The following is a 71,518-nucleotide window of genomic DNA, read 5'->3' as shown; positions in this document are numbered from 1 at the left end:
TCTTATACCAGTCAGAATGGCAAAGATCAAAAACACCAATGATAGTTTATGCTGGAGAGGATGCAGAACAAGGTGGACAGTCCTCCATTGCTGGTGGAAGTACAAACTTGTACAACCACTTTGAAAATCAGTATGATGGTTTTTCAGAAAATTGGGAATCAATCTGCCTCAAGACCGGGCAATTCCACTCTTGGGCATATACCCAAAGGATGCACACTCATATCACAAGGGCATTTGCTCAATTGTTTTCATAGCATCATTATTTGTAAAAGCCAGAATCTGGAAACAACCTACGTGCCACTCAACTGAAGGATAGATAAAGAAAATGTGGTAAATTTACACAATGAGTACTATTCAGTGGTTTTAAAAAAAAAATGGCATCTTGAAATTTTCAAGGAAATGGATGGAATTAGGAAAAAAAAACCTCCTGAGTGAGGTAACCCAGACCCAGAAAGACAAACACAGTATGTATTCACTGACAAGTAGACATTAGACTTATAACCAACCTATAGTCCATGACCCCAGAGAAGCTAGTCAACAAGAAAAACCCTAAGAGAGATATACAATGATTCCCCTGAACAGAAGAGGAGGGGGAGGGGGAAAGAGAGGGGAAGGGGGACATGATAGAACAGGATGGTCAAGATGGGAGAAGGACAGAGAGGGAGAGCAAGGAAAGAGATATCTTGATTGAGGGAGCCATTATGGAATAGCAAGAAACCTGGCACTAGGGAAACTCCCCAGAATCTACAAGGATCCACAACCCTAGTTAAGACCCTAAGCAATAGTGGAAAGTGTGCCTGAACTGGCCTCCCTCTGTCATCAGATTGATGGCTACCTTAATTGTCACCATAGAACCTTCATCCAGCAACTGATGGAAGCATATGCAGAAATCCACAGCTAAGTACTGGGGTGAGTTTCCAGAGTCCAGTTATAGAGAGGGAGTAGTGATAATATGAGCAAAGGGATCAAGACCATGATGGGGAAACCCACAGAAACAGCTGATCTAAGCTAGTGAGAGCTCACTGACTCCAGATTGACAGTGGGGGAACATACATAGGACCAAACTAGGCCCTCTGAATGTGGATGACAGCTGTGTGAATTGGGCAGTCTGTAGGGTCACTGGCAGTGGGACCAGGATTTAATCCTATTATTTGAACTAGCTTTTTTGGAGTCTATTCATTTTGGAAAGATACCTTTCTCAACCTAGATATAGCAAGGGAGGGTCTTGGTCCTGCCTCAAAGTAATGTGCTAGACTTTGTTGAGTCCCCATGGGAAGCCTTATCCTCTCTGAGGAGTGGATGGGGGCTGGGTTAGAGGATGGTGGGGCGAACAGGAGGAGGGGAGGGAACGGGACCTGGGGTTGATAAGTAAAATGAGAAAAGATTGTTTTAAAAAAAAAACAAATTATTTTTTAAAAGAAACCATTGCCCCAATGGGGAGAACAAAAGAATATGACAAAATCTCTAGATGATTCCAAGACATAGTGGATGAGCCAACACTTGAAGGACCAAGTCCAATGATCTCCCCCGTCATCCTTCACTTCCCAGGCATCCAACCAACATGGCTCCTTTTCAGTTCAGCAAACGCTGTCTTCTAAGTTCTCCATCCTGGATTCTAGCCTGCTACTTGGACAGACAGATATGGCTTGAGGAACATAAATACAAGCCAATTCTAAATGAATACTATGCCACCAATACAAACAGAAATTTAAGAGTGGTAGCTATAAAAATTGAATCTCACCATCAGATCCCTGGGAGAGTGACTGGGTGACCTCCATAAAGAGGACAGACGGAAGGAGGGCTTCTGAAAGCAGGAAGGTAGAAAGACTTTGGGATAATCAGTGTATGATCCAGACCAGTGTTGATTAGCTATCAGCAGCTGGGCTCTTGTTCTATTTCAGCTGTCTCTTCTGTGAAATGAATATACTGACATCTACTCCTCCTGTGCTAAATTCAAAAGTGAAGTTGGGCTGTAGACATGAAAAGCCTGTCCTTTCTGCTCGCCTCTAACTTGGTAGCTAGAATGGAAGGAAGAGTTGGAGAGAAGCCTGAGCTTTTGTTCTGTGTCTCCCATGGTTCCAAGGATTTTGAAGACCACACTCAAGCAGGACTTATAAAGAATATGATGGAGGAGGATGACAATAAGGGCGCCTGAATTTGTGTGTGTGTGACACTCACTGCTAAAAAATGTCTCATAGCACTGGCAAAATGACTCATCAGGTAAATGTGTCTGCTGCTATGTCTGGCCGTCTCAGTTTGATACCTAGGACACACGTGCATATGACTCTGATAGAGTTCCCTCTAACCTCCACATATGTGCACACACACATGTACAAACACGCACACACATACACACACAAAACCAATTAATCAGTCAATCAAAACATATCTTGTGCTTTCCCCCTTGAGCCTCCCAATAGGTCAAAGATGGCAGCACCATGAATATCACCCCCATTTTGCAAATAAGAAAACTGAATTAAGTGTTCAAGTCATGTTGTTAATAGGTTTCACACCAAAATCTGAATTCAGAAGTCTGACTCCAGATTCAGCCATCATCCTGAATTAATGTATTGTGTAATTATATTACAACAAAGAATGATGTTATTGTCATGGTCACAGTGTAATTATATAATCCCCACAATAATGGACTATAATCTGAAATTGAAAGCAGTAGAAGGAGAAAAACAGAAACTTTCTTCCGCAAGTTGATTTTTGTTTTTGTTTTGTGGTATTTGACCACAGCATGAGAAATGAAACTAGAACAGGTCATTAATATTATTACCCACTGCATTTGGTTCTTCCCTCAGCCCTTTGAGCAAGGTGGCTTTTCTCCATCTCACAGATGGGACAGCTGAGGCTCAGGGAATCACTGTCTAAGAGGCAAAACCGAAATATAGCCTTCTCAGCAATGTACTTCAGAAGGTGTGTGTAACAAGCTCACAAAAGATTTTAGAATAGGTACGTATCAACCTTGCAGTTCCAAACAGCTCAGGGTGGCATTTTTAGTAGGGACATGTCATGAAGACTTGAAATCCAACTACAGACATGCAGGTGATGACTGTTACTTTAGCTTATTTCCTGTCTAATCCTTTCAAGTGCTGAGATTTGGGTTTGGGCTACCATAGACAGCTTTCAGCATGATATTTTGTTATGAAAAGAAGCACTGAGCTTCAGAATCTCCAAATCCTTCCATCTCCTAATAGAGATGAAATGATAGAGATGAAGTTTGCAATGTACAAGTGATGAGTGAAAAGAAAGAAAGGGTTTAGGCTGGGGATGGAGCTCGTGGTAGAGTTCTCATCTATCATACACTGGTTTTCATCTCCAGTGATGGGGGACATTCCTGCATCCTGAATCTTCTACATGTGAGGGGATAGTGGGCTCTGAACAAGCATCACTGCCCAGAGAAACTTCCCACAAACACTATTGCTGCCTCTTCCATCTCCTCTAATCACCAGCCTCTGCTTCAAAGGTATATCTGCTCACGACTGGAGGATTATGGGCCATAGGATCACCCTTAGCTAAAAGGGAGGCTGAGAAGTGAGTGGCTGATATTAATATAGAATGACAACTCATTCTGATTGTTTCAGATCCTAGAAGCCACACACACACACACACACACACACACACACACTTAGTTCTAAGCTCACCATGGTAACTAGCTGATCAGTATGAGATGGGCTTAAGCCCTTGAGGTAGGGAATGGTGCATTAAACCACGGAAGGCAGTTCAGATTCCAGGTGGTCATGACAGAATGTTATGTCCTCCATAGTCTCCAAAAAGAGTCAAAGATCCTAATGACTCCAAAGGGGAGAGAGAGAGAGAGAGAGAGAGAGAGAGAGAGAGAGAGAGAGAGAGAGAGAGAGAGACCTTTTCCAAGCCAGGGAAACAGGTTAAGTGAACTCTCACAAACTTTCTTGCAGTACCAGATTACAGAGTTCTGCAGCACCAGAGTTTTGTTTTTTTTTTTTTTTAATGCCACAAGGCCACGATTCTTTCCAGTGGTCTACCACTCTTTACAAGGGCTGGAGGCATAAGACAGAACATATATGGATGATCTCCACCACTGCAGTGGTCAAAATAAAATGTTAGGAAGAGCCCAACACTCACTGCTTTATCCCATCCCATTGGGATAGATGAGGTGGTTCAAAAACAAAGAAAATTACTTCCCAAGAAATAAATTGCCCCTTGCAATTCTTCCTGGAATCTCTAATCCCGGCTTCCTCGGCTTCCTGAAGATACTGCCATGAGCAACAAGGGATAAACTACAAGGTATGAACTGTGGGTGTTTCCGGGACTCAAAAAAAAAAAAAAAAAAAAAAAAAAAAAAACTTCCTAATCTTTTTCCAGCCCCCTCATGGCCCATCTGCTAAAGAAGAAGCATGTGACCCCAATTTGGCCAATCACAGGCCTCCATTGCCCTGACTCACACTCTGATCCAAACCAGGCCAGTCAGATCCTCCCTTGGGATTACCCATTTAAAACCCTACCTTGGGGAGCAGAGAAAAATGTAGAGCTCAATAAAAATAAATAAATAAATCCTGCCTTGGTGCCATAAGAAAATGAAAGAAGCTAGGAGAGAAACCACTTTCCCGCCAATGAGAAGGTCTGTTGATAGCAAGAAGGAAGACTCCCTTGGAAACTGTTAGAGATCTAAGAGATGGAGAAAGAAGACACAGAGAGGGAGGAAGGGAAAGCACCTGTACTGCTGGCTTCAGTTGCCTTTCTGGTCCTCCTGTGAGCTACTCTCATTCCTCCATGACCAGGTAAACCCACAAGGGCACCTTGCTTTCTTCTCATGAAGCCGTTAGCATACAGACTGAAGTTATGAGAGCTGAAGAGTGACCAGCAACCAATGACCACCATGGATCTACTCTGCAAGTTGCTCTGGGAATTCTGATGCAAATGTAACCATGTCACTTTCAGGGGTGGCCAACACCCAACCAGTGTGCAGAACTCTACCACTCTGATGGACCTCTATAGAGTCACTCACCAGCATCACCCACTATGAGACACAGATGGAAAGAGTACACAGGCTTCTCTGTAGCTCCTTGGGGATAACACATGTCCCTCCAGCTACACACACCATGACTGCTAAATAGAATCCCAACTCGTTGCGTGTGTGTGTGTGTGTGTGTGTGTGTGTGTGTGCGTGTGTGTGTGTGTGTGTTTGGGGGGTATAGATGGTGAGGGGCATATGCATGTGTGGGTAGGTACATGTGGAGGCCAGAAGTCAACCTCAGGTGTTTGCTTTGTTTCTTTGAAATAGGACCTCTCACTGGAACCCGGGGCTTACCAATTATGCCAGACTGTCTGCCAGCAAGCCTTGGGGTCCCATCACTCTCTACCTCCCTAATACTAGAATTCCAAGCATCCAGCATGATGCCCCGCTTCTTACATGGTTCGTGGGCTTGAACTCAGGTCTTCATGCTAATGCAGCAAGAGCAGCAAGAGCCCTTTCCCCCTAAGTCATCTCTTCAGCCCTCCCCAGTCCAGAGAAGCCGGGGCCCTCTGAGCTCACACTGCTGGAGACAGCGGCAGAGTGGGGGTCAGTGTCCATACACCCAAAATTTGGGGCTCTTTCTGCTCTAGTACAACTATGTAGAAGGAAAGAGGCGCCCAGGCAGAGTTTCCATGTGATAAGAGAGGGAAGCTAACAAAAAGACAAGAGGTAGAAATCAGTGAGCAATGGCCCCCCTGGCTGGTACATCCCCTCCTTCCTTTCTTCCACAAGACTCTCAGAGCTCAGCGCAGTGTTTGTCTGTGGATCTCTGCCTCTGCTTCCATCAGTTGCTGGATAGGGTATCTCTGATGGCAATTAGGGAGGTCACCAATCTGCATACAGTAGATTGCCAGATCAGGCGCTCTCTCCATTATTGCTCAGAACCTTAGTTGAAGTCATCCTTGTAGATTTCTGGGGAGTCTCACCAGCACTAGGTTTCTTCCTAACCCCAAAATGAACCCCACATATCAAGATGTCTCTTTTGTTACTCTCCCCAACCATCCTGCCTCTAGCTTGCCTCCAGCACCCAGCCAGCCCAACCCACTCCCTCTATTCCCCCACCCTCCATCCCCCAAATCCCTGTCCTCAGTTTACCCTGGAGATATGTTCTACTTCCCCTTCTCAGGAAAATCCATACATCCCTCTTTGGGCTCTTGTTATCTACCATCTCTGGGGATGTGGACTGTAGGTTAATTATCCTATACTTTACTCCTAATAGCCACCTATGAGGGAGTACATGTCATGTTTGTCTTTCTAGGTCTGGATTATTTCACTCAGAATGATTTTTTCTAGTTCCATCCATTTGCCTGCAAATTTCATGAGGTCATCGTTTTTTACCACTGAGTTAGCTAGCTTTTGGTAACCTGTCGGTTACCAAATTTTCCATGCTGAATTACCTGGCCCCTCCTCAAGGTAAGAGGAGGAGCTTGGCCCTGCCTCAACTTTCTGAATGGAGATGGAGGAAGAGTGGATGGGGAGGTGGGTAGATGGGAAAGGGGAGGGGATAAGAGGAGAAGAGGAAGGGGAAACTGGTTGCTATGTTAAAAAAAAAATGGGGAAAATGTCATTTAAATAAAAAAGAAATCAGTAAACAATTGTTTTGCAAGCTATTTGAGGAACTCAGTCAGTTCCTTGGCCCAAATAGAAGCTGTAAACAGCTGGCCTTAGCTGATCCTCACGGGAACCAAGAGTATACCTTGGCAAGAATGGGGTGCCTCAACAGATGAAGGGAATCCGGTCCCACTTCTGCTGCAGTGACTGATGGCATTGCCAGCTTCCTCATTGCCCTTAGGGTTCTTCTTCAGCTAATTCAGTCAGAGGGATGGAAAGGAAAAGGGGAAGTCAGGGAAAAGGAGGAGAAAGAATGCCAGACTGCACACTTGGCAGTGGGCTCGAGACAGGAAGTGCACAAAATCTCATTCCTGCCGAGACAGCCGATTGAAACTTAAGCCAATTCATTTCATTGCAAATTAAACCTTCAATATCCCAAGTGCTCAGCCGCTAGTAACACCGTGAACTTATCAAGTTTCATAAGTTAGCGGTACACGGGGTGATGCGAGTGCAGCTCCCTGTTTTAAAACTATGCTGGCTCAAGGGGGAGGAGGGGAGAAAGGCAACCGTACATCAGCAACACGAACACCTGTCAGAGTTCATCTCTACATAAAGAGCTTAGGCGATGTAAACCTTCAGGCAGTGTACAAAAGACTGGAGGAGAGAAGTTCCTCGGTGGGGGGGTGAAAATAGTAAAATATCATAGAAAACGAATGTGCGTCATTACCAGCTGTCGAGCAACGAAAGCAAGGGAGGGGTACGTGAATGCAATCAAATCAAAAACGTGGCATAGCCCCAGGCCTGCAGAGATACTAGGAGTACAGGCCTGTACCCCGTGAGCAGCTCTAGAAAATATTTTAATGTGACTAATGCAAAAGGAAAGGTTTAGAGCGGGGGAAATTTCACAGTGCAGGAACAAGGATAAACTGTGTTTGTGAGGATGCGGAGCTGTAGGGCAGTGGTTTTCAGCCTCAGTTCCTCATTGAGTAATCATTCTGTCTATATGCCTCTCTCCCTTTATCTATCTATCATCTATCTATCTATCTATCTATCTATCTATATCTCTCTCCCTCCCCAATTCAAGGCTATCTATAAAATAATGTGCAGGGGGAAACTCCTACAAATAAACTATCACTCCAGAGAGGCCCGAGCCATGTCTCCGTGTTACCCCTCCCTCCTCTCCTTTCACTGCTGGTCTCCAACAGACTGTGATCAGGTGGGACTTGGCAGCTGCCCAGGTAACATGGGAGGGTACTGTTCCTGAAGTTTCTGTCTTCAGGCTGTCTCCCAGCAGATCCAGCACCAAATTCCTGCTTGGGTTAACAGGTTCCTGGGATTCGTACTGGAGAAAGGCCACAGGTGTCCTGCTGGGGGAAGACTGCAGATCACCTTGTAAGCCTCCACTGCCCAGTCTTCCACATCTGGATGACTAACAATTGCTGGGAGAAAATGTAACTAACCTGACAGAAATGATTATTAATTTTTTTCTGGAGATAAGTCTCACTATGTAGTTTAGGATGGTTTGAAACCTACTATGTAGATCAGGCTGGCCTCAAACTCAGAGAGCCACCTGCTTCTGTTTTCCAGCTGCTGGGACTGAAACTGTGCGCCACCACCCCACTTTGGGAATGAAGATATTCATGGGTCTCTCACCTGACTATCAGACTATTGAAACAATGGAGCCCAAGATACTGCCTTTTCCCTAGGAGTCTCCTGCTGGGAGAAGGAAAGGGCAGAGTTCTGTGTCAGCAGAAGGGGAACTTGTCTCCCAGAAGGAGATTTCACAAGGTTCTAATACCTTACAGGAGAACAGTGAAGTTCAGACAAGGATGGGTCAGGGTAGGGTGGGACCACACCTTGACCAGGACTGCTTAGATGTATATAGCCCCAGCCTGCTACCTAAACTTCAGACTCACTCCAAGACCCCCATAGATGATCTTGCAGGAGTCCCTGGATCTGTTTGTCCCCCTTCCCAGTGTGGCCACATCAAATAAATCTCTTTTAACTACTTTTTATTCCTAATTTGTCAATTTTAAATACTGTAGTAATGAGGAGCCATGGGCTGTGTCCCCGTCACCCGGATCCTGGCTAGCTTTACCCAAAATAACAACACACAAATTGTATTCATTTAAACACTGTCTGGTCTGTTAGTTCTAGCCTCTAATTGGCTAACTCTCTCATATTGATTCAACCCATTTCTAATAATCTGTATGCCACCATGAGCTCGTGGCTTACTGGGAAAGATTCAGCATGTCTGACCTGGCAGCTTCATGGTGGGTGGCTCTCTGTCTCTGTCTCTTTCTCCAAGCATTCTGTTCTGTCTACTCCACCTATCTAAGTTGCTGTCCGATCAAAAGGCTAAGGCAGTCTCTTTAATTAACCAATGAAAGCAACACATACTAAGAAGACCCTCCTACACCAAACTGCATTGTAGAGAATAGCTGAAGCTGGCTTCTTGGGGTACAGACTGTGACCCCAAGTTCAGTAACAAGGGGGGGTAATAGGAATATTATGTGCCTCTTCTTAGGAGGACACTGATCCTAGTGGATCAGGCCCCATTCTCATGCTTCATTGAACCTTAATTACCACTTCAGTCCCAATACACTAAGAAAGCTTTAGCATATGAATGAATACACAGAACACAGGCCAGCCACAGACTGGCCCTGGTATGGCAAAGCCTTGGATTGTCCTTGACATGTCAAGGACTTTGACCTATTTCATCATTAGGTGGCTTTAGAGAGGCTATGGCTCAACAGAAACCCAGTCAGAGAGGGACAACTAGGTCCTTACTCTGAAGGCTCTCCTCAGCTGCCCAAATGTTCATCCTGGGTCCATCTAAGACCACCACTGATGTGGGATTCACCCCCTGTATGCTGTGAATACCATTAGTGAATAAAGAAAGTGCTTTGGCCTGTTGATAGGGCAGAACTTAGATAGGTGGGGAAAACTAAACTGGATGCTGGGAGAAAGAAGGGCAGAGTCAGAGAGAAGCCATGGAGCCGCCACTGGAGACAGATGTGCTGAGACTTTGCTGATAGGCCACAGCCTCATGGTGATGTGCAGATTAATGGAGATGACTTAAATTAAGATGTAAGAGTTAGCCAATAATAAGCTAGCGGTAATGCACTAAGTAGTGCATTATTTAAATAATACAGTTTCTGTGTGATTATTTCGGGGCTAAACAACTGGGAGCTAACTAGCAGCCTCCCTCCCACAGATTATCTCTTCTCTCCCATAGCATCCCCACCTATAACATGTTCCTTCTGAAGATCTCAGCCTTTTTTCAAATAAATGACAATACACAATGGGTTTGACAGTTAAATACCCAGTTTGGTCTTCTTTTGAATAAAGAAATGCTTGCATAACTGTTAGATTTTGAATATGAAATGTCTCTCGTGGGCTTGTGTATCAAGTGCTTCCTTAGTCTCCAGCTGGTGATGCTATGCTAGGAGGAGCAAGAAACCTTAGGGGTGGTCCTAGCTGGAAGAAGTACATCCCCTGGATACTACACTGAAGGTTGTATTTGGTCCCCGGTCCCTTCCTTCCTCTCTGCTTCCTGCCCACTGTGATGAGAGCCCCCCTGCTCCACTACACCCTCCCAGGCATGATGAACTGACATCTCTGAAACCGTGAGCCAGAATAAACTTTACCTCCCTTCAGTGGTTCTCCTTGGGTGCTCATCACAGTGACAGAAAGTCTAACACAACAGCCCTTGTTCAATGACTAAAGCTGATTTCAAGTCCTGTGTCAAGTCTAGAGTCAGGGCCTCAAACCACTGCCCTAGTGGCTTGGATGCAGTGTCAGCACCTCCCAAACAAGCAATGAAAGTTTCTGCATTTCACACAGTCCAGAAGCAACAGGATTCCAATTCTAACCTGGGGCTTGAGACCCCAGTTCTAAAGCTATTACCCAAGGGTTGTGGTGTGGACTGCTTCTGACAGTGAAGAATGTCTTCATGCACTCTTCCTGTCATTTGGCCTTTTAGTAGAATACAGGGTATGAAACCATCTCAAACAAGACTCTGAATAATGTTGCATGTGATAGAGGCCTCAAGGGGCCTAGAAATAAATTCCTGGGGACCAAGAAACTTCGCCAGTTCTCCACTCCTTTGGAATCTGTTAACAAAGCATGCTTCCATTAAGCAGCCTTGAACACAGATTACTTGGGTCCCCATCTTCCCTGTGTCCCATCTGTCTCCCATGCTCACTGTCATTACATACACATTCACCTTAGACTGGACCCTTATGATGAAGAGTCTGGCTTTCAGAATCTCTGAGCCCAAGGGAGACTGGGACAACACTGCCCTTAGTGACCTGAGTCCCCACTACCAAGACCAACACCAGTTTGCTATCAAACAGCATTAAGATCCCAGTTCTGGCAACTCAGCTCCTGGTCTCAACTCTCTTGACCAGAGTACAGACATAGTGCTAGAGACCTTCTATCTAGGGCTGCATTCATGGCCACATAACTCTAGTTCCGTTAAACACACACACACACATAAATGGTGGTGGTGCTTGGTGTGTGGAGCTGGAACTAGACCAGTCCAGCTTGTGCTGCTCCGTCTCTGCTTTACCCCCTTCATCGCTGGCGATGAAACTGTTTCCTTCCTATACCTCACAAGTCCATGAGTTTCCTTCTCCAGTCTGAACAGTCAGGCACTGGAAGCCTCAGGTTCTGATGGTGTCTCTCTCAGGGTCCTTTATACTGCAGGACACGTTGAAGATGCTGGAATGTCCTCAACAAGAAATGGTTGCTATGTAAGCTGTCCTGTAGTGTGTCATTGGCTGAGTCTCCAGAGATGTTTCTCCTCTGGGCACTGTGTCTTTGGAGACCTGCAAGGGTGACTGACTTTCTTCATTGGGCCAGAAGTCTCACATGGCTGTGTCTTCCTTTGTGCATCCAGAATGTTCAGCAGTAAGACATCTTGACCAATCCAGATGCCAAGAGCACCCCAAGGACCTAGATACAACCAGTGTCCCCTGGCGTTTCTGGGTGACAGTCACCTTTAAGATGCACAGCTGATGCCTCCTCTGCTATACTGCCAGAGGGAACTGGTAAGCCGTGGGAGCAAAACTACTCAGGAATAAATGACCCAAGTCTCCAAGCCAGACCAGGAAGTTGTGCTGTGCCTGCTATCACAAAGAACATATAGAGGTGAATTAGTGGTCAGGTCCTAAGATATAGAGGGGGTTTGAGTTCTGAGAAGATCCTGAGACTCAACTGAATATGTTGCTCATATGGAAGGTACAAGGAAAATTAGCATCAGGAAGGGGATGAATGCAGGAAAAAGGCATTGCCAACCATGGGTTAGCCCGTCAGTCATTGGCTGCTGATGTCTAGAGTATAAAGTTCATGGAGACCTCAAGGTGACAGAATGGAACACCACATGCTTCAGGGTTATCTCTAGCCTGGGAGTCAGGGGTATTTACATACCAATTCCCATCATCCAGTGATTACAGGTTTCTCACATGGGGTGATGTTTCCCCAAAGCAGACTCCAGGGACAAGGGAATGCCTTCAGCAGGAAAGGAGAGAGGCAGGAACAGGGAGTCAACAACCCATGCACCAAAGTATATGTCGGCTGACTGGGCCTGTTGGGCCTTGCATCTACACCTGTGAGTATTCGGGTCTCACCTCCCATGGATGGTTTGCGGGGTTGGTTGGTTAGTTGGTTGGTTGGTTGGTTATCTGGTTGGTTGGTTGGTTGGTTGGTTGGTTGGTTGGTTGGTTGGTTTTTCAAGATAGGGTTTCTCTGTGTAATAGCCCTAGCTATTCTGGAACTTGCTCTGTAGATCAGGTTGGCCTCGAACTCACAGACAGAGATCCACCTGCCTCTGCCTCCCTAGTGCTGGGTTTAAAGGCGTGTGCCACCATCGCCCAACCCCACAAATGTTCTTAACTGCTTTGGTTCAAGTTAAAGTTGAAACTTTTCTTTAAATGTTCTTAAAAGTAAGTGTAGTACATGATAAGACTCTGAAGAGAGTTGTTCTGGTTGGCTGAAGGGACAGAGAGGCAGAGAAGAAACAGGAATGAAGTGCCAGATCCCCCAAGCTGCTCTGCCCCCCCCCAAGCTCACCCTGTACCAGTAGCTAACCTTATTAAACCTCAGAAGTAAGTTTGCAAATGCCGAACTGCCTGTCAACCTTATGACCTTTGACCCTTGACCTCTCTGAGCCTCACTTCCTGATAACGTGAGATGAGGGAAATTGGGACCCACGTCTCTCACCTAGCTTTGTGACTAAACAGGATCCCACCTGTGGCGAAGGTTCCTGGCTCCGCGCCCAGGTTCAGCTACCGGTGCTGCCTAGAAAATTATAGTGTGCTTCTCCAGAAGCTGAGCTTCGGGGATGAGCGTTCATTCATCTTTGTTTCTCAACCCGAGGAAGAATGATTGCAGCAAAAATCCTTTCTGCTGTGCGCTTGGCAAATGCCTTCCAAGTTAATTCATCAAGTCTCTCTGGGTCCACACCAGGCCTTTCTGGATTGCCTTAGAAGCCTTCCCTTGAACTGAAGCCTGCCTCTCCCCTACCCCATCCCTGGCTGGAATCCTTCTTCCAACAGGGTGGCTCACCTGCCAATGAGAACTACATGGACTTGAACATGTCTATCACTCCGAGAACCCAATCACTAACTCATCTTGCCAGAACCCCGAGTCTGGGTGAACTGGGTTTTCAGTTGCCCCCCTCCCATCTCTTGTAGTGACCAATGGGACACTGGTTTAAGGCTTACAGGAGACTGACTTCTGCTTCTTCCCCTTCTCCCAGTCACTGTGAAGGGTCCAGGTGTGAACCAAGCTGGTCACGGTTGCCTTTATACCTTGCTGGAAGACTCTGGACTGGGGGATGAGTATTCTCTTCCCTCTAGGATTGGTAAGCATATGATGATTCCTCATGTCATGGAGAGAAATGGGGAGTCTGTCTAAGAGGGAATGCCCTGATGTCACTCCTTGATCCAAGGGGACTGCACCCCAGCCCACCTAGTGCCCTTCAGGTTCCTGAGCCTCACCAAGTCCTCGAATTCACCGATTTGTTTCTCTGGCCAGTGTAATTGAGTCCAGTTTCTGTCATCTGCAAGTGAAAGAATGCTTCCTGGCCTAGACTTTCCAAGGTTTGTAAGCTTTTCCCAAAGTTCACAGGGCAGAAGCTTCAGCCCATGCAACTGTGCTAGGAGGTGGAGCCTGGACAGACATGACAGGGTCATGAGGCTCTGCCCTCATCAGCAAACTGATATCATCATCAGAATAGGCTTTCCCAAAAATTATTAAGATTAGTATATAAGGGTTTAACCACAGTTAAACAAGGGTTAAACGTAAAGCCGCTGTCATGCACATACATAATGTATTTTTAGCATATTCTCCTGTCTCCTACACCCTTCTCCTTATTCCTCCCCTTCCATCAGTCGCCCCTGTTCCTCAGTCATCAGTACATACATGCTTTCATGTATCTGTGAAGTCTAGGATTCATGAATGAGAGAAAATGCACAGTATTTGCTTTCTGAGGCTGACTTAATCCATTTAGTATGATTATCTCTCGCTGCATTTGTTTCTCCTACAAACAATATAACTTCAGTCCTTGTTATGGCGGAGAAGAGTCCCATTGTGCATATGAAGTGCCTTTCTGTCATCCCTTCCTCTGTTGGACACCTCCATCAGCCCTGTAGCTAGCTGTTATGGATAGTGCTGTAACAAACACGGTGTCATGTGGCTCTGTGCAGCTCCTTTCTGTCTCCTTCCCACAATCCCTTACTCTGTCAATTTCCCTCCATGTCACCACGCTGCCTGAGACCCACCCTCACCAGACACGGGCCTCACCTACCGCTCCCACTCTTGCCAGCCTCCACAGTCGTGAGCCAAATCACAGTCTGCTGTCTGTAAGTTACCCAGGCCATGAGCTTCTCTCATCTCAACAGAAAGGGGCTGAGAATGAGTCAAATGTCTGGCAAGGGAGTCACATGCTCTCCAAACCTCACTACCCCTTGGGGAGAGAGAAAGAAAATTTAAACATTCAACCCCCTGAGTCCTAGCTATCAGTCCCCCGTCCTGCTGAAGCTCTCTCAGGTGCCTTCCTGAAGATCACAGCAATGTGTGACACTGTCGCCCTCCATTTTATAGGGACCCACTTCCACCCTGCTTGAATCCATAGAATAATCTGAGCTGCAGGACCACCTGCCAACTCAAGAGAGGTGGAAAGAACACAGGCCTTGACTGAAGTCAAGCCGGCTCCTCCACATCACTTCCTTCCAGAGTGACTGCAGGCAAGGTGTGTTGGTTACAGTTCTGTGGTTGTGAGAAAACACTAAAACCAAGGCAGCTTCTAGAGCAGTGGTTCTCAACCTTCCTAATGCCATGCCCCTTTTATACAGTTCCTCATGTGGTGGGGTATTTCATGTGATGTATGATGTGTGTGTGTGATGTTACTACACTTCCTTGAACCTCAGGAGCACCCATCTTGTGAGGTCCAAAGGAAGTGGCTACAGGGTGCCCACTATACCACTTGCTCATTCACTGGGCAAACATCAATAATACATCTTACTACTCTCTCTGTTCTTCTTATTATTATTATTAATAATAATGATGATAATACGTCTAACGGTTGCCATGGGTCAGGCATTGTGTGCTTTACACACATTAAGTTGTGGTTTTACTCACTCCACCCTATGAGCTAGGAACTGACTACCCCGTGTACAGAAAAGGAGGCTAACATGCAGGGAAGGAAGGTGGCTTGCCTAAAGTCACACTAGGTGTGCAGTGGAGCCAGGGTGAATACGAGTTTAAACAACTCTATTTATACTTTATCTTTTCAAAAAAAAAAAAAGTCTCCAGAATGTTTTGGGTTTAGCCTAAGCTTGGTAGCCGTCAAAGGCCTTTAAGAGCATTCAAAGTCCAGCTGGGAGCCATTCCTACTCTCAATTTGCTCTGACATGTCTGTCTAGGCATAGCAGTAGCTATCTAAAGGTTCCCTGCTGAAGCATCATGGGAAACAAGCCCAGAGACTATCACCCCCAACTCGATAGCTCACATGGAGGCTGCGCTATTCACATGATTTGTTTTTCCCTGAGCCACCTTAATTCACAGACTTTTTGGCTACCTCTGTGCACTGAGACCCATTCTCTCCATAGGTCTCTGTAGTGTTGCAGGATATCTGTACACTGTGCAAAGATACACGGCTGTGGTTGTGTTAATAAAGAGCTAAACAGGCAACAACTCGGCAGGAGGTGTAGGTGAAATTTCCTAAAATCCACCTAAACCAAAGGAGGTGGAATAGAGGGGCAGGAGATGCCAGGAGACACAGAAAAGAAAATGGGGTTACAAGCTAGAAGAAGGGTAAAACCATGGGGTAGAACATAGATTAATATAAATGGGTCAATATAAATTATAAAAGCTAGTTGAGATAAAGTCCGAGCTTTCATAATTAGTATAAGTCTCCATGTCATTAATTTAGGAGTTGGCTGACAGGACAGAGAAAGACTCGTTACATTATGGTACCTGAGGGCCAGGCCCTGTTCTACAGAAAGCTCCATTCGAACTGCTCAGAACTCACTGGTTCCCACCAGTTGGCTTCTGGCAGTTCCTTTTGGTCTGGAAGGCCAGTACAGCTAATTCCTCAGTACATGTAGTGAGAAACCTTGATGATCTTGTAAACTCACTTATTCCCCAGTTAGCATGGCTTTCTGAAGGAAGAGACCCTCTTGTTCCTATGCTGAGCTATTCAAAGCCACCCACTCCGCTTGTCCGCCCAGCCTCCTCCTCTCCCCATCTCGCCCAGCTTGCAAAACTTGCTTCTCTTCACATCCAGGTCTCCCTGCCTCGCTCTCACGCCAGTCTGCTTTCTATTGCTGTGGTAAGCACCGTGACCAAGAACAACTTAGAAGGAAAGGGTTGATTTGGTTTACATCCTCCAACCTCAGACCATCACTGAGGGAATCGGGGCAGAACCTCAAGAAGGAAAAAAAAGCAGGAACCAGTGTCAAGCTGAAAACAGAAAAACCTTCACATCTCTAAATCTACTGTCCTCCTATGATGATTTACATAAGAATGACCCCCATAGGCCCACAGATTTTACTGTTTGGTCCCTAGCTAGTGAAACTGTTTGGGAAGGAATAGGGGTTGTGGCCTTGTTATAGATCACTGGGAGTGGGCTTTGAGATTTCAAAAGCCCAAGCCAGGCCCAGTGTCTGTCTGTCTGTTTGTCTCTCCTTTCTGATTGAGCATCAGGATGCAAAGCTCTCAGCTACTGTTCCAGCACCATGCCTGCTTCCCAGTATAATGATTATGGACTAGTACTGTAAAACTGTAAGCCCCAATTAAATGCTTTCTTCTATAAATGTTGCCTTGGTGTCTCTTCACAGCAATGGAGCAGTAGTTAAGAAACCTCCAGTATCTGCACCTGCCTAATACTTGGTCCTTTTCCCACATCACTGCCCTTCTGGGCTGCAGTGAAGCAGCCAATGGGACACTCTGCCTTGGACACAAAACGGATAAGACAGAGAGGCCTTCCAAAACAATAGTCCATTTCCCTTAATACAAAATGAATGTTTGGGGCCTGGAGAGACGGCTCAGTCAGTGAAGAGCTTCTTCTGCAAGAACAAGGACCTATTTGATTTCCAGCATCTACATAAAAATTGAATGTGGCCATGTGTGTCATTAATCCCAAGATAAAGAGAATCCCTGGAACTTGCTGGTCAGCTAGCCTAGCAGAATCAGTGAGTTCCAGGTTCAGTGTGGTGGTTTGAATAGGAGTGACCCCAATAAGCTCTTATATTTGAATACTTGCTCAGGGAGTAGTGCCACATGACAAGAATTAGGTGATGTGCCACCGGGGGTGACCTTTGGGGTTTCAAATGCTCAAGTTAAGTCTAGTCTCTCTCTCTTTCTGTTGCCTGTTAATCCAGATGTAGAAGTCTCAGCCACTTCTCCAGCACCATGTCTGCCTGCACGTGGCAATGCTCACTGCCATGATGACAATAGGTTAAACCTCTGAAATGTAAGCAAGCCTCAGTTAAATTCTTTTCTTTGTAAGAACTGCTGTGGTTCTGGTGTCTTCACAGTAATAGGACACTGACTAAGATGGTGAGAGACCCTGCTCCCTCAAGGTGGGGAGTGAATAGAGAAGACACCCACTATCACCCTCTGTCCTCTACACACACATCCACACAAATGTGAAGATGCAGAATTGTAAATGAGAGCCTAGGAAGAGGGATCAATGGGTAAAGTAGCTGCTGTAGAAGCCAAAGGACCTGCCATCCCTAACACCCACATAAAAGCTGGCACATGCCTGTAACCTTACTGCTATGGAAGGCAGAGACAAGAGAATCTCAGAGATCACTGGCTAGCCAGTCCAGCCAAAACAGCAAGCCATGGCTTCAGTAAGAGATCTTATCTCCAAAAGAGTAGAGAATTATAGAGGAAGACATTCAGTGTCAACCTCTGGGCTCTGCCTATGCACACATGGGCACCTGCAGACACATACACATGCACGTGCATGGACACACAGACACACACACACACACACACACACACACACACACACAAATAAATGCTTGCTCACTAAAGCCCATAAACATATAACAGCAAAAAAAAATCTGTACATGGACAAAGTTAAGTTTTTCCTCACAAGCTTGTGCCAGCCCTTTGTGCTGAAATGAAATATTACAGAGATACTCTTGTATGTCTGGGTAAAACAAAGAACTCATACATCAGAGCAAAATATCGACCCATCATGAGCTACAAAAGCCCCTCTGCAATAAGAATTTGTAATTACCTGGCAGAAGCACCACATTCACAAGGTAAACACAGCCTGATGAATCGCTCCTCCCCACAGACATTTTAATGATCCCATTCGAGATCTCTGGGATTTTTCTGAAGATGATCAAAGTCCCATTTTTTAACACATTATTAAACTTCTGACAGCCCTTTCCTAGACATCCTGCACACTGTTCTCCTTTGAGGCAAGGCTCAATTTTAGCTAGTGTTTACCAAGCTCTCCGTGGTAGTTGAAATATTTTATTCCGTTTGGATCCTGGTCTGTGGCTGACCCCACATCTAATCTTAATGCTGGCCACTTGCTCCCCAGAGTTCCATCTCTCCTCTTGCCAGCTGCCAGGGTGGCTTTATGAAGATAATGAGGGGATCTTGAGAGGGGTTCCATTATATGGCTGCTGAACTATCACTCCCATATCCGTACCCTACTCCTCCCCATCCACCCAATTCCACCACCGGACCTGTAGCCTCAGCCTTCACCCCTGTACTACCAGTCAGGTTTCTAAAGCTACAATCATGATGGTGGAAGGAGTTTTCAAAGTTAATAATGCTTCAGTTCTCACCCAGGCATTCTGTTGGAATGGACTATATAAGGCTATTCTTGGTTGTCAACATTACCACATCTGGAGTTAACTAAAACCCAAACAGCTGGATACATATACCTGTAAGGGATTTTTTTCCAAATTAAATAATTTGAAGTAGAAAGACCCACTTTTACTGCAAGTAATTTGAGGTGGGAAGACCCACCTCTAATTTGGTCCACACCTTCTGCTGGTGGCCTATAAAAAGAACACGGAAGAAGGAGGTTTGCACTCTTTGCCTGCTTGCTGTCACTCTCCCTGGCAAGTCCATCCCTTCGCTGGCACTAGAACCTACTTCTTTGAGATTCTGGTATATACTCAAGGCCAGCTGTGATATCCAGCCTCATGGACTGAACCACTATTCAATTCATGGAACTTCTGTTTGTTGACAGTCATTATTGGAATAGCTGGGCCACAGCCTTTAAGTCATTCTAATAATTTCTCTTTAGATAGATAGATAGATAGATAGATAGATAGATAGATAGATAGATAGATAGATGATAGATAGATAGATAGATAGATAGATAGATAGATAGATAGATAGATAGATAGATAGATAGATGGATGGATATTCATTCTATAAGTTCTGTTCCTCTAGAAAACAAAAACTAATGCCTTGGCCTAATGGGTATCCTGGATTCTGGGGTTCTCCACAGCCTACATGGTACAGCACATCACTTTCTCAGGTTGAGCCTGTCATCACCTCCAAGCCTGCATAACCAATGGAACCCACATTTCCCAGCACTACTTGTTGCTCCACTGAGGTTGAACACCCCCCACCAGCTTTCCTCATCTCAAAAGACAGAAGAGGGTTTCTTGGCTCCAGGTCTATTCAAAGTTGCTCTCAAGGCCAGGTTTTTCTTCCATTTGGCCTGCTTCCTTCACTGGCCTTTATGGCTGCTTGCAGGCCTGCATAGACCTCACTCCATTCCTATCACCATGCATCCTGTTTCGCAGGTGACAAGACTGAAGTTCAAGGTCAGGATTCTCTCAGAAACCCAAGCCTTCAAGGTCTAGATGTCACTAGACATCTACCTTCTACCTTCTACCTGGGACTTTACCTTCTCTGGGTGAGCGCCCAGGCACCCACCCTATTCGACTCACACATCTCTGGCAGCTGGAAAGGCTCTCCTTGCAGGAATCTTCCTGGCTCTTCATCCACCCATAACATCACGTAGGAAGAGAGGGAGGAAAGATTCTACAATCATATTCCTTAACCTGATCACCAGGCTCTGTTCGGGCAGGATCAGCAGTGTCATGACTGTCTGGGAAAGCTGCCCCTAGATACACTTAGGAATCCCTCCAGAGTCAGAAGCCATGAGTGAGTAGAAGCTAGGTACTTACAAGGAAACTGGCAAGAAGCCTGAGAACTCTTGGACACTATAACAACGGACCTGGGCAAAAACAGGAAGGACATAGGGGAGGCAGACATCTGGCTCATAGCCCTTGATTTGGAGCTGAGGTGCACTTTGATGCTGGACAGTAAACATTCTGAAAATGACTTCTAGAGATGTTTTCAGTTGCATGAAATTTGCTCTGAAGACATCTACAGTGCCATGAGGCAAGGAATGCAGGAGACCTCCAGAGGTTGCAAGAAGCAAGGAAATTGATTCTTCTCTAGATCCCCGAAACAGTGCTAACTTTACTGACACTTTGACTTTTGGGCTTATGAGACTCAGAACAGGCCTTCAACACCTCATAGTTAAGGAGGTGCAAAGACTGAAGATAGAGTGTAGACAGGGTCATGATGCTCTTGATGGTGCCAGGGAGGGGCTCCCTCACTACTGGAGACTACATGGCTTGTGGTAACACAACTCTAAAACTCACAGAAAGATATCTGTGCCTGTCTGCTTGTGTCAAAATCCACTACACCCATGAACTCACAGCAGCTGCAGCTGCCAGCATAAGATCTGTACAAGAACAAGATAAGATAGTCAACATCCCAGGATAGAAGAGAGAGAGGTTCATGAAGCCCTACTGATGTGGGAGGTCCTTCTGTATATGTGTTGCTTTTATTGGTTAATGAATAAAGCTTTTTGGGCCAATAGATTAGCAGAGTAAAACCAGGCAGGAAATCTGAACAGAAATAGAGAGAGAGTAGGTGGAGTCAGGGAGATGCCATGTAGCTGCCAAAGGAGAAGACATGCCAGAACCTTACCGGTAGGCCACAACCTCATAAAATCTTAATAGAAATGGGTTAATTTAAGATGTAAGAACTAGCTAGGAATACGTCTAAGCTATAGGCCAAACAGTGTTGTAATTAATATTGTTTCTATGTGATTATTCAAGTCTGGGTGGCTGGGAAATGAATGAACAGTCTCTGGTTACACCCTACCTCTAGCTCTGGAGCTATGGACAGTTAATGACCTCTGGGGAAGGAAGAATCAGCTTTCACAAAGAGTATGGCCCCTCCAGTGGATGGCCCACACCCACAAGTTTATGGTCAGTACAAACTGGACTCAGTAGATTTAAAATTTAGAAAAGATCACGAGTGTTGGCAAGATGCAAAAAATTAGAGGAGGGATCTGGAAAGAATGATAAGAAGTGTGTGTCATGAATATGATCACACATAGTATGCATGTATGATATTCTCAAATAATTAATAAAAATATTATAACTTTAAATGCTGGTTATTTTGGACTCAAACCCACCCTGTTGACTGTCCTAATATAAAATCCCCCTTTCCCATAAGATCTCATTCAGAGGTACTGGGGTTTCCGGCTCCAGCCCTAGCACGCCATTGCTCCTAGCACATCTTCCTCACAAAGCCCAGGGGACAAAGTAACTCTGGGAAACACATGACCTGCTCCTTCCCTATCTTCTGTTCTCCCCAATTCACTGGTGCTGAAGAAATCAATGTCTAAAACTGAGGGAAGGCAGCTTCTCACAGTTTACTGGAACTTCAGGGCTTTCTTTAGAGATCTAAGGATTCCCCAAGGCCCTCTTATTCCCTACAGGACTGTGAGGTAACCAGTCCTCGGGGTGCAGACCTGTGATCTACCTACTCAGGAGGTTGAAACAAGGACATTGCAAGTTCAAGGTCTGCCTCGCCTACAGAGAGAGTTCAGAGCTAGCCTGGATGGCTTAGTGAGACACTGTCATGAAATGTGTGAAAAGAGGGCTGGGGATGTAGCTCAGTGGGGGAGAGCTTAGGCATGAGGACCTTGGTCCAATCCTTTCCATAACTAAGGGGTAAAAAAGACAATGCGCTTCCTTGGACAGGAGCTATGTCTGCCTAAATCCTGAGGCAGACTTCTGAGGACTGCATCTCTCTGTGCATGCAGTGTACCAGGTGCTCTGTTTATCTCCCTCCCTCCCTCCCTCCATCCATCCTTCCTTCCCTCCCTGTCCTCCTCTCTGTCTCTCCCTTAAGCTGCCTACCAAATTGGAGGTCTACATCTTCACCATGTTATACTCAGTGCCTGCCCTATGCCACACCCATAAAATTTTTGTTGATTCTTTTTTCTTTTTCTTTCTTTCTTTCTTTCTTTTTTCTTTTCTTTTCTTTTTTTTTTTTTTAGACAGGATTTCAAAGAGGATGACCTTGAACTCCTGGTCCTCCTGCCCTTACCTCCTGGGTGCTGGAATTGCAGTCAAGCACCACCATACCAGGTTTATGTAGCGCTGGTAATGAAAGCAAGGGTTATGATAGACAAGCACACTACAGAGTTATCTTCTCAGCCCCATTACTTGTTGAAATAATGTGTTATTCATTTTGTTTTCACTCACAGAGCTGAGAACAAATACCAGCATGAAGTCAAAGTAAGCGGAAGGATAATGTGGCCCTGGGATTGCTTCCCTCTGCGCAGAGGGGTTCCTGGCTGACTCAGACAAGGACTGAATGAATGGAGATGTGAATGGAGATACTCAGAGCCATGGGAGTCCCTGCATAGATCCTGCCCATAGGTCTGGCTGAGTGAAATGGCTGCTACTTCTTTTTTTTTTTTCAGAACCTAAGATCCTTTGGGGATATAGACAGAAGAGAAAGGCAGCCCCAGGCCTGCCCCATCCTCACCCCTCATGACAACAACAAGAGACTTCCAACAGATTAGAGCAGGGGATAACCAAATACAATCTTAGGACATTAATGGGTCCTGGGTCAGTCACTATGTTCTCCAAGAAATCTGCAGAAGCCCTTCTCAGTTTCATCTCCCCATGCATTGCTGACAAGGTGAATGACACTGTCCCCATCACTTCCCTATCCCTGGCCCCAGATACCACTATCTAGTCAGTCCATGCTAAAGTGTGCCACTTCACACCCACCTGAAACCACAGTTGGTCTGTATAAAGGGCTTTCTATTATTCATCCTCCAATGCCTAAATACAGCCACCTGCCAGGTGGCTTCCCGGGGGACATCAGGGAAAATGCCACCTCCTGAGGACTTGTCTATAAGCCATATTTAATTGAGATCAGTTGCCACACTGTAGAGGAGTCCATCAGCTTCCAATCATTCTGCCCTAGCCCGGGTCCTTGGGGCAGGGGCAAAGCTTGATCGACCACTTAATCCCCAGAACTTGAATCCTGAATGAATGTGTAGATAACTGGATAAATAGACACATAGTCCTTGGCCTCCAGGGTTCAGAATCGTCATCCTTCTTATGCTAATTGTAATATGACCGGAGAAAGTGTCCAGAAGGGTCACCCCACTGGGGGATGGCTTCCTGAAGGCTGGAGCCAGGGCCATGTGAAGGTGGCAACCCTGGCACATAGAGAATGGAACAACATCTCTCCCAGCATTCTCCTCTTCCTCATACCCAAGCCCACCCCACCCTGGAGTCCAATGACTCCCCTTTCAGAGGAAAACCACAGACCTGCTCCAAGGCACAGAAGAACAGCGCCAAGGTGTTAGTCTCTTCTGGGTCACTGTGAACAAAGCCAGCTTCAAATAGGAGAGATGAACATTAGCTCACTGCCCAGAGGCTTAGTCTGTTACACTCAGAGCAAACGCTAGAGGGAAGTGCCTGCTGCGATGCGGGGGCAGGAACACTGGGGAAGATGAGGGAGAGGTTTGTGACTGGATCCACAACAGCCAAGCTAACTAAAAAATAGGAAAACCAGTCCCTGAGAAAGCCAACGAAGCCGACCTCAGGCGGGTTCCAGCTGGATCAGCGCCTGCCTGGGGAGCGTGTGAAAGACGCTGACATTCTTTCCCTAGTAAACTTGTCAACTCTCAGGCATTCACACCGTTCTAGAGTCCTGATTTCCCAGTCACAGGTTAGAGTGAGGGTAAGGGTGACTAAAAAACCTCCATCAATTCTGGGACCACCTAGATCACTCCAGGGTTAAGCCAGAGGAGGAGATGGAAGGACAAGACTTACAAGTCCTGATAGTAAAGACAGGTCTCCTGCCACTCTGCAGGATGCACTTGTCTGTTTTAGCTCTCAGGGTGCTAAAAATAAACCTTGACTGTTTGCCAGCCCAACCTGTGCCCTGGGGTGAATTCCTCCTTCCAGGCACAAAAAAAAAAAAAAAAAAAAAAAAAACACGCAAGACTGTTGTGGCTGTCAGGGTTAGAGGAATACAGGAGGAAGCATCTTCCGACCCAGCCGACCCAGGACAATCCTGTCATGGCAGAGCAAAGCGACTCACCTCACAGGAGACAGGAAGTAGGTGAGTACAGGAAGAGGCTGGACAGGGTAAGCCCTTCAATGGCCTGCAGCTCCCAGTGGTCCCTCCTCCAACTAGACCCCGCCTCCCATCGTTCTAACACCTTCAGATCATCTGCTTCAATTCTGAATCCCTCAGTGGGGTCATCTGTAGAAGCGCCCTCACAGTCAGTTCCAGGGTTGTGCTCTCCTGATTCCCTAAGTGTCCAGTGAAACCGACAATCAAGATGAACTGGGAGTGGGGAGGTGGCCTGGTCTCTAAAGGGCTTGCTGTGCAAGTGTGAGGACCTGAGCTCAGTCCCCCAGGTTAAATATATATATTGGGTCTGGTGAGATGGCTCAGCAGGTAGAGGTGCTTGCCACCAAGCCTGATGACCTTAATTCAATCCCAAGGACCCACATGGCAGAAGGAGACAACAGATTCTTTCCGCTTGTCCTTTGACTCTACATGGATGCTGTGGATTGCTCACTTGCGTGCACATGCACACACCTGCACATACACACAACACACACACGGGGTGGGGGGGGGAATAAAATGTAATTTTATTTTTTTTAATAATAAAACAACAAGTACACAGTGGTTGACCACCACACTCAGTTACTAATCTAAGGAGACTCCAGGAGACATTTCTAGTTCCCTGCAGGAGAAACCCCCTAAAAACCCATCTCGTCCCCTCCAGGATAGGAGGGGTCTTGGTAGTCATTATCTGTTCCTTATGGTATCCCTATTCACGGTTAGGGTCCTGGTGGCCAAGAGAAGGGACATGTGCCAAGGTCACTTAGCAGCTAGCAAGAGACAGGGCTGGGACAGAGCCCACCTCCCTTCTTGAGCAGCTGATCCTGGGAGGAGCCTGAGTACTCCAGGCAAATTCCAGGGACTCCATGGGAGTTGCTCAGCCCGCCTCCACAGAGTACTGGGAAGGCCAGGCCCTGGAGGCTGGCAGGGAATGCCAGGTCTCCTCTCCCGTGAGGCCAGTGGCCAGCACAGCCCCCTTTAAGGCGTGCTCTACCATCCAGTCTTAATTTTAGCTTGGAGGCATGCCACGGGCAGCTTTAACCAGAGGCCTGCTGAAGTTATGCAGGACAGCTGTCAGCCGGCATGCTGGGTGGGGCCTATTTAGCCGTCAGGGGCACCAATCTGGAGACCCCAAGCTTGGTCCTTCTGTTCCAGGACTGTCAACGGCACCAGCCACAAGGCTCGGGTCTCCTCCTGAAGGTGCCACAGCCCCACGATGATGACCGAAGAGCACTCGGATCTGGAGGCCCGGATTATCAAGGACATTCACTGCAAGGAGATAGACCTGGTGAACCGCGACCCCAAGAATATCAATGAGGACATTGTGAAGGTAGGCTCTGTGCCCAAGCAGGGCACCATGGTCCTCATAGACTTGCGGTCAGCCTCCCCAAAGCCCTGGATACTGTCTTCTTTGAACCTCAGCAAACAGGCCTTAGAAGGCCAGTAGAAAACTTTAGCCACGTGCATGATGGGGCTAAGGGGAAGACTCAAAAAATACCGTCTTACTAGCAGTTCCAATTGCCTGCCCTGGGCTCTGGCCCCAGGCCCAGGAGGAATGGCTGGGAAGATTCAGAACCCGGGCCAAGTCGGTTGCTCTACTGTGCCAGCGGCACTTAGGCTGTCTCCATAGTGGGCTTGGGGTTATCCTGAGGGCAGCTTCCCCGGTGGCCCCTTCAAGACGCACCTAGTATCTGTTCCTCTGGTACACTGGGCCCTTCAGGCCATCAGTCCAGTTCCCTGCCTCAGCCTAGCTCCCTGCCTCGCTGCAGGGCTGGTGACTACAACCAAGCAAAGGCCTCTCAGCAGGCACCCTGAAGGGAACACTCAAGTCACTAGCCTTGGGTCCCCACAGCTCAATCTCTACTTAAAAGTCAGAGGGATCCCCCTCAGAAGTGAGTCCCCAGAGAGATTGCGCAACCCAACTAAGTATTGAGAAGCACAGCCAGAGCTGCCTGTAGAATTACAGGTGCAATGTGACCCTTGTACTGCTGACCTGTGAACAGTAAAACCACCAACGGTACTGCAGTCACTCCGTACCAGCTTCTATGCCCTGTACATGATTGTAGGGGTGGTGTTGTCTTGGCACAACAGTCCCTGTGGTTTAGTTTTACATGTGTAGATTTATAAGATTAGACTCAGCATCGTGCATGGTTGACAGAAAAGCTAAACAGACCGTGCAGAGATGACCAATGGACCCACCTGCTCTGAAACTTTAACTTTTTCTAGTGGTCACTCTCAAAAAAGAAAACTCTCAAGTTGAAATTGATTTTCATGGGACTGGCAAGATGTCTCAGTAAATAAAAGATGGCCCCTGCCAAACCCGAGGACCCGAGTTCAGCCCCCAGAACATATGTAGTAGGAGGGGAGAACAGACTCCTGCAAGCCCTCTGATTTCCACACACACACCATAGTGCACACATGCATACACACTAATTAATTTACTAATTTTAAATTAATTTTTAGGTTTTTATTAAGCTCTATATCCAGAATTGTAGCATCTCAGTATCTAAGCTATATAAAATTATACATATTTGTTTCTAGAACTTTCTATATGTCTTGTACTGAGAATACACCTCAGTGTGGACTCCAGATTTTTCTTTGAAATGCATGTTCCATATTTGGTTTATAAAATGTAATGTTGAAAACTGATTCACATATTCAAATTGTGCCAGACATTCTTAAGTTTTCCAATAGTGAAGCTGCCCTCCCACTTTGGTATTTTGTTTGTTTTTGTTTTCTTTTTTGAGCCAGGGTTTCTCTATATAGTGTTGGTTGTCCTGGAACTCACTTTGTAGACCAGGCTGGCTTTTGTGCTCAGAGATCCATCTGCCTCTGCTTCCGCAGTGCTGGGATCAAAGGGGCGTGCCACCACTGTTCAAAAATATATCTCTCTTTTTATATTGTGATTATGATGACTCAGAATTTAGAGACCTAGGGTCATTTGATTTTGGTGACGCAACCAAGAGTTCATTCAAAGACACAGCCAGAGCTGGCCTCCTTCAGAACAGCTCCTTCTACACGATAAAAACCTAACTTCCCATGTGCCTGTCCATACCCAACATAAGCTTCTGCCCCCTGTTTGCTGTGCCTGGTGACTCCCCATGCCAGCCTCACCCAGCATGTCCCTGTATCTTGAGCAGAAGTGCTTGCCTTCACTCCACCCCACTCAGACTTCAAGGACACTACCAAATGTCACCTCCTCCAGGAAGACTTCCCTGACTCCTGCAGGTAGCCACACCCCTGTGCCCTTTCTCTAGGACCGACCACTCGAACAGCTCACGCTGTTGTGTGTTATATTGACATACATCACTAATGGTGGAGATAGAACTCCACGGGATATTTACAAAGCAAAACTTTCTAACTTCAAAATACTAGAGAAGCGTAGCAGTCATGGTTTCCTTAGAGCGGTCCAGCTGAACCACCTACTTCAACTCCAGACTCCTCCCCCAAAGTGAAAACACTGGGCATGTCACCTAAGCTTCTGAACCTCCTGTGACACTGCAACAGTACCATTTATCTCCGTCAGGAACAAGAACTTCAGACAGCTCTGAGCAGCAGAAATGTCATGTGTGGGCTGAAGGAGATGAGGAATTTGAAGGTGTGTAGCATGGTCCCCACTCCCAGGAAGTGTGGAGTTAATTGGAGCTGAACAGAGCCCTCAAGCAGCTTCCAGTCTAGAAGGCTGGAGAACTGAGCCCTCTGGAGTCCCTGGTGAGCCCCTGGAGTTGAGGATGAGAAGGATGGGGAAGCAGTTCCTTGGGGAGGCTGGGATGGATGTCAAGTGCAGAGGGGACTCAAGTTCTACTGAGCCAAGAGAGGGCAGCGTCAAGCCCTAGGCTCAGACTATGATCCACAGAAAGAGGTAGAGACAGCAATATAGATATCCTGCTTTCTGCAGCTTCTCTGCGGCAGAGGGGGTCCTCTCTAACATTCCTGATCCCCACACAAATAGTTCCCAAAGACGAAATAAATGATGCACAGATAGCTTTGTCCAGAGGAAATAACTGACACTATTTGGTCCTTGTCTGCCTTGGGAAGTTGTCGTGCATTTCCTTTCCTTCATTTTTAATGAATCAGAAATGAATCATTTAGAAACACAGGACAGGGATATCAGGAGATAAATACCACACCCAGGTTCACTGAGACTTTAGGACAGTCCATCTGCTGAGAGAGAGAGAGAGAAAGACAGAGAGAGAGAGAGAGAGAGAGAGAGAGAGAGAGAGAGAGAGAGAGAAAACTGGCTGACTGAAAGTGGTGGGGGAAGGGGTGACAGGACAGCCTTCTAGCCTGGGTTTCTGTCATCACCTGGTAAACAAACAAGACAGAAAGATGGTTGTCAGGTGAGAGGGGAGGACAGAGAGATAAGACAGAGGCCAAGGCGAAGGCACAGAAGGCCACAGCAGCAGACTAAGTGCCCTCTGCCAAGGTGTTCTCGCTTGTCAGCAGGGTCCTTGTGGGTTAGAATGACAAGATCAGAATCCAGGAAGGACCACTTGTCGTCCCCATTTCTGGAACAAGCAAAGACACTAGGCTTGCTGAGTGTCTCGGAAAATCCTTTTGGGTAGAGGCTCATAGTCCCCTCTGCAATCAGTTGCTAATTTCACACAGTAAAACCCAGGAGAGGAAGCAGACAGAGCCACCTGGGGAGCACCGGCACCTGGGGAGCACCGGTACAGGGAGATACCAAGTGGCACTGCCCTTGAACATAGTCGAGGAGAAAATGGGACCTGTACACCCACTAGACTTATTAGTCTCCCATCCTCGGGTCAGGCCCCTGGCTGAGTGGAAGTCATGAGAGATGATGGCTGGGAAGAAAACACTTCACTCTTTTCCCCACCCATCTCTGCCCCTAGTATGGACCCCCACATGGTCCTGAGAGCCTGCTGTGTACCTACCAGGCACCAGTTTGACCTAGAGGATATGGTGGGAACTGTTTGCGTACCACATACCGGGCTTGGGGGCCACTAAGCTCACTAGTACATGTGCCCCACATGATGGCACGTCCTGAAGACTCAGCTTGTAGAGACTCTAACAGCCCCGGCCACGCATACCTAGAAACCCCAGCCTACCCCTGTCACTGGGGTCACTCTGAGCAGGCTCATGACTAATTCCAAATTCCCTCCTCGTTGGCTCACACATAGGTGCTAGGTTCTGTTGAAGCAACTTTATCTCTCCCTCCTTGGGTGCCTCATGTCAGCCCCAAAGACTTGAATAGATGTGTCAAAACGTTTTCCTTATATGAATTCTCTACCCACTTCCAATTCACACCTGCCACAAAACACCCTGCCCCTTCCAGTAGCACCTTTTGCTTGTCAGCTAAGGCCAAGAAGCGCCAGAGATGCCAGCAGTCTGCCACTCCCCTCAAAGTCCCACTTCCGGCTTTGGTGGAACAGGGACACTCTGCTGTGTAGTAAAACTGACCCGAGAATCGAAGCCTTGCCATGAGAGAGACTAGAGTAAGTACAGGGAAAGGTGACAAATGCCATAAGCTGGTGTCAGATGAGGTGTCCTGGAAGGTTAGGGGAGAAGAGTGACTTGTGCCTGGGAAAATCAGGAGCCATCCTCTCTTGGCAAAACGATACCCAAGGTGGACGTTTTAAAATGAGGGGGAAAAAAAAGTAAATTGAGGAACAGGTGTTCTAAGAAGAGAAAATGGAATATGATAAGGAGGCTTTTCACAGTTCTAGGAGGACTATGGATGGAGCCCGGGAGTGTGAGAGGCAGGTATAGACACCACCCCTTCCTTCCTGTGTGCATGGCAGACATTACTAATAGATCACAGTACTTTTCCAGGAAGTGAAGCCCCACCAGCTAGCCAGAGTTGGTACCACAAATAGAACCTCTCTATTCCTCTGGCTGCTGGAGAATCCTGAACATCCAATGAGGAAAGCCCGGAGTACCTGAGAACGAATTTGTGGGTGAGAAAGCAGGAAGAGCATATTGAAGGTGGATCGTGGTTCACACAGTCCTCCCAGCCCTTCCCTTCCTGTGCCATGCCCCCTGTAAGTCACCTCTCAGAATGGCGGCAAGGGCCCTGGGAAGCTGACTCAGTCAGAGGAGCGTTCACTGCACAAGCAGGAGTACCTGAGTTTAGTTCCCACAATGCACATCAAAAGCCAGGCAGGGCTGGTATGTGCCTGTAGCCCCAGCACTAGGGCTGGGGAAGATGAGATATCCCTGAGCCTCTCAGGCTAGCTGAATGGGTAAGTTCCAGGTGAGAGACTGTCTCAGGGAAACAAAGTGGAAAAGCAGCTGAGGAAGATTCAGTGTTGACCTCTGGCCTCTGGCCTCTGTGCATGCGCACACGTGCGCGCGCGCACACACACACACATACACATGCACACACACACGCACACACACACACACACACACACGTATACACGCATACATATGAACACATACAAGGCTACATGGAACTAATATGGAGGTATTCTCACTTGGTGATACAGAGACTATGCTGGTCTAGACCAGTGGTTCTCAACCTTCCTAACGCTGTGACCCTTTAAAGCAGTTCCTCAAGTTGTGCTGACCCCCAACCATACAATTATTTTGTTGCTACTTCAAAACTGTAATTTTACTACTCTTACGAATTGCAACATAAATATCTGTGTTTTCCAATTGTCTTAGGGAACCCCTTGTGAAATGGTCTTTCAACCCCTCAAAGGGTCACGCACGACCCACAGGTTGAGAACAGCTGGTCCAGACCTTTCAAAATGTGGTCTCCTTTTGTGGGGTTAACTTGCTAAAACTTAGTTCCCTGTGTTCTGCCATCAGAACTCTTTATTCATTCAGCCAAGGTAGAGAATATCTTGTGCTTTAGTTTTGGAACATAAGCAAACAAGCCTGCTCCCACCTCAGCTTCTAGAAAATGAAGCTGGGACCCAGGGTGCTCTTCCCAGGGACATACTTTTATTAGTAATCAGCTGTCAAGCAATCCATCTCCCCACAGGTTCTGTGAATTTGAGGAGCTGGCTAGGCAGTTCTACTCTCTCTGGGGACATCTCCGACAGCTTCAGTCAGATGGGAGCCGAAGGCTGACATCACACCCCGCTCTTCAGAGCTGGGCCATTCAAGAAGGTCCTCTGCTATTCTAGGACACAGGTAGAGCCAGGGGACAGGACCCAGTGTGGATGCTGGGATGGCTGAGCCTCTGTCCCAGAGTTTTACGACTGTTTCTAGAAGAGCGGTGTAACACGCACTTAGCACCACTGGCCTCTACAGCAAGGTATAAAAGTAAGCCTCAAAAAATGGTGACTCAGGAGTCCCCAAAGATGAAGGTGCCAGGGCTTCTTAGTCTTCAGTCTGGAACTGACCCAAAGCTCTCTCTGTCATATTCTGGTGGTTAAAATGAGTCTCATGGCAAACTCAGACTTGAGATGGGACAAGACCACCCACGGGCGCAGATACAAAGAACAGTGACTCATTGAGGGTTATTTGAGGAGACCTGCTAGCCTGCGGCCAAAAGCTAGTACACAGTCTAGGGCTCCAGCCAAGGCATTTCCACTGCTCCCCACTCCACCAGCACCATCCTCACCAAAGGCACTAGCTGAGAGAGTAAGAGAGATGCCAAGAAGGAGCCAGCAAGAGGCCAGATGCCAAATGCACTGGGAAGACAGATTTCCTTTCTCACTTCCTGCGACCCTGTTTTGGTCCCTTCCCTGGCACTTACACAAACACAAGTCTTTGTGTTCCAGCAAGCGTTCTCTGGGTAGCCCTGTAAGATGCTCTCAGCCCAAGACACTGGTAATACTGCCCACCTCCTGCACTGTGTTCTGAGCTTCAGCTCCTACTGGGGTATCCAGCTGCAGAGAATGGAGAAAGTCAGAAGTGACTGAAGTCCTGAGTGAATGTGTGCTGTTGACACAGGAATAGTGATGTCAAAGGTCCCAAGGCCTCAGACCCATGGAGCAATGGCGAAGTTTTCTCCACAGGGGGTGAGGGTCAGAGGTAAATGGCAAAACCATTCCTTCTGGTCTGCGTTTGGATGTTGATAACGTGTGTAGAAAGTGTCCGCATAGCTTTCTTCCCCTGGATACTTACAACCTAGAGACTGCTCCAACAGAGACAAGTTAAACCAGCCTCCTTGATCTAACTCCATACCACAAACCCTGCCTCTTTGTTCAGCTGTCTACAATAATCCTGCCTCTCTGATCAACTCTATAATAAATATGCTGAGCTTCCGGGGTGCTATGGTTTCTCCATCCAAGAGCCCCGACCGCCTGACCAGAGATTTCTGTCTGTGTTTGTCTTTTCTTCATTCCCTTACCTCCACAGTCAGGCTTGTCCCTGGAACAGTGCTGAACAAGGCACCCAGCCCACGTGATAGCCCTGAACAAGAAGCATGCAGCAGAGATTCAGGCACAAGCTTTGCTGTCTGTCTGACTTGGGTCTCCTGCTTGGCCCTCAAACACCCTATGAAATGGCTAGTATAAGATACATGGGCAGAGATGATCTCATAGAACCCAAATGCATTGTGGGAATTATCATGGTCACCCCAGATCAGACAGAAATCGGCTAATGTCATTTCTAACAAAAGAAGCAAATCTCATCCATCTTTTAAAACTGTTTTTGCAGCTGTCATCTCACTTCACCTTGTAATTTTCTACGTCAGTGCCTTTCAGACTGTGCGGGGAAGGGTCAGTCCTACTGTGACCATTCCAGCCTGTTGTACAGCAATACTTTTGTAAGACATAGTAAAAATTAATGATCAGAGAAATGAAAAGTGGGTCTGAAGTATAAATCCTCATTAACATTATTATTCAGTAGTCATAAAACAACTGCATTGAATCTCTGTGACTACGTCTATCACCAACTCAGCTTCTGCACTGATCTTCTGGAACAGAATGACCACCCCTTACATAGCAAGACAGCAGGCCAGGAAACCGGGACCCAGATATGCTAAGCTACTTGCTCCTGTCGTATGACTCCCAAGCTGACGCTATGCTGAGGATTGTGTGTATTCTCTCTTGTAGAGTTCAACACAGCAAATAACTAGACTCCTAGAGAGGAGAAGCCTAACACCTTGAATCACACAGTAACTCAACAGCCAATTGGAAGCTGGAATCCCAGCACCACCTCCCCCACTCCGAGATATCTTATCTGAATTGTCCTGACCCTGGATGACCAAGGACCGAGTCACGTGGAATTCTTGGTGAAGGCAGAATTTTGACAGGGGTAGGTCTGTCTTTCCCCAGTCATCCTTAGGCAACCCAATGGTCCTACACATTTCCAATCCTCTCAGTGACCATGGGGGCTGTGCAGGCCTGTGCCAGTTAACCAACTGGCTTTTTGGGTGCTCCAAATATAACTCTGTCAGAGGAGAAGACAGGATCCAAAACAGCACCAGCCTTCCCTTCCCACCATCCAGCTACATAGGTGGTTCTGAGGCTTCCTCAGCCCCAACCCTGCAAGAAAAAGCCTTCTTCCTTCCACTGCTAGCAAAGAAATAGGAAAAAAAGTCGCAGTGTGCTTGATGTGCTGGCATGGCCACCTAGAGCTGCTGAGTGACTCTTATGAATGGCTTTTATGAATGGCTCTCCAAACCAGCATTTGTGACCAGAGTGCTCTCCGGTCTCAGATTCAATTTAGGGGAGCAGCTGCCTCCCTCCAGCACAGTCTTCCAACAGCACGTTGCTGTTTCAAAGAAAAGAGGCCAGACATTCGGCTCTCAGGATGATCCCAGGAAATAACTCAAGTGTGGGTGCCAATGTTTTCTGGGAAGAAATGATAATTAAAAAACACAACAGAGAGATCTTCATGGAAGGGACAAGCACTATACGCAGAAAAAGAGAGAAAGAATTTCATCCATTATCCGCTGTCAATGAGAGGTACACGCAGTGTGATGAGGTCAACTGGAGAATTCATTTATTCGTGATTTGGGATGTCCACAGAACTGCTGAGACGCGTTTTATAGGAACTTAAGAGCATTTGAACAAGTACTGTCATTAGGGAGCATCCACCATGCGGCAGGTATTGAGTACTGAGCACTGGATGCTCAGTAAGTATTTGTTTCTGTAGATGAACAAATGGGCAATGGATAGATAAGAAGAAAGGGGGGCAGATAGACAAACAGACAAATAGGCAGGAGGATGAATGAACTGATAGAGATAGAGAAGTGTATAGATGGGTGGGTGGGTAGAAAATGGATGGGAGAATGGATGGTAGATAGATAGATGGGTAGATCGATAGATTATAGATAGATGATGATAGATAGATAGATAGATAGATAGATAGATAGATAGATAGATAGATAGTAGATAGATGATAGACAGACAGACAGCCATGTCAGACCCACCCATTCAGCAGCTGCACTGATGTGCAAGCTCACCTTTGGACCCTAGATTCCCAGTTTTCGTTTTTGGTTGGTGTTGTTTGAGATGGAATCTCACACTATAGACAGACTGACCTGTAGCCCACTACGTAGTCCAGGCTTTCATCAAACTTATATCAATTCTCCTGTCTCAGCCTCCCTGGGGTTGGGATTACAGGCATGGCTAGCTCTTTATTGAGGAATGCCCTCCACTACAGTCTCCACCTCTAATAACAGCTGTTCAGTCCATCTCTGTGTAGCAAGTACCCAAGATGTCTAACTTACAAAGAGTGCAGGTTGTTTTTGGCTCATGGTTTTGGAGGTCTCAGTCCATGACAGAGACCTCGTGGCTTTGAGTCTATGATGAGACTGTCCACCATGGCCAAACCATTCACCTCATGGTGGGAAGTGAATGATGAAGAGGAAGGGACAAAGTTGGCTTTAAAGTCACACCACCTATAGTCTAACAACCTTCCACGAGGTGCCAACTCAAAGGTCCTTTGGCCTCCCAGTGGTGCCACTCTGGGACCAAGGCTTTAACGCACGTTCCATTAGAAGGAATTTCAGATCGGAACCCTAGCAGCAGCTAGCCATTCCTCACCCCGCCACTCAGTGCCAGCCGTTGTCCTGCATCTTCACATGTCTCAATTTAGTTCATCCTCCCACGATGCCTACAAAACAGGACAAGGAAAATGCAACCCAGAAAAACCCAATAACTTGATAGGGGCCATTCAGCCAATAAGCAGCTAGACAGGGTCCAGGCAGGGCAGCCACTTGAGAGCCAGACACAAACAGGAAGAGTGTGTCAAATGGAGGAAGCCGCTGAATTAAAGGGGCAGGCGGGGCTACTGTGGTTGATGAGCTGCAGCTCTGGGTGGGCGGTAAAGATAAAGAGCTGCGGCTCTGTCTCGGAATAGGTTTCTCTGCCTACCAAGGGCCAGATCTCACTGGGAGGGTTCGCCCTCCCTGACGGATGCAGCATAGCCAGCATACACCTTGGGGTCTGACCCCCGCTGTAGTAGTGGGAAGACATTGGATTAGTCAGGACACCTGGACTGAACCTGGTTCAGGTTCAGGCTAGAGCCCCCACTTCTGGGCCTCTATGCTCCCCCAGGTAGGTGATGAGGAATGGGAAGCCTGCCAACAAAGAACCTGCAGCTCAGGACTATCACATGAAAGAGAGGCAAGACCAGGATAGGCTGAGCAAGGAGGCCAGTGGGAAGGAGTCAAATGGGCCAAAGGCAGAGAAGCAAACCTCTGCCCAAATGCCTCTTTGCTGGCAGAGTTTCTGAGGTCATGCGGGTCTCTCTACAAGCTACTTCAGGAGATCCTCTCAGGAAGGGTGTTGGCACCATGGAGGTTGGAAAGGTCTCTGAGGTCAAAACCTTTCCATAGACAGAATTCCCTCTCTGAGAGATGGGGATGAGGAATGTACCCAGGTTAGGCTGGAGGGGCCCTCCAGCCTAACTTCTAGGATCCTAAACTTTGGGAGATCCATGAAGAGTTAGAAACTCTCCATTTTTGCTCCACAGAAACCAGAGGTGAAGATGCCAGTTCTAGGCTGGCTGTGTCTAGCCACAGGCCAGTGGCTCCCATACCTGTGCCTCTTTCCAACTCACAGCTACTGCTGCAAAAGGGGTATCAAGTTCTCATGACCCCCACATCCATTCTCACTGCCAGCATGCCTACTGCCCAGTTGCAGTAACTAAACAAGCTACTCAAAATCCAGATTCAGCTGAGCACCCCCCACCGCCATCAAAAGGTCCACGGTAGTGAGGTCTCCCCGTGTACCTTCTCCAATACCACCCTGTTCCTTGCTGCATTGGCCTTCAGGAAGCACCTGGATCTCCTGAAGGCTGCACTGTGTAACCCACTGGCTTCTAGCAGCTTCTGTTCTTTTAGTCCCCATGCTCTTTTCCAGCCCACAACTTCTCTGCCCACCTGGTAGCCTTCAGACACAAGCTACCACCAGGAAGCGCCATAGTCTGAGTTAAATGCCCTTTAGAAGTACCCAGCTCCCACCTCCCACTTAATAAGTACTTACCACCCACATTAGCTCCACGAGGACCAGAGTTTATGACATGTCCACAAGAGATCCACAAATCTCTGCAGGATAAATGACCATCAAGTTATTTTTGTGTTTTTGTTTTTTGTTGTTGTTGTTGTTGTTGTTTATTTTGAAACAGGGACTCATATAACCCAAACTGCTCTTTAACACTTAAAATAGTTGAGGATGACCTTGAACTTCCGATCCTCTTGCCCTCACCTCTCAAGTTCTGGAATTACATGGTTTGTGTGTCATTAAGGATGAAATGCAGGGCTTTGTGTCTGCTAAGCCAATGCTCTACCAGCTGAGCCTCACTCTAGCCCCTGGCCGTCAAACTTCATTAGGATCATTAAATAATAAGATGTATGTGTCATAGCGAGGATTTATGCTGCTGTAATAAAACACCATGGTCAAAGCAACTTGTGGGGGACAGGGTTTATTTCAATGTACAAGTCTCAGGTCATACTTCATCAGTGAGGGAAGTCAGGGCAGGAACTCAAGCATAGGATCCTGGAGTCAGAGACTAAAGCAGAAAGTATGGAGGAACACTAGTAGTTTGAATGTAACTGGCCCCCATAAGCTCATAGGGAGTAGCATTATTAGGCTTTGTTGAAGTAGGATGACCTTCTTAGAGGAAGTGTGTCACTGCGGAGGTGGGCTTTGAGGCCTGCTATGCTCAAGTCATGGCCAGTGTCTCAGTTCCCTTCCTGTTGCCTGTGGGATCAAGATCTAGCTCCTTTCCCCCTCTCAGCTCCTTCTCCAGCACCATGTCTGCCCGCGTGCCACCATGTTCCACCATGATGACAATCTCTGAAACTATAAGTCACTCAATTAATTTTTTCCTTTATATGAGTTGCTATGGTCATGGTGTCTCTTCACAACAACTGAAACCCTAACTAAGACAAACAATTTACTGACTTGCTTTCCAAGGCTTGCTCAACCTCCTTTCTTATATACCCCAGTATCACCTGTCCAGGGATGACACTACCCACAATGGGCTAGGCCCTCCCTGACACAGCAATTACTAATTAAGAAAAATGCACCCTAGGTTTGCCCACAGGCCAATCTGGTAGGGACATTTTCTTCAATAGAGGTTGCTTCTTCCCAAATGACTCTAACTTATGTCAAGTTAACAAAAAACTGGTGGTGTCATCTTTCCATCTCTATAACAAATATCTGAAATAAGCAATGTATAGAAAGGTTTATTATACACACAGATGTGGAGGTATAATCCACAGTCAGTTGGTTGCTTTCAGTCCTGTGGTAAGACAAGTACATCATGGCAGGAGTACATGGTGGAGCCAAACTGTTCCTGACGGCCAGGGAGTAAGAAAAATGAAGACCAGGGCTCCCAGTGTCCCCTGCAGAGCACATTTCAAATGCCCTAACTTCCTCCCTCTACGTTCTACCATCTCCCAATAGTACGATCTTGGGGACCAGGCCTTTGGGAAACATTGCAGACCCAAACTAGAGCAGACACTGCAACTCAAGCACTGCCATATTAAACAAGATATTGACTTCTGGGCATTCTTTTACCCAAGCAAAGGATGAAGAGGCTGGGAAGGCTTCAGAGTATCTTGTAACTACAGTACGTGACAAGTCAGCGGGAATGGAGATCAACATTGTCATCAATATTGGACAATCATTAGAGATATAGCCTCAGACCCCACCAAGACAATCCCAGAGTTTCTTTTATCTTTTTTTTAATCTTTTGTTTAGTTTTATTTTACTTATGTGTATGAATTGCTTTATGTCCATGCACTATGTGCTTGCCTGGGGCCCATGAAATTCAGAAGAGGGTGTCAGATTCCCTGGAACTGGAGTTATGGGTGATTGTGAGCCACTATGTGGAAACGAAACCCAAGCCTGCCAGAGAAACAGGTGCTCGTTTAGCTGTTCAACCATCTATCTGGCTTCACTCCCAGAGTTTCTGATACAGGTTTGCAAACGCAAGAAAGGCCCACATGTGCCGTGAGTTGAGCTGTCCCCTTCTGGCTCCCGCAGGTAGATTTTGAAGATGTGATCGCAGAGCCCGAGGGCACCTACAGCTTCGATGGTGTATGGAAGGTGAGCTACACCACTTTCACCGTCTCCAAGTACTGGTGCTACCGCCTGCTGTCTACCCTGCTGGGTGTGCCGCTGGCCCTGATCTGGGGCTTCCTGTTCGCCTGTATCTCCTTCTGCCACATCTGGGTCGTGGTGCCTTGCATTAAGAGCTACCTGATCGAGATCCAGTGCATCAGCCACATCTACTCACTGTGTATCCGCACCTTCTGCAACCCGCTCTTTGCTGCCCTGGGCCAGGTCTGCAGCAACATCAAGGTGGTACTGCGGAGGGAAGGCTAAAGCCAGGCTGGGCTATGGGGATGGCTGAGCAGGAGAAATTAGGCCAGGTGGCTCCACGCCACGTGGGCTTCCGGAGAGCTCATTCTTTTGAGAGTCCTTTCAATTTCATCTCAAAATGGGAATGCATGGGGCAGGGGAGCCAGAAGGAATAGATGACCCCGTGTGGAACTAGAGACACCCTCGCTCTGCTCAGCCTGCCACGATCCCCCATGAGCCTGCCTGAGGGCAGATGGTTTAAGAGGCAGCTACCGCAAGGCTTTGCGTTCACATGTACTGTAATACCACAAACCAGAGCTAGTCCCCTAGAGGTGCGGCACTGCTCCTCCTGCAGAGAGAGCCAGCAGTGACTGCAGGCAGGAGCAAAGTGCTGCAATAAAGGGTTTCTGCTGCACCGGGGAACACCTTGCTTCGCCTGCCCGTGACTTGGTCGTGTGTCCTTTTCTGGCTCTGAAATCTAGAAAATTCAGCTGGAGCTCTGGGCAACTTGAAAGCAAGCACCAAGTTGTGTTTTCTTTAGCCTTCTGCTTGTTTGCTGGGCCTAGGGTCTCCCATATGAAGAGATTGTTTTCACAAGACTTCTGATGTCCTTGAGGCTGCTGTGACTACTCAGAGCAAGTGAGCATCCCCAGATGGGTCCCAGTCTCAAACCTCGGCTCAGAAGACACTGAGCCCAGAGCATAGTGTCTGAGGCCCAGGGTTTACATATCTCGACTAGCTGTGAAAATAGCGGAGTGTACTCACAACACCTCTTTGTCTCCCCCACAGCATAAACACACACCAAATCTTAGCGATCTCATTTTCGGATGGCTTTCCACACATGCCCCATTGGGAACTTGGTCCCTTCAAGGTGACACTAAAGAATCCCAAATCTCCAGTTAGACCACAACACACAGTGGGTTTAACAAATCTCGTGAGGGGTTGGATCCAAGATCCTCAAATCTTTCCACAAACAAACGAGCACACCCAGGACTCCTTAGAATAATAACCGGACCCCCCTTCTGGTCCCTGCCACGGCCCATACAGCTGTCACTAGCAGAGAGGTGACCCTGGAGCCTGCCAGGAAACTAATATGAGAGGCCACTGCTCTTGGGAGGGAGGAAAAGGCAATGAAATACACAGAAAAATATTTATTAAGTGCACCTTTTATGAAGCAACTGGTAAAGCAGGATTGGCCACATCACTCACCAGATGTGGGGACACGGAGGCACCACACCAAGTCCAAGAAAGAACAATACCAAGGAATTCACACTGTGTACTAAGTGGCATCTTGTTGCAATTGAATACAAAACAGATATACGCTGAAGCCAGGATGATCATCCAGGCGGGCTGCACACACATCCTCTTGTGCTTCCTGAATAGATGACTCTGATTTATACCAAAAGAAGACCACAGCTTTTTTTAAATGTAGTTTTTTTTTTTTTTTTTTTTTTTTTGGCAGGGCCTAAATAACCTTCACAGTTTGCACACTGGCTCCTCATGGTCAGAACAATGAAACACTCCAGAAAATTCAGCATGCTCCAATTTAATACAACCTCCAGACCTGAACATAGATTGTAAACAGGGTGGAAAATAGGAAAGGACATTGGGGATGTCCAGTGTGGAGTCTGAGGAAGGAAGATATAGGACACAGTATTGGGGAAGTGTTTCAGACCCCGAGAGATCCTAGGCTTTGGTTGGGGAAATAACAAGAAATGGTGAAAATATTCTCCCGTGAGATTGGGACTGCAAGTGCCAAACCAATGTTGCTAATGAAGCCAGTGGTCATTTATGTCCTAGATGCAGGTGTCAGGACCATAACAAGACCCAAGGGACCAGCTGTCACACAGAATAACACAGTACCCCCCGTAAGTTCTGGTGTCCAAGACCTTACACCTCTGGGGCTCTCAAGAACACAAACATGGTGCCCCTGCTCAGAATATCTCAGTTACTGACCCCTTGACCCCTGGTGACACCTGTTTGGCTCTAAGGATGGCAACTACTCTGTGAACAGCAGGAACGAATGACATCTTCAAGATACAGATGCAAACAGACCCCCACCCTGCTGCCATGTGTGCACCCAGGCAACCCAGGTGGCCTAGAACATAGGCACAGATGCCCCAAAGCAGAATCCTGCCAGCTTCTCAAAGAACTAGCTGGTGGTGACATGCACGAGGTGGGTCCCTGTGCAATGCCCCTGAGTCCAAAGATGGCATTGCCTCCTCTCTCCAGCTGGTATCAACAAACTTGCCTTAAACTGTGGATACTGAACATGGGCACTGTAGCACATGGCTCCCTCTTCTCGGAACACCAGACTGTGCTGTCTCATATTTAACTGTACAAGTGTGCATATGGGTATACGCGTGGGTTTGGGCAAATATTGCAGTGTGGCAGAAGAAAATGTGTTCAGAAACATGGAGAGGGGGTAAAGTGGATCTGCAGATTCGAGGCTTTTTGGAAATACCCTTGATATATCTCAGTAAGTTCAGAATCAGTTCTGGGTATTTCCACAGGTGACCAGCCACAGTCAGAACACCACTAGTCAATTGTGTCCTGTATTAATGACGGAAGGTATTTCTGAGACAGTCAGGTCCTGCCCTCGAGGCTGAGAGGACATTTGAAATCACACTTACTGGGTAAACAAAACCTTTGAGACTCCAGAGGAATTGTCTGTTCTAAAGAAGACAGGGCACGGTGCTGCAGAGCATCCCTCGGGCCTTTGTTAGAGCCAGATGGGGGTGATCGCCACTCTCACCGGCCAGAAGAGAGCAGCCTCTCCCGCAGACACTTGGAGGTTGTGAGACACAGGAGAACCAGTACTCGAGGAAGAGAGACCAAGAAATGCATCCATCATTTTGACTTTCCCAGAACTCAGCTCTTAGACCTCTTATTTCTTACATTTTTAAATGTATTTAGTTCTGTGGGTTTGTGTGTGTGTGTGTGTGTGTGTCTGTCTGTCTGTCTGTCTGTCTGTCTGCCTGTCTGCCTGCTTGCCTGTGAGTGTGTGCACTTTGTATATCCACATGTAGAGGCCAAAGATCAACTTCAGATGTCTTCCTCCACTCTCTTCCTTATTTTTTATTTACTTATTTATTTTGAGAGCCCGAAGCTGATCAATCTCCTAAGCCGGCTAGCCAGCAAGTCTCTGGGATGCACCTGTCTTCACCCTCCAGGGCTGAGGTTACAAACGCACTGAGCCTGGCTCCTGCTTGGATAAGGGGCATCTCAGACTTGTTCAGCCGGCACTTCTCTAAGTGAGTCGTCTCCTCAGCCCCTGGTTCAGTGACTTTTAATATGTTCTCAAAATTGTGCACCCACCACACGATCCAGTGCATTTCAACTACCCCAATTCCCATTTCCTCGGGAATTTCAGGATCAGGTTATCAATTTCTGCCAAAGCCAGCTTGGATTTTGATGAGGATTACATCAAATCTGTCCAACAATATTACATCTCTGATCCATAAGCACAAGTTGTCCACGTTTATTAAGTTCCCTTTCATTTCCTTCCATGGTGTTTGCAGCCTTCAGGACAGAAGTCATACATTTCCTCGGCTAACTCTGGCCCTCCCTTATTCATTCTGGCACGTTTATGGATAGGATCTCTTAAGCTCACTTTCCAATGGCTCACCAGAAGTGTAAGGAAATATGAATGGCTTTTGTACACTGATCTGGGACTCTGCAACCTTGCTATTCAACTGTCAGCTCCAGAGTGGTGGGGGGGGGCTACTTGCACGCGTGTGCATGCACACATGCATGTGTGTTCCTCAGGATCTCATATACATGGGTCAGTGTCGTGTACAAACAGTTCTCCCCAGTCCTGTCTGTCCTGGATGACGCTCATCTTCTTCGTTTTCAAATGTTCACCAAGCATCAGCTTCTTCAACACTTCAGCCCGTGTTATCGTTGCCTTCCTGAGCCAGGTGGCCTCACGATTCAGTCTCCTGTTCCCATTGTTTTCCTGGGAGACACGGGCCCCTGAGGATGCTAAGATCTGTCCACACAACTCAGGTCACAAGGAAATCAGCACCACTCTGTGTCTGAAGCCTCATTTCCCATTCCTTGTCCCAGCCCACTGGGTTTCCTCACATAACTGGTCACCAATCCATGGCTTACTGCCTTTTACAAGATCCCAAGATAAACAAGTAAGAAAGATAATGGAATGAAAGCCAAGTTCAGGAGAGCCCACCCACCACCCGAGAGCACTCTGGTTGGGGTAGTAGAAGCACAGGTGGGAACCCAGGAGACCCTCTGATGGCTGAGTGATGTCATCTTCCATAGAGACATTTCCTCAGCCCCAAGTCAGAATATGCCCCCACTCTCTAGCCACCCCAAGGAGCAGAGGGATACACACCAATGGGCACCTTATACAACTCCACGCACGGCCACCAGGGGGCAGACTGGAGTCCGCATAACCCCCCCCCCGCCGCAGGCGCAGTGGGCCAGGCAGGAGGCTCATGCTGAAGATGGCTGAGAGCAGCTCCTCTGGCTGGAGCTGCGGCGACTCAGGACGAAGGTGGACGAGTTGCTTTTCTTGCTGACACTCGTCTCTCCGGGCCTGCTGCCCTTCAGGTAGCGGGCGGAGCAGCAGAGAAAGCGCTGCACAAGTTCGTGAAAGAGGTGGCCCGTGAAGAGCATGTAGATCCAGGGGTTGCAGCAGCTGTTGAGGCTGGCCAGGAGCATGGCGATGATGAAGGCAGAAGCTGCAGGGTGGGTCGGGAGGAAAGGAGAACAAGGGGTCAATCTGGGACCATCGCAGACCTCCCTGGGTGTCCCTGCAATAGCAATCTCAAGTACCACAGGATGGATCACAAGACAAAGTACCAAGCAGGTACAGTATGTCCTTCTTCCACAGCCTTGCTCAGGGCCCATTCCCCAATTTAACTGGGGCTCAGTACAGCCCTAAAGTTCCCTCACCCTTTCTCTGAACTCCAGCTCCCCAGGCACTGAAGGCCTCCTTCCTTCAGCGGGAGCTCTGTGCCCCACAGCCGGTTGCTCCTTCATCCTTCACCCAGCAAATGCTTGAGTGCCTGCGACTCTGACACCAAAGAACACAGGCAGGGGTGGGTAGGCGATGTCAGACCTCATTTGCATAGCTCAGCCAGTACCTATCACTATATCTAATCCCCCATATCTCTCAGGGCTTCAGTTCCTTCATCTTTACATGGGCCAATGAGAATTTCCAACCTGCCTGGAAGCCAGCGAGATTCAAAAAGTACCAGGTTCTCAAGAGTGTGCCCGGTAAGATGTGGTGGCTGTCAACACAGGCCAAGCACCCAATGGACTCCATTGACAGCAGAATGAAGGGACAAATTAACTCCTAGGTACTTGCAAGCAGAGAGAATAAAAGCAAAATCTAAGTTTCTTTCACTGGCCTTAAGTCTGAATAATGGAGACTGTTTGTGACAAGAGATGAGCCTAGGTGACTTACTGGACACCCAGGGAGACAAGACTGTCTGCCTGGCTGTCACTTGGGAGGGAAGATCCCAGAGAGGGCTGGGCAAACCCTCTGGTTTTCTACCTCTTGGAAACACTTCCAAAACTCACTCCAGAAGCTCAGCCTGGAGAAGAGATCTCCCCTGGATGCAGGAGTGGCAGGACCTGGGTACGGAGAACAGAAGCCTGCCAGTGACATCCCCAGCAGCCACAGCAGAGTTGTGGCTGGGAAGCCTGGGTGGTTCTTAGAATGGCAACCCCAGGGTATCGCAGCTCCTGAAAATGTGGATGACAGGCAAGTCCTCAGGCCCGAGGGAGACTCTCAGCAGTGGCGGGACAGGCCCTCGGGGGTTCTGAACAGCAGTCAAATGTAAGAGTAACTGATCCAGTTCATTAGTGTGCCAACTGGCACAGAAGCAAACTACACTAAACAAACAAACAAATAAATAAATAAGAATAAATACATTTAAAAAATAAGTGAGCCTTGCAAAAAGTGTTTTCAGAAATTCAAATCGGAACATCTAATCCCTAAAATGAAAACAGTAACAAAGAGAGAATAGCAGAGGGAGAAAAGCCAATATGATCAGAGTGCTTATCTTTATGAAAGAGGATTTTCTATTTGCTTCTGTTTGGGTAAAGAGAGTGAAGAAAAACAGTGGTGAGATGCCTTAAGGTTAAAATCACCCACAAGACTAAAAATAGACTATGGCCAAATCATAAAAGAGGCAAAAATCAATAAAGGCCAAACACAATAAAAACAAACCATCAGCCCCAGAGAAGATGGAGGTGAAATGAGAGAGGGAATCTCACAGCCAGACCCCAAGGCACCAGCCTGAACCCTGCTGGGTATAATCACAGAGGATAGACTGAGCAGGCCTGATGAGGAAACCCAGCATTTCAAGGGCTCTCAAGTTAGAAAGTATTTGTGTGTTGACACAATTCCCTAGCTGGAAAGTGACCTCATGTGACATGTCAGTCAAAACCCAACAGCACTAAAAACCCGGTGTAAAATTCCCTGTGGGCTGCATGTGTACAGAGTACATGTAGCATGTATGAATTTCATGGCTAGACTCAGGTCCTACCCCCAAGACACATCATTGCATAGGTGTACATATACCAAAATCCAGAGAAAGACTTCTGGTTCTGGGTGTTTGGGATATGGATCCTCTCCCTGCATAAGCTTAGTGGGTCACCCGAAGTGACTGACATCGTGGCTTTGCATTTAGAATGACGGAAGCATGAACACATTGCCGGCCCAGGGCATGGTGCTTTTCCAGCGGGGCAAGACGCAGGTGGGCTGTGTCTGCACCTCTGCCCCAGGCTCCCCAGGAAGGTGCAGTTCCCAGAGCAGGCAACAAACTGGTTTACAGATGAAGGGAATGGGTGTTAGAGAAGGAAGGTGACCCCCTCGAGGGCACACACACACACCATACCTTCCCACCCAAAAGCAACAGTATTGGTTGGTTCCTTTTGAAAACAGGTTCTCATTCTCATTCTGAACAGGCTCCTGTTAGCAGATCCAGCCCCAAAGTCAAGGCTGGCTGAGCAAATGCACCCAGGCAGTGTGGACCACAGAGAATCCTCTGTTCTAGGACAAACACAGAGTCCTTAGAGGTGAGTGCCTGGGAGACATCTTCAACACCTCCAGTGGGATTGCTATCCTTCTCACCAATGACAGATGTGCCCACAAGCAGGGACCCAGCACCAGCAAACTATGGGTCATGGGTTAAAGTCTACCTGTACTGTAATCAATAAAGTTTTATTAGAATGTATCTATGGCCATCTATTCACCGGCTTTCCATGGCTGCTTTCAGGGGCAGAGTTGAAGAATCATGAACAAGACCTTGAATCCCAAAGCCTGAAGTATTTGTCATCTGACCCCATATGAAAAAAAAGATTCAGGCAGTCCTTGGAGAGCCTGTAGGAGATATAGGTGTTAAAAGGTAAATACTCGGGGTACTGGAGGAGGATGCAGACCCCAGAGCAAGTGCACTTAGCACAGTGTAGGCCCCAGAGGGTGAAGACCCAAGAACAAGTGCACTTAGGGCACGTGGGCCACAGAAAGAAGCCCCTCCCCTCACTACAGTTAACAGAATCAAATTGTGCCTTTGTTTCTGAGTCATACAAATCTGGGCAAGGACCTGGCTTCCTCTGGAGCTGTGTGTCCTTGGGGAAGTTACTCAACATCTCTGTACCTCGGTTTCCTCGTGAGATGGGAAGCCAAAGCTCCCGTGGCAGGAATGTAGTGAGACTGACCTGTCTGACAAACAAGTGTGGTTCAGAATTCAAGTTCCTTAACAGCAGGCGCAGCCTCCCCCTCGTCGCCATCCTCCTGCAATGATGGGCTGCACTTCATACACGTTACTCTTGTAATTCCCAACAGAGTTAGTCTCCTGCATGGGAAACAGGCATGCTTGTGTTCCCCGGGCTTGTGTGTCTGAAAATGTGAAGCACCCTGGGTGGGACCAAGATGTAGGACCTCATGGCTGAACTTCTCAATGCTTCCCAGCCATCTGGCTGTGTCCGTCACTGACTGATTTCAGAGTGTGGCTCTTGGGCCAAGAAGGCCAGCAGGCATGTAGACACTTGTGCTGGCTTAAAGGGCCCACAGGGTGAAACTACACAACTGTACGAGCTTGTCAACTTCTGGTCGGTGTAAGCACCTTGAGATGGGGGCGGGTCTCACCTCCGCCACTGAACAAATAACTCACAGTGCATACAAGCACCCTGGGCTCTCAGTGTCTTTCTCAGTGCCCTGGGCATGTGTGTAACTGTCCCCTCTGCCTTCCACTTACCTACCAACCTTGCAGCCTGGAGGACCAGGCCCACATCATCTCTTGGCGCCCTCTCACACTGAGATCCTGACCATGTTTATCTTCTTGCCCAACACACAGACTAGTTGTGTAAAGCTTGCGGGGACATCCAGCCTACAGCCAGCAGGTTATATGCAGCCCAGGAAAGCTATGAAAACAGACCAAAGCAGTCATAAACTCACTTAAAGCACCCCACTGGTATTTTTGAAGCTTGACTGTGCACTACCCAAGTATGAACTCTGCCGATGACAACACCGTGTCTCAGTGTCATATAAAAGCATGTTTTCAAATACTGCAGGCTGTGAATTGGACATCCTTGAAATCTAAACATGTAACCCAAGACAATTTTTTCTTTATCCAGTGTTTCCCAAAGAAGCCAAAAGGCTAGACACATCTTCACTTTAGGGAGGCTGAGTGACCTATCTCTGCCTTTAGACAAGTGCAGTAGGCTATAACATGCTGTGGTCCTACCCCACAAGAAGAGGATGCTGTGGTCCCACCCATTCAGGAAGAGGATGATGTGGTCCCACCTCTTCAAAATGGGAAGGCTGAAGTCTCAACCCTTCAGGACTCAGAGCTCACTCTGCAGCTGCCAGAGTGCAGGTTGCTTAGGGCTCACAGTGAGGGGGGCAGAGTTCCTACTCCCCCCGACCCCGGGACAAAGGAGTTGCCACATTTTATGAATGCTTTAGTGAAGATGCTCTAACATCATGAACCTAGCCTTCATCTATCCCTGTTGCAGAGATATCCCAGACTGCAAGATCCTTGTAAGCCTGGTCTCCTGTCACAGTTCTCAGAAGACAGAGCCATCGTGAAGTGAGAACAGAGACAATAGAGGTCCAGAGGCCAGGATGGAGGTATACACAAAAGTCACCTGGGAAGAGACACGCACAGTTCACAGAAGGAGACCCGAGCCTGGAGAAACTACCTAGAGGAGAGTGGTGTCTGGAATACAGACCCCTCCCAAACCCCAGGTCTAAGCCCCCTCCAAGCCTTCTCCAAGCCCTGTCAGCCCTCTGAATGTTGTTTCCCTCATCTGGACACTGAAGGTCGCACAGGAAAGAGAGAAAATGGAGAGGGTCTTAAAGCTAGGGTGAAAAGACTTCTTGTTGTTGCGGCTGATAGATAAAGAATAAACGATAGGGCTAGCTATTGTCATGTATTTAAGTCCATGGCCGGGGTTCTGATCAGAGGTCAGCTAAAGAGGCTGCCCTTAGTTCCTTTCCTCTAACGCTTCTCAAAATTTAAAACAGAGAAAGAAAAACAGAGCCCTCGGATTGGATGTACTCATGAGAGAGACTAAGAGAATCCATTTGGGGAAACTTACACTGCCAGCAGCGTCATTAACCCAGCAGGGTAGGTTTCTGCAAACAGGAGGAGCAAGGCTTCAGGGGACTCGCCAGGAAAGCCTTCCTCTCTCCTGAAATAAAGATCCTGCCTTCCTCTCTCCTGAAATAAAAATCACACTCTCCCCGTGTGCAGAGGCCCTGGCAGGTGCCCAGGCTATCAACCTGGTATGGCTGGTCCCTACCAGGAAGGGACAATGAGAGAGAGTACTGGGCCATCCGCTTACCAGGGAGCCACCTGGGGGAGAAAGAGGCCAAACATCTCTCTATCCTCTGAATCCAATTCATTTATCCTTACCAGAGCCAAGCGGGCACTGGGGACCCATGTACGCTCATCAGGTTCCTGGGCACAGGGATTCACAGACTGGGTGAAACGACCAGCTCTGAACTAAATGAGGGAGGCAGCATTTGGGACGGGGCTGGATGGGCTAGGATCTGGGGACACCTGCGCGTGTGAGTTCCCAACGAGGTAGAGGCGTGGGCCAAAGCAACCACACATCCTAGCCAGAGTCTGGCCCTGGGCGCCGTGCACCCGACTGGAGAATTGCCTGCGCGTTTACCTCAGGGTTGTGATTCACGGAGGGCGGGAGGCAGAAGGCTGTGGAGGGACAACCAGGCCAATTTTACTCACACCCCTCTAACCTCCCATTTTGGACTTCCGGGCACTCACGATGCCGTTCGCTGAGGGCCCAAATTAGCCCAGGACAGCTGGTAGGCAGCTGGCCACAGCCCCTACAGGCTGTATTGTTCCTGAGACAACCCAGGCATTCCCACACAGGGCAAACAAAGGCTTATGGCTCTTCTCCTCTGACTCACACCCACCAGTCACTTCCTAAAACTCCCACCCAGGAAGCCAGACTCCTGGTCTCCCCCAGAATATGGAGAACCTGGGGGAGGCCCCTATTACTACACAGACTTGTGGGGTGTGCCAGGAGGGCTGTGAAAGGCCTTTCAAAACGTTCCTTCTAAATGTATACATAAATGTTTACATAAAGGTGGAGTCCCGGGATATGCCACAGGATGCATTTTTGTAAAGACAGAGCTTTTACCACTATGATCCTTCTAGAACTCTCTGTGGTATAGAAGCTCCATGTATTTCAGGGCTGTGAAGAGCATCTAGGTTACCAAGGTTAAAACAGCTTTTATTCGGGCTCTGGCCACTTCTGGCCAACATGTGAGGCTAGTGTGCTGGGCTGAAGAAGAAAAGCCAAACCTTCGCCCATTCTCAAGGAACATCACAGAAGCATGCGGGAGGCACATGGCAGGCTTAGGGCACAGACTACGACTTCAAAGTTCTGCTACTCAAAGTGTAGCTGGCGGCCAGCTTCATGGGCACCACAAAGCATCCCTGCCCATATACCAGAGATGCAGGCTCTGAGGCTCTGCCCCCGGCATGCCCAGTAGCACCAGCCTTTTAACCAGAACCTCAGGGAATCTTGTATAGCTAAAATTCTTTCCACCTAGCCCAACTCATATGGAGAGAGAATGGGGAGAAATAAGAAAGCAAATGCCTATGCTTTTAACTGTGACAAGTGAACCTGCCTCTGTGTACAATAAGCTCCTATTCAGTCCTCAGAAACCTTTTCAAACACTGCTTCCTCTCTGAAACCCTCCAGAGTTCTCCCCCAGGGCAACAGAATCAGCTACCACCCTTCCGGACCTTCACTGTACATGGCAAATGAATACTTCTGGTGTGGAATCATCCCACCATGTTCTCACTATTTTTTTATACTTCTTGGCTGGAGACTCTGTCCCATCTGTGGCCGTATCCCTGGTTGCAAGCAGAGACTGGAAAATAGGAAGAGGTCGATAAGGGACTGACCTGAATTGAAGCATGAAATTAGCAGACAGGAAGTCTTGATAAACCGGCCGCCTCCTCTAGTACATTGGAAAGGCAAAAAGACAATCTCCCTGTTAGATGACAGGACACGGCCTGCTCACAGGGTGCCTGGACGCAGATGCAATTCCCTCTGGGAAAATTAAGCTCACACTCGGATAGTGAGGTGAGTGGGGAGAGATAGAACCAGCCAGAGGGATTGTTCAGGTGTGAGGTGTGGCCAAGAGGACAGAAGCCTGTCCCAGAAGCGCCACCTCCTGGCTATGTGTGGCTTGAAAGGAAAGCCGCTGCTCCCAGTGGCTAGGACCCAGGAGCGAGCAGCCCAGGACGAGGACACTGCAGACACCTGCTCTCTTCCTCGTTCCCTCACCAAGGGTTCAGCTGCGATACTTCCAAGACCAGGGCTAGGTCCTCCCCGCTCCCACCAGCCTTGCCACTATGGGCAAGCAAGACTCTCACTCCTCCACCTTTTCCCTGCTTCTCAGCATCTGAGGCCAGCTGGCTGCCACCCACTGCCACAGCCACCACGCCACCCCTGCTCTCAAAACTAGTCCCACCTCTCGCTGGTTGTTAAAGTTTGCTTCTTATTTTTCAGAAGTAGACGCTATATTAGGCTGAAGAGATGGCTTAGCTGTTGAAGTGCTTGTCTTAGAAGCCAAGGACCTGAGTTAGATCGCCAGCATCCATGTTGAAAAGCCAGCACAGTGGTACATGCCTGCAACCCCACTGCTGAGGAGATGGAGGTGAAGACGGGGGATCTCACTGGCCAGGCAGCCTTGTTGAATCCGTGGGTTTCAGGACAGTCAGAGACAATGTCTCAAAAAACAAAGAGAAGGCACCAGAGCCTCTGCATTAGGTTGACTTCTGGCTTCCATACACACATGTAGACAAGCGTATGAGAACCTACACACACATATGCATAACCACTTATACACATGTACATAGCATGAACACATACATACACATGCATACACACACACAAGTGAACCAACACCCACACAAGCAAACACACAATGTGTGCACATACACATGAACATACAAACACAGATATATGCCCAAATCAACACCTACATAAGCAAACACACAAGGCATACACAGATATACATCCACACCAACAAGAACACACATACATGCACAAAGACAAACAAAATTACACATATGAACACAGAGCACTTACACATACAAACACTTGAATACACATATACAGAGGTTCATCCACAAGCCCACACCCACATAAACACACAAATAAGCACACACATACCAACATGAACACACACACAAACACACCTTTACTTACGCACCCATACCCACATGAACACGTGTGCATACACACAAACATGTACCAACACACACACACACATGCAGATACTCATGTGTATACATTTGTACACATAATCACAAACACACAAGGTGATCTGTCCCAAACTACCAAGAGTGATGAGGTGAAAAGTCATGCTTCTAGCCAAGAAGAAAAAGGGGACACAGATAAAGGGTGCCGGGGCTAAGGCCACAGAGGCCATGCAAGGCTTTAGGAGTCCAAGCCATGGGGTGGGGGAGGGGACCTGAACTGCTGAGAGCACCGAGTCATGGTCGTGGTGGAACCAGCAAGGCAGTGTCTCCTCTGTCTCTATGGGTCTTCCATGGGGCCCACAAACCAGTATTTTGTCAAGGGCCCAGGAAATCTTATGCTGAGGTTGTCCTTGGTGGGTGTAGTGGGGTGCAGGGAAGCAACTAAGTCTGTTCATCTCCAGTGGGAGATGGCATGGAGTCAGATCCTGGCCCTGCTACTGACTCAGCACAGATCTTGAAGAGTTGCCTCTCTGAGCATCAGTCTCTTCGTGTTCAGGCTGGACATATATGTGCTGAGTTTGGTGAGAACCAGAGACTTCAGGCACACACAGGGGACACACAGGTGAGCTTTTGTCTAACGACTCACTTAACCCAAACTGATACCCAGAAAGGGAGTCTTGCTCCATCATGGCTGTCATTCCTGTTGCTTAGACAGGAATGGTCCTGACGCTGTGAGAGGCCCAGTCCTACAGGTGGCAACAGGCCTCTGATAGGGACTCGCTCCTTCCCCTGAGTAAGGACTTCTGGCCAGCAGGGCCTAATGAAGTCTAGGGGATGATCCCCTAACAGCCCTGGCGCTAGGAGGAGCCTTTGGGTACTCTTGGCTTCTAACTTGCCAGAACAGATGGTGGGGTCAAAGCAAGCAGGCTGCAGATCCAGCCCCATCCCAGGCTCTGCAGAGAGCATGCTGTGGCCCAGGCTGTAGGCTTAGCTCCCCAAATCTAAGGCCTCCCAAGCTGCAGGCTAAGCATCCAGATCCAGGGACTCCACGCTGCCTTTCCCTCCTCACTGCCCCCAGCCCTCTCAGACATCTGTCAAACAGGAAAGGCTGTGCAGAAAGTCTTTACACCATTAATAAACCTTTGAGACCTGGAGGCTCAAAGTCACTTGCAGCAGAACCCAGGGAAACAGCTCGACACAAGCCCAAAGCACAGAAGTGTGCATAACCACCCTCCTCCAGGAGCCAAGACAGCTGAGACCTGTCCATCAGATCGCGATGTATAACCTGCAGACCAAGCTGGAAGGTGTTCCAGGGCCAAGAAGGGAAAAGGCTGCCTGGTGTCCCTGTGCCCACCTTGCCCATGGCTTTCCCTAGGGCTAGGTTACTGAAAAGTCAGGCCCTCCAAGGTCACCACAGGCACTGAAGTGGCCTCATCCTCAGAGGTGGACACGGTGGGTCAAGAGACCAAAGGACACCCCTGACCAAGCATCTCAGAACCAGTTAGGACAGGAGGCAGGGCCGGATGCCAGGTGTGAGGGTCAACTCTCATTTTCAACTTGACAAGATTTAGTCACTTAGGAGATACACCTGTGGACATGTCTGGGAGGGTGACATTTTCAGGTTTACACGGGGAGGGCCAACCAACCCCAAACATGGGTGATACCATCCATAGGGTGGGGCCTGGGCCAGATAAGGAGACTCCAAGCTGAGCAGCAGCATTCCTCTCCGTCTGCCTTCCGCAGAGGATGCAATGTGACCAGCCACCTCACGTTGTGAGCCAAAATCAACCCTGCTTCCTTCCACTGTTCTTATCACAGAGATAAGAAGATTACCAATAAAGCAGGTATCCCCCAGGATGGCCCTTAGGGGTGCCATCTAGCATCCGCAGCCATTGGCATTGGAGATCCCTCTGATCCACATGGGCTAAGAATCCTCTAGTTCCGCTGAGGAAACAGCTAGGCCTGGAGCCTGATTTGGGAAGGCTCACTTCAGTCTTACACCTCACTCAGCTCCCTGGCCATGGTCCTTCCTAAGAACCCTGGTTCAGGAAACTCCTCCCAAGCTCCTGCTCTGCCCCCCAGCTTTCTGTATGGCCCAGGAGACATGCCTTCCCTTTTCTGAGCCTTTGGAATATGTGAACAGAGGCCACATGAGGGACAGAGTCCACATAGCATCTTCACCCCGTCTACCACAGGCCCTCAGTAAATGCTGAGTGACAAGTGTCCTGGCCACTACCGAGCAAAGCAGAGGGCCCTGTGAATGCGGGGGTCTTTGCTTTCCAGGTCACCTGCCCTGAGAGTCCAGCTTTCCAAGCGGAGGGATTTGGTGTTGGGAGCAGCGGTGTTTGTATCCATAATACCATTTTTGCACCATCCAGGGTTAGCGCAGCTAAGTCCTTTCTGCCAGGTCTGTGAAGACCAGACCCGCACAGATGTGGGCTATGCTAATCTTCAAAAGAGATGTAAGGCAGGGCCACACATGATGACGGCTTCTGCTCTTTCCAAATAAGTCACTGGGGCTGGTGAGATGGGGGGGAGGGGCTGTCTGGGTGCTGCACCTGGTCCCCAGCACAAACCACAGGCCCAGAGCCCAGATTGCTGTTTCCCAGCTCCTCCTCCAGGTGGCTAACAAATTCAGAGCACTATCCTATAATCTCAATGGTCTCCAGGGTACAAGGTTCTTCCCTCCTGTGTGGCAACCACACTGCCTCCCTGTCAAGGCTGAGCATTGTCCTCTTGGATCCCTTCTTCTCTCCCAAAATCAAGTCAGTCCTGGGCACCCCAACTCTGTTCCTGCCCAAGCCTCTGAGGTATTTGCCTCTCCAAGGCCTCCGCCTGGTGATAGTCTCGGGAGACTCATTCAGTATTCATTGGACAGCTCTGCTGCTTTCACAGGACCAACCATCCCTTCCTGGAGTTGACCCTATCCAAACTTAAAGTAGTTCCGTTTAAAATGAACTCAAAGTAGGAACCTGAGCCTGTGTTTGGGGTTGGAAACCCACCTCCATTCTGTCTTTCTGTGGGAAAGACAATCCCCTGCCTCAGTTTCCACCTCCATAATAAGGACTTTCACCCTGAAAGTTGTCCAAGGCCTGTGCTGGGGATTTTGCCTGCATTCTGGCAAGAGTTCGTACTTTTATGGTTATTTTCCACGCTGCAGAACCTTTAAGTCCTGAAGAGACTCAGAGAGGTTATCTCCTCAAAGTTTATGGACCAGGGAATGGTAATGTCAAACCAGTTCATACCCAGCAGGACCCCAGAACTTTGAAAATACAGAGATAGCAGAACTAGGGCCTACCCCTGCCGCCCTCTCCTCTCTCCACTCGCCCTACCTTCCTTGGGCGCATTGACGTCCCAGACGCTCCACATCTGCACGAAGAAGAAAGGCGTCCAGCACACGATGAAGGCCAGTACAATGATGAAGGTCATCTTCACTGTGCGGATCTTGGCCTTGGAGATGAGCTTGACGCTACTGACCCGAGCCAGCGCCGCGCGCCCGGCTCCACCGGCTGCAGATCCCTCAGTCCCCTCGGCCGCCGCGGCCGCCGCTGCCGTCTTGAGTCGCAGGTTCTGCCAGATCTTGAAGCTGATGAGGCCATAGCAGGCGGCCAGCACTATGACGGGCACAATATAGACGGCAAGCGTGATCCATGTGACATAGGCCTTGGGTCCCCAAGGCTGGATGAAGACAGCCCAGCAGTCAAAAACACCGTCTGCCACTTCGCGCAGCGAGAAAATGTGCACCTGCGGCGCGCTGGCCACCAGGCAACCCAGCCACGTCGCCAGCACCGCCAGGCGGTCGGTTCGGCGTCGCAGAGAGCGCAGCGGCTGGCAGATGGCCAGGCAGCGGTCGAGAGACATAAGCAGCAGCAGGTAGGTGGAGGCGAACATGCCCACCACCTGCAAGTATTTGACCAGACGACACAACAGGTCGGGCCCATAGAAGCGGAAGGTGATGTCCCACAGCAGCTGCGGGAGCACCTGGAACACAGCCACCACCAGGTCGGCGATGCTCAGGTGCTTCATGAAAAAGAAGAGGCGCGAGTGCTTGTGGCGTGTGGTGCGCAGCGCCAGCAGCACGCACGCGTTGCCGCTCAGCGCCAGGAACAGAATGAGGCACAGCACTGCCACCTCCACGCGTGCTAGGGCCTCGTTGCGCTGCGGTGGCCCAGCTGTGAGGTTCCCCTCCACCCCTGGCGGCACTCCACTCCCGAGGTCCAACTCGATGCTCCAGTTGGCTGCGGGCGTGCCCTCCATGGCCGTGACCGCGACCGCGAGGGAGCGCCCGGCCTTGCAGCTCTTTAAAGCGTGACTCGTGGGGCGGGGCCCGATGCACCGTCCAGGTGTCTGCGGGAGCACCCGGGCACTGATCTGCCGCTTTCCGCCCTGAAACAAACCGAGAGGGCAATGAGAAGACCTTTGTGCTTCTCTTAGGACGCATGTGGGGCGTGCCTGGCCCCTTCCAGGCAATCTGAAGTTACCTGGGTCTTAGGACACAAACCCAGCCACCGGGCTGCTCAGCCACCACCACAGAAATCCCGGTTCGCTGGATCTCCTTTGAGTCTTTGCAAGATGCAGACCTTCTTTGATCCTCTCTAGATGCGCCTGAGCGTGGATCTCGGGAAAGCGTCAGGCGCTCCACCTGCGGAGAGAGGAGGCTCGCGATTAATCGCTTTCCCGAGAGCAGGGACCCCTCTCCCAGCCCCAATCCCTCCGGAGAGCCCCCAAACCTACACCACTCCCCTCAGGACACTAACACAGCCACCTCCTAATGGGCACCCATGACAGCCCCCTTCTTGGTAAGCTTTACTCCAGGTACATCTTCCTGGAGTTCCCCAAAAGCTCAGCTCAAGCACATCCTTCTTCACCTTCTTCACATCCAAGACACTTGGCTCCGGCTCCCGGAGGGAGGGACTCCTGCCTGCGAGCCTAGCACCCCAGGACGCAGGGCTGCTATGAGAGAAACTCCTGGGGTAGCCGCCTCTCACAGGAAACCCCTAACCCAGCAACCTCAAAGCTCTACTGCGTCGTCGTCCGAACTGTCACTTTTCAGTCCCTTGGAGTACCCTGAGCGCCTTCGGGAACCAGAAGTGCGAGAGGCGCCAGAGCCTTCCCTCAGAAACTGATGGTGGCACTGGTACTAGCCATCCTGTCCCCAAGGTGCGGTGCGCAGGACCCAGCCACCTGGAAAGAGCCTGCAGGTTAGCCCAAAGTTGCCTTGCCACCGGGGAAGTTGCACCGCGGCAGATGGCCTCAAAGATGCGCGGGCTCTACGCACAGGATGGGCGAGCTGCGGGCGCCACGCTCCGTGCCACCACGAGTAGATCCCGGTGTCTTTGCAGTCCTCTAGTCTGTGGCTTTGCTGTTGGCTGAATGCGGACCGAAGGCAAGCGGAGAGCGGTGACCAGGCTGTGCGCGGACCGCGTCAGCAAGCGGCGCTGTCTGAAGGTGGCCGGCTTTCCCACAGTCCAGGACTGCAGCACCACATATGTCCGCTAGGGGGCAGATCAAGCCGGCCGCGGCGATCCCAAAGAGCCAGGTCAGCTCACCCAATGTTAGTCTCTCAGATTTATTTCATAGTGGCTCGCGAATAACCTACCTAGCCTATTCCTTTCTAGCTTTAGCTCTTGATGCTCTCAGAGATGTAGGAACCTTGTAGAGTGACTTTTTTCCCCCAGAGTAAATTTTAATGAAGTCACATTTCAGCTCGCGCTCTCTCTCTCTCTCTCTCTCTCTCTCTCTCTCTCTCTCTCTCTCTCTCCCTTTCTCTTCTCTTTATTTATTTCTTCCCTTTTCTTCACATTCTTTTAGGAGAGCTCGTATAAGCCCTTGCTCTGGAATGGCTTTGTTCATATTCCCATTTAGGAGAACTGAAAATGCCTACTCTTCCACCACCACCACCCCCCACCAACCCTGAGAGAAATCTTCATTTTTTAGGTAGTTAGTGATGGAAATCTTACACACCCACCCCATCGCCCCAAGTCTATCACCATTTAAGATTATTCTGCTTCTCAGTGGGCCAAAGGCTACCTCTGTCTCCTCACAGGCTTCAAAATTAAAATCCTAGCTGGAGCCAGAGGAAGATGAACTGTGAAGGGCTGCTCCTCCACTCCCCAGTCCTTTTCTGTTTTGAAATCATTTTTTAACTGATTTACGGTGACAAAGGACCGAGGCAGGAACAGAAAGAGCCAGGATTAAAAAATGAACGGGGATCTTTAACATGAATTAAATGTGTATTTCCTCCTGACATTTCATTTCTCCCTCTTCTAATTATGTGGCGAGAATTAAATGAGCCAAGGGCAGTGTTTCCTGAATGCACAATTACAGCACTGTGCCAAGATTCCCTAGGGGCAGAGTCTTCCAGGGCCTGCTCCCGGGTTCTACGTGACAGCATGCCAAGGTGGCGTGGGGATTCCCTGAGCATTAGCTAATGGTAGGAGGCAAAGACTGTTCTCTTCTTGCTTTGAGATTGTATTTGGGACAGGATCAGCCCCAGCATCTGCCACACACAAATGACAGACTGAGGTTACAGAACGCTCAAGTGAGAAGTGGCCTGACCTGAGACCCCAGTTTTCCCATATGTAAAATGAGGGGTCAACGCCATCACTTTGGTTTTTTGTGTATTTGTGGTGTGGGTGTGGGTGTGCAAGTTCATGCTCACACACATGGCGGGGGGGGAGGGGGCTCGGACCACAACCTCAGGTGTTAATGTTCATTTTGTTTGATGTTTGCTGCTACAAATGCCAGCCCAGCTGGCCTGGAAGCTTCCAGAGATTAAACTGCCTCTGCCTCCAGAGACACAGAACAGGGATGACAGGAACTTTTTAACATGCCTGGCTTTTACATGGGTTCTGGGGATTTGAACTCAGATCCTCACATTTGTGCAGTGGGCGTTTTACTCACTAAGCCATCTCCTCAGCCCCTATTCTTTCTAAACACAATTTCTACCCCCCGGTAGTGCTATCCCAGCGGATGATACCTGATCTACCCCATGGCTGGATGAGGAAGGATTTGTTGGACAACCCCCTGACAGGGAGACCTGGGAAGGAAAGTGTTGGGCTTGCAGAGGTCAGCCTGCTCTCTCCCTGGAGGGAAGTGGCTTTCAGGGGCAAGCCAGCCAGTCACTCCCCTAGCACTGACTCTTCTTCCCCACACCCCATCCTGTGTAGTCCTGTGTTGCATAGGGTTCCATCACATGGTGGATTTACTAAGAACAACCAAAGCCAAGTTCTCTAACTTGGCCTTCATCTGAACAAAAGCATCCGTGAGAGGCCCACAGCCTCCTTGTTTATTGTGCAGATATTGTGCAGAAACAAGGCAGAGAAGAGAGGCTCTGCTTGCCTGAAGGTCCCTGAAGCACAGGCACGCACCCGCATCCTTGAACCCTAGCCAGACAGAAAAGCACTTAGCTATTTTCAGTGTGGTGAGGATAAGTTCTAGCAGAAAGGGGACAAAGTTCTTGGAGCCCTAAAGAGCTCTCAGAACAAAAGAAATTCTCCTGGGATCAAAGAAGTCAGGCACGCACCTTCCCTGAAATGCCACTGGGGTGGCACTGCACAATGATAATCCCATGTGGATGGACTGAAGCCTGGTCCACCTCTAGCACTGAATACACACGGTGCTGAAGGGTCTCAAAGACCTCTTGACAGATGGATTTTTTAGTAGCTGTGTTCCCCCAGCCTGGGAGGAAAGGCTTTCTGTGACGAAGCTCAGTTTGTAAATGTGGCCTTGAGAGCCACTGAAAGTGACAGGATTTGTGCTTCTTTCTCCGCTCTGCCTTGCTCCCTCTGATTCACCAAGGACAAAGTCGGACAGAGTAAGAGCCAGGAGTTCCAGGGCCAAAGCTGCTTAGCGCACAGTGATTCGACAAGAAAAACCCAAAGTAATGGTGCAAGAGGAACGGAGGCTGGGAAACAGGGGCGGGGCCTTGTGGAAGGATGACGGCCACAGAGAAGATGGACGGTTGAGACTCTGGTGGCCCCAGACAGATGCCACAGGCGTGTGTGGAAACTAGAAAGTACATCAACCAGAGTCTGCCAGAGAGACAGAACTCAGCGGCTAAGAGCACTTGTTAGTCTTGCAGGTTCAGCTGCCTGCATCCCTGCAGGGTCACTTACAGCATATAACTCCAGTTCCAGGAGATCCGGCACTCTCTTTTGACTTAGAAAAGCACCTGTATGCTTGTGCCCATGCAAGCACAAGTGCGTACACACACACACACACACACACACACACACACACACACAAATTTCTTTAAAACATGAAGTAAAATCAGTTGAGCTTCGTGGCCCACATCTTTAATTCCAGCACTTGGGAGGCATAAGCGGGTAGCTCTTTGTGAGTCCAAGGTCAGCCTGGTCAACATAATGAGTTCCAAGACAGCCAGAGCAATATAGTGAAACCCTGTCAAAAAAAAGACAAAAACCAGTAAGTCCCATATGTGCAAAAAAAATGTATTTAGCTAAAGAATGGCTTATGTGTTATGGAGGCTGGCCATCTGCAACCCTGGTACAGAGATGATGATGCTGCATCTCAAGTCAGAAGGTAGTGCTACACCATTTCTTCTTGACTGGGGAGGCCATTCTTGGGATGGTACAGGACCTTCCAGTGGTTAGACCAGGCCCACTCATTCTCACTATGGGGCAAATCAGACAATCCACTTCACTTAAAAAATTTCAGTTATCCTTCCCCCCCAAAAAAAAACCACTCCCACAAAACCTTCCAGAATAATGTCTGATCACAAAGCATAGCCCTGCCCAGCTGACCCCCAAAGTAAAACATCACCTAGCATATCCCACAGTGGCTGTTGTGCACGCCTCTCCCCACCTCAGTGGCCAAGCAGAGTGGTATTGCACATACTGGGGCCTCGAAAGGCCCAGAACACGGCAGAATGGGTTCTTTCTGTGCGCTAATTAAATATAGAGAGATAGAACGAGGGGGGGAATGAGCGAGAAATAAAATGTTTCCCTCTCTTGAGAGCAGGATCACCACCTGGAGAAGGCATCCTAAAGAATGTTCCCCCACACGCACACACAGTACCCACCTGGGAAGGAGTTTAGTAGCTTGGTAGTTTTTGGAACATTTAGCCTCTCTGCAGTCAGTGAGGAAATGAGTGGCCACTGCCTCCAGTCCCTTCCCTCCCGGAAATCATCTCTGCTTGGGCTCCCGCCTCCAGGAGGTGTCAGGAACTGGCTCAGGCCTGATGGTGGTGAACACACTGCCGTAATCTTCCTGCAGCCGACAGCCTTGCCCTTGGCCTTCTTCATTTGCTGCTGCCAGCAAGAGGCCAGGGACAGAAGGACATGCGGACTGGCCTGGCCTGGGAAGTTCAGGGAGTGGGCGTGTTTGGATGCCTGCTTGCAGCTGTAGCAAATTACTCTCCCAGCCGGCATCATTTTGGAGTTCTCATCCTGTGTTTTTTTTCCCCGTGTTCCTTGGAGGGTGAACAAAGAAAGAAAAACACGCTTTTTGTATTGGAGAGAACTCTGAGCTCGCCGTGATAAGCAGCGCTGGGTACCTTCTCCTTGAATGATCAACTCAATGAACCTCTCTAGGACTCAGTTTCCCCAAATGTTGACCCCCCGGGGGCTGTGCAAGTAAATAAGAGTGTATATGAAGAGTGTTTTAAAAACAGCTGAAGTCCCGTGTGACTTGAGTCTGGTCCCCATGCTGACAATCCCCAGTCCAGGAGCACTCCGTGGGACCAGTAGTGCAATCGGCCTCCATCTTCATCACCAATGGAGCGCAGGCGTCTTTTCAGCTCAGTGAGACACAGTACATGGGGGTGGAGGTAGAGTGTGCCAGTAATTCCTTCTAAACTAATTGGTGTGCTGGGTCCACCAAGCCCTCACCTCTTCAGAGGGGCCCTTCCTAGCCACCTGGGTCCTCAGAGAAGATGTCAGTTTCTGAGGCTCAGCAGGTGGCCACAAATTTCCCCTTACAACATGAATGCTCCCATTCTGGGGATGAGTGCCTCCATTTGGCCCCAGCTCACTGTCCTTTGCATACACACCTATTACTTTTCCTGTCATCTGCGCCCATCCATGAAAATGTGAGCAGAAAAATGACTGATGGGTTCCCGAGAACATCCTTCAATAAATCAACCGCTGGGGCCAGGTCCTTGCTTCCTGGAAACTTGGTTCCAGGAACGGAGCAGAAGGAGGGCTCCCCGTAAGAAAGTACGTCATTCACAGGCATGCACCATTTTCCCCTAGGGGCACTGATGGCTGAGACAAGTCAGGAGACTTCACATTTTGAAGTCAAATTGCTCACCAGCAATGGGTGTGACAGCACAAGCTGGCTAATGAGTAGATTCAGGAGAACATCCTCTCCAGCTGAACACTGTCGACCTGCGCCAAGACTGTAGAAGAGATGAGGAGAGGAAGCGTTTCCTCGGGGAATCGGGGATCTTAGAGTAGTAACCAAGGTTTGTTGTGAATCAAGGTCTTTGGAAATTGCTCACCTTTGGAAGAGGAGACCCTGAGAGAGTTGAGAGTAACTGAGGAATAGCTGAGGGTCTCACTGGTTACAGGACACTTGGGGTTATGACGTCTGCTTTCAGATGAGGAAACTGAGGTTCAAAGATGGGAAGAAGGTGAACATGGTTGGAGTGGAGCATCATCAACCAGGTGCCAGGACATGAGACCCAAAGCTTCCCGGGAGTCTCAGATCTTGTCTGAGACTCCCGGGAAGCTTTGGGGAGGAGGGTTGGAAAGAAGAAATGATGGGATCTGTGTTCATGTGTTCCGTCAGCATGGGGCACAGACTGGGAGGGGACAAGTGACAGCGGAAGACTCAAAAGCTGCCGCAGGGCTGATGACATAGTCCAGTGGTCAAAGTGCCTTGCTCCACAACTCCACAAAGTTGAGGACCTAAATGTGGTCCACTGCACCTGTGTGAAAAGACAGGCATGTGATGCACTCCTGTCCCCTAGAGCTGAACACAAGAAGACTCTGAGGCTTATTGCTGGCTAGCCTAGCCAAGTTGTTGAGATCCAGGTCAATGAGAGACCCCATCTCAAAGAAAGAAAACAAAGTGGGCAGTGAGAGCCTGAGAAATAACACCAGTGTTCTCTCTCTCTCTCTCTCTCTCTCTCTCTCTCTCACACACACACACACACACATACACACACACACACACACACACACACACGCTTCTACTAGCAACCAAACAACAGTGATGCTAGTATGAACAGAACAGCATAGTGTTTGACAGAGGCAGAATAGGTCTTGCTTTCATTGACCCGTTACCTACTGAGTCAGGAAAGGCCCGAAGCACTGACACTCTTCTAGAAAGAAAAACTGTAAATGGTCTTTGGGGACCAGGGCACAGGTAGGGCAGGTTTTCTTTTGGGGCACCAACCAGCTCCCGAATCATAACACGGAGACTTATTATCAATTATGAATGTGCAGCCCTATCTCATTTTTGTCCCACTAGCTCTTATAACTTAATTTCACCTGTTTCTCTTCATCGACATTTAGACAATGGGGCTTTTTACCTTTCTTTCATTCTGTATGTCCTACTTGTCCTGCTTCCGCCATGTCTGACTGGCTGGTGGCTACATGACTGGCTGGCTGACCCCAGGGATCTCTGTCTCTCTCTCCCTCGTTCTTTCTTCTCTCAAGCCTAGATTCCTCCTACTATCTAGTCTCTCTGCCCACCAGCCCCACCTATCGTTCTACTGCCTAGCTGTTGGCTATTCAGCTTTTTATTAGACCAATCAGGTGGCTTAGAACAGCAAGGTAAAAAAAATGCAACCCTTCTTTACATAATTAAACAAATGCAGCATAAATAAATAAAATAATTTTACATAGTTAAAGTAATGTTCCGCAACAGTGATGGGCACTCAGGAGGTCACAGCAATGCATGAGACGCTCCCTAGAAACCACCAGAGACCCAGCCAGGCTTGGTTCATCCAGGAATGCAAAAGAAACAAAGCTGTCCTCCCCGTCAGTTTACCTGTCCATCTCCAGGAGGAGGCCAGAGCGCATGAGGAATTCTCGCAGCTGACAGTTCCAAACACACTTGTCTCAGTTCTGGGGCCTTCGCTGCCCTCTTCCAGCAGCTCCGACAGCCCAGTAACTTTCCTGTTTTATTCTGAAAATTAGTAAGACCATTTTCCCCCAAATAGACACCTGACAGAAGCCTGTCTTCCCAGGGTCCAGAGCACTTTTTGACAGGATGAACTTTCTTTCCCTTCTGATCTGTTATATGCAAACATTCATTTTACAAATGTGTACTGAGTACCTATTGTGTACTCAGTAGAATTACCCCCTGAATCAAGCACTGAAGACTACATACTCACTGGAGCTGAACTTGACCAACCAGTGCTCTGGAGCGAGGTAAGAAGTATGGGGATGGAGCTCAGCGATACCAAGCTGGCCTGGGCATGTGCAAGGTCTTCGGCTGAGTCCCCAGTACGTCGAAAATTAAAACAATCAAAAAGCCCAGAATCCCTGCTTTCAGAGCTGTAATTCCATCCTGAATGTGCTTCCTTGTGTGACTGTGGGAAAGTGTCCTCTTATCTTCCTGGCCTCGACTTCCCCTCCTTTAAATGACTATATATATATATTCATTCCTTTAAATAGTGTTACTGTTTCATAATTTTTTTGGACCAGTCAGCACATACACACGCACACACATGCCATGGAAGCAGCAAACAAAACCTTGACAGTGCCAAGCCCAGGTCCCACAGCAGTGGAGGGAGTCTGGACAGCGGGCAAAAACAGAAGCCCACCGCTGAGAGGAAATTTTAAGTAACTGAAGTTGCATTTTTCACCCGCCAAGCTGGTGAGCTTGACAGAGGAAAGGAGCTGGGGAAATGTGGCCCTTGCTGACGGGAATGAACTGGAGGACCACCAGCAATGTGCACCGAATGGCTGCATCACCTGAGGTATTTCTGACAGCCGTGAATCCTTCTAATGATGGAATTGAAAATAATCAGACAAAAATGGAAAGCTATGAAGGACTGAGGTGTGTCAGTAATAGTGGGAAAGAACAGACAGTGAGTGTCTACTGTGTAGACCACAAAGAAAGAAAATCCTCGGAGCTGACATGGAGGGGTGTGTGTGTGTGTGTGTGTGTGTGTGGCAAAGGGGAGGAGAAGAAGAAGAAAAGGAAGAGGGAGAAGCAACTATAGAATGAGATATATAAATGCAGGCAGTTTTATGACTACCCATAGAGAATGGTCTAAAAAGGATTTTATAAACAAATTAACTCAATTATCTTTAGATTAAATATTTGTATTATCTGTACTTTTCTATTGTTTCCTGGAGATATAGATTACTTTTATAATGGGAAGGAATTTTATTTTTCTTTACATTATTCTTTTGGTTAGCACACCAAAAATAAACTTTAATGTGATGTTTTTATATGTGTATATATGTATGTTCCCATTACTTTTCTCATTGTTAAAATAAACTATCTGGCAAAAGAAACTTAAGGGAAGAAGGGCAGCTTACCGTTTCTACTCTAAGAAGGCACACAGTGCAGTGTGGCAGGAAGCCAGGCAGCAAGAGCCTGAGGTGCCTGGTCATGCTGACGTCACGGTCAGGAAGCAGAGACTTGAGCTCCAGCACGTACCCCACTTTCTTCTCATTTCTTTCTTACTGGTTCAGGAACCCAAACTTTGGGGTGCTGTCACCCACAGTCAGGGTGCCCATTCCCAGCTCCCTCTTTCCCTTAGTGCTTCTACCTTTCTTTCTGGCCCTCCATCCCTTATTCCATTATTCACTCCCAGTCCTCCCTCCTCCCTTCCGTTAGACCTCTTCTTCCTCTCTCTTAGTCCCCTTTCCGCTTCCATGTGATGCACACATACATACACATTTAAATCTGGACTCTACATATGTGAGAACGTATCTTACAGGTGATCATAATATGAAGTGAAAGTCCATTCCCTAAATGTTGATGACCAGGGTGTCTCCAGCTACCTGCTCTTGCTCTGCCCTGGTTGTGGGAAGTGCCGTCCCCTCAGGGTGGTGGGAAAGCCTGGTTCTCAGCCTGCTTGGACTTGGGTATTTACAAATAGCAACTCCATTCACAGGGACCAGATAGGCAGCCAGTAGGTGGCTTCCAGCCAAGGGATGACACAGCTTTGAGAGCTGGACACCTCCTCCATGGCTACCAAGGAAACAGCTGCTTTCCTGCCCCCGGTTCATAGCACATCATTCTTGGGTTCTTAAAGGTGTCCAGCTCTAGGGACATGTCCTTGTGAGAAATCTGCAGCAAATTAAGGCAGAATGGCCACCTGTGACCAAGTGTCTGGGCCACCAAGAGTTCATAAATTCTTCCCTGACAAGCACCAAGGAGAGCTGGGTAAGACTCCAGATCACCACATTCACCACGCCACGTGACCAGAAGACAGGGACACCAGGAGTCTAGACTGTTAGGACCTCCACAAACACCTGGTGTCTTTGCATATTTGTTAAAGACTCGGGCGTCAGTTCAACCTGGACACGCTGATTGAGCCCCCGCTGACTAAGCTGCATCCAGTACATCACACGACCAATTCCCCCGTCAGTAAACTCTTAAGTCTACTGTGTAGTTCTCTGAACTATCAGCCCCTCTTACCATTTCCCTGCTCATCCTGTGTGGGGCTTGGCTTCATAGGCAGGTGTCCCCAACTCAACTGTTCTCCACCTATGAATTCCAGCTCCTACCAGAAAAACTATGGTTAGCAACCTTAACTATCAACTCTCACCCACTTTACAGAGAGAGAAACTGGAGTTCGTAATTTGCCTGACTGCCAGGCTAAATGGTATCAGACCGAACCTTTGCGCCCTCCTAGCACTGGGGCCTTTTTCTGAGAACCAGGCTTTCTCAATTGGGGCCTAGGCTTTCTTGGAATCACAGTTACATTGTAGGTTCGTGCAGGATCAAAGGCCCAAGGCTGTCACACACGAATGGATTATCTTGAGTGACACACCAGCATCACCATGTCTCCGTTCACTGACAGGATAATGATAGCTATGTCTTTCAGTCTCTGAGACTGTACAGCAAGTCACCCCAAAGTGCAGAGCTTATGGGGTGAAGATGGCTCAGCTGGTCACGAGTGTTTGAGGCAAGCGTGAGGACTGAGGGCTAGGTGTGACCTCAGCGCCACAAGCCCAGGATAGGCACCCTTGAAGCTCATTGGTCACCAGTCTAGCCTGAACAATGAGCTCTGGATTCAGTGAGAGACTCTGTCTCAAAAACCAAAGGTGGAGAGAGATTGAGAAAAAGACACCTGATGTTAACCCCAGCCCCCATTCACACTTGTACCACAGACACATGTGCACACGTTCACATACCACATCACACACACACACACACACACACACACGACAATTTTTTAAATGTGTTGTTTGCATACAGTTTGCATTTATTTTGTTCACTAAACCGTCCTTTGAGGCAAACTCTGGAAAGCGAGGATCAGATAACTTCTAGGCCAGCAGGAATAGTACCCAGGGGCTCTGGGTGGTCAAGCTTTGGACAGACTGGTTCGGGGGCAGGGGAGTCTACTTTCCCTTCATGGGCTTCGTAAGAGGAAAGATAAGCAAAGGCTTGTCTAAGCTGCTCCAATCCAGCACCTCCACATCCCTGCAGCTCTCAGAGCCCAGCCTGGCCCAGTCTGGCCTGCCCTGACCCAACCCAACACAGTAGGAGCCATGGGAACTGGAATAAGACAGGGAGAGAATCATAAAGATTCTGGGGCCAGAGAGGACTCCAGAAATCATACATTATAATCCCTCTGTTTCTCAGGTAATAAAAGCAGGATCCAGAAGGCGACTGAATTGGCTCTGGCTTTCTTCCGTTCCTAGGCTGTTTCTATGGCTGGATTCCAAGCCTGTCTATACTTTGCAGGGCCCGGGCAGTGACTCCTGCTGTTCCTGGGCCTTCAGCCACTCGTTCTACAGGAGTTGGTTGGAAACAGACTGGTTTCAAGTGGGGACTAAGGATGCTGGCTCTTGCCTCAGGCACGGGGTTGGCTATGTATTTTGTACAAGCCAAAGTAAAATGAAATACAGAGCCCCTCATCCAAACATTACACCAGTCAGCACCATGTCACCATTAGGAAATACAGACAATAACTAATGTAATAACTAGTTTTAACTCTGAGTGTGGGAGGGACCAGACAGGATCTGCACCCGCAGAAGACTGTGATAACTGCAGACCAAGTAATACCCATGTGCCAGCTCTGCCAGGCTCAGCCACAAGAGCCACCATCCCAGAGGCAGTGCTGTTAAACTAAGGGCCTGACCGAGAAAGGTTTTTACCTTCTGAAGCCAGACTGAAAGGCCAGAGAAGTATTTCTTCCTCAGACGTCCAAACACCAGCGCGAGGCTACACAGATCATGAAAAATGTGTCAGAGACAGCACCACAGAAACAACCAATATCCAAGCCCATGGAAGGAGAAACTTGTGAACTAACTCAGAAAGAATTCAAAATAACCATCCTAATGTCGACAAGAGAATACAGGTGGATAAAGAGTGCATGAACAAAGTAAGACTCTTCCAAAACTCCCAAGAGGAAGGAACGGGCCAGCATTATCCACATGCCACACCAAGGAGAATACAAGGAAATAAAGGAGAAAAGAGAGAAGGAGGCAGTAGGAATGGGGGAGGTGAAGAAGAGGGGGAGGGAAGGAAATTGTGTCCCAGTATGCCTGACAAACAGATAGAAAAATATTCAGTCAAAAAGCAATAGTGTGCCAGGCCCCGGAGATGGCTCAGTGGATAAAGTGTTCACTATTCAAGTGGGAGGATCAGAGTTTGGATTCCCAGAACCCACATAAAAGTCAGGCAGGTATGAGACTGTCTATAAATCCAGCACAGGGGGATCCCCAGAACCAACTCACTATCTAGACTAGCCAAAATCCTTAGATCTGGGTGCAGAGCAAAGCCTTGTTCAATCAAATAAAATGGAAAGCAATCAAGGAAAGTATCTGATGTTAACTTTAAGCCCACACACGTGTGAAAATACATACACACATACCACACATGCATATATATGCAAAAAATACTAATGTATCTAATTCAACATCACCTTAGATGAAACCTATACCAGAATTGCTGATTTGGCCTTCTACTCCCGTGACAAAAAGGCTAAGTGACAAATGCTTCACTTTGGTTCTCAATTTCGAAGGTTTTGGTCCATGATCACTTGGCTCATTGCTTCTAGAACTCTTGGAGTCAACATGTCATGAGAAAAAGCATGTGATAGACAGAACAAAGGGGACAGGGCAAAGGTGTGTCCCTGAGGACTATTACCTTCGGCCGGAGCCCACCTCCCATTTGTATCAACTCCCAGCAGGCCACAGAGCATCAGCGGGTTGATTTGTATGATGAGGTCAAAGCCTTCATGGTCGGATTACCCTTGGGTACTGATGTACTACAAATCAGACTTCACTACAAGAGTCTGTGGACCTTTGGGTCTACAATAATAAAGTGTGTTTTATGAAAGGGATGTAAGAATTGCTCAATATATGTAAACCAGTACAAATGGAATATTTCACAGCACAATGAAGAACAAATATCATATGATCGCTTTTATACAACAAAAAATAGGGAACAAAATTTCATATTCTTTCAGAATTAAAAATATTCTTTAAGAAACATTGCTTGCTGCTCTTAAGGGAATATAGCACAAATAATAAAAACCCAGAGACAGATACTGGGGTTCAAGCTAAGATCAGAAAAGCAAAGCAGTCAACCGCTAGAGAGACCTTTAACCTCTACCAAATCTTCAGACCGAAAGGGCAAGATCCTGTTTCCATGAATCCTGACTCCACACTCCAGTGAGTTCCTGTCTCTTCCCCTTTATATTCTTCTCTCCACCCAGCCATATCACTCCTGTCTCCACTTTCCTAGTGCTGGGATTAAAGGTGTCTCTCTGGCCTGTATAGCACATAGTCCTACAGAGCAGGCAGTTATAGAAAGAGCAAATCAAACTCTAAAGTATATGTTAAATAAACAGAAAGGAATGATAAAGACCTCCAGAAATAGACTGTATAATAATACTTTATTAACTTTGAATTTTCTAAATGCTAATGAGAAAGGAACAGCAGCTGCAGAGAGACATCAGATAGTAGAAAAAACTACAGAATTAAATCAGCCGATATACTTTAAAGATGTACTGACCTCAGAATGGAAACCAGGACATGTGTTACATTGGGGAGGGGTTTTGCTTTTGTTTCCACAAGGGAACTGGAGTTTGTTCCCATGACTTACATCAGATGGTTCACAACCACCTGTAACTCCGGGTCCAGGGTACTTGATGCCTTCTCCTGGTCTCTGAGAGTACTTTAACTCACATGTATGTGTGTTACACACATACACACTAAATAAATAAGCCCTTAAAATAATAAATGAAAATTTTTAATTATTTTTCACCTGGGTATGATGCTATGTGTTTCTAATTCTATTGGTGGAGAAGAAAATCAGGAGTTTGAGTACATCTTGGGCTTTATGTCAGAGTCATTATCTCCAAACAAAGGGAGAAACATTTCCAAACAGAAAAGGTGTAGGAAGAATGTAAACCGCATAAGAAAGGCCACAAGTGACAACTCCACAGCTAAGTCTGACTCGATGGTGAACAGCCGCAGGCATCTCTCGGGTCAAGAAGAACCAGGAGACACTCTTCACTTCCACTCAGCACAGAAGTGGGAGCTCCAGCCAGAAATGTCAGGCAAGTGCGACAAGACGTCCCGGTCTGCAAAGGAATAGAAGCATCTCTCTCTCTCTCTCTCTCTCTCTCTCTCTCTCTCTCTCTCTCCCTCTGTGTGTGTGTAGATCGCATGGTCTTCCACAGAGAAAACACCCCCACTCAAGCTGCTGACACTAATACATTAACTCAAGAAAGACTCAGCTGCATTTCTGTACACGAACAACCATCTGAAAAGAAATTAAGAAGACAGGCCCAACCACAACCAAAAAGAATGAAATACTTAGGAATAAATTTAATCAAGAAGGAGAAAGATCTGAATTCGTATTGGTAAAGTGCCCATATTACTAAAGACAACATACAAATTCAAGGTGATCCTTATCACAAGAACAGAAAAAACGTTCCTAAAATTCACAGGCAACCAGAAAGGACTCTGAATAGCCAACACAATCTAGAGTGGAAAGAAAGCTAAGACATCACACATTCTGATTTCAAACAATATCGCAAAGTCATAGCAATCAAACCAGGCTTAAAGCAGGTCGTGATGATGCATGCTAGTAATCCCAGCACTCAGGGGTGGAGGCAAGAGAATGCAGCCAGCAGAGTCTGTTTTTTTAAAAAAAAAAAAAAAACAAATCAAAAGCCTGCAAAGATAAAAATAAAGGAAAATAAAGGACACAAAAGCCCAACACTGGCTTACATAGATAGATGGTACAATTGAACAGCACAGGGAGCAATAAAGCAGCCCACAGGTCGTTACACTTTATAACTATATTGTGACAGTTAGGTTTGGCTGTACGCCTGACTGCATCTAGAATCAATGAAAACACAAGCTACCAAGCACTCCTGTAAGGGACTGTCTTGATCAGATTGTCTGAAGCACAAAGACCTGCCCTGAATATGGTGGCACCTTCTGGTGGCAGCAGGGTTTGCCCTCACCAAGCTGGCAAGTCCACCTATCCTGTCA

The 71,518-nt window shown here is 48.1% G+C and overlaps 2 protein-coding genes and 1 long non-coding RNA gene across 3 annotated transcripts; 1 reads left to right on the top strand and 2 right to left on the bottom strand.

Annotated features, from left to right (window-relative positions):
• Nucleotides 1-25,530: 25,530 nt before the first annotated feature.
• Cav3 (caveolin 3) lies at nucleotides 25,531-39,615 on the top strand. The gene is made up of 2 exons (XM_048438541.3): nucleotides 25,531-25,844; nucleotides 38,875-39,615. The coding sequence occupies exons 1-2, from the start codon at nucleotides 25,731-25,733 to the stop codon at nucleotides 39,214-39,216; spliced, it is 456 nt and encodes a 151-aa protein (XP_048294498.2). The 5' UTR covers nucleotides 25,531-25,730; the 3' UTR covers nucleotides 39,217-39,615.
• Nucleotides 39,616-40,722: 1,107 nt separating this feature from the next.
• Oxtr (oxytocin receptor) lies at nucleotides 40,723-56,194 on the bottom strand. The gene is made up of 2 exons (XM_048438366.3): nucleotides 55,244-56,194; nucleotides 40,723-43,892 (listed from the first exon to the last, which is right to left on the bottom strand). The coding sequence occupies exons 1-2, from the start codon at nucleotides 56,166-56,168 to the stop codon at nucleotides 43,645-43,647; spliced, it is 1,173 nt and encodes a 390-aa protein (XP_048294323.1). The 5' UTR covers nucleotides 56,169-56,194; the 3' UTR covers nucleotides 40,723-43,644.
• A 3,992-nt stretch (nucleotides 56,195-60,186) lies between these two features.
• LOC146895230 (uncharacterized) lies at nucleotides 60,187-61,175 on the bottom strand. Its single transcript, XR_015000761.2, has 2 exons — nucleotides 60,955-61,175; nucleotides 60,187-60,314 (listed from the first exon to the last, which is right to left on the bottom strand). It is a non-coding gene; the product is annotated as an uncharacterized LOC146895230 (long non-coding RNA).
• Nucleotides 61,176-71,518: the final 10,343 nt, after the last annotated feature.

The sequence above is a fragment of the Myodes glareolus genome, chromosome 3 (assembly GCF_982192425.1).
Source record: "Myodes glareolus chromosome 3, mMyoGla1.1, whole genome shotgun sequence".
NCBI classification, from domain to species: Eukaryota; Metazoa; Chordata; class Mammalia; order Rodentia; family Cricetidae; genus Myodes; species Myodes glareolus.
This window is presented reverse-complemented; position numbering and strand designations above follow the sequence as displayed.

What these genes read in the sequence shown, in the direction of transcription:
- Cav3 (XM_048438541.3), top strand. Translation starts at nt 25,731, where the DNA reads ATGATGACCGAAGAGCACTCGGATCTGGAGGCCCGGATTATCAAGGAC. An exon ending in TCAATGAGGACATTGTGAAG is followed by an intron (nt 25,845 to 38,874) that starts GTAGGCTCTGTG and finishes TGGCTCCCGCAG; the next exon opens with GTAGATTTTGAAGATGTGAT.
- Oxtr (XM_048438366.3), bottom strand. Translation starts at nt 56,168, where the DNA reads ATGGAGGGCACGCCCGCAGCCAACTGGAGCATCGAGTTGGACCTCGGG. An exon ending in CGTCAATGCGCCCAAGGAAG is followed by an intron (nt 43,893 to 55,243) that starts GTAGGGCGAGTG and finishes CCCACCCTGCAG; the next exon opens with CTTCTGCCTTCATCATCGCC.